Here is a 72,089-nt window from a genome sequence, read left to right as displayed (position 1 = left end):
GGATATGACCGGCTTTCTACCGTCCTCACGCCATTACTCCTGTTCGTGTTAATACTGTTCAACGCTGTGACAGTCAGACACATTTTAGTGACCAGTCGCGTCCGTAAGGGGCTGAGGGGTCGGACCAAGGCGGAGAACTGCAGAGACCCGGAGATGGAGAGCAGGAGGAGGTCTGTGATCTTACTTCTCACCATCTCCGGAAGCTTCATCATCCTGTGGTCGGTGAATGTTGCCAAATTCCTTTATTACACCATTGCCGGACTGGATCCAAGTGTAAGGCGTTTCTTCTTTGTTATGTTATAATTGAAATGGCTTGTTTATTATGTTAACTGCTGAGAAAGTCCTCCCGCTGGCAGTTTGTTTGGATTATGTTATAGATAAGAGGGTGAACAAACCAATTGGGATAGATGTTATTCTTTCTGTGTGTCTGTAAGTTATTGTGATGCGTGGGTTTTTGGGAGAAGGCGGGAGAGAGAGACAGAGGATGGACAAGGTGCTGTGAGTCCGCTAACAGGGTCGGACCCCGCGCAGGAGTCCGAGGTCCAGGGTGTTCAGTGAGGAGAGGAGACAGAGACGGACTCGTGTGGCGCGTCTGGTCGACCATTATTGTTGGTCCCAGGCGGCAGGTCGAGGTGGTCCGAGGGAAGACGCAGGGTGAAGAAGGATGGTCCTGAGCTCCAACTGTTTGTGCACGAAGATATAGAACTTTGATAGGTGTGGCGCCTTTTATTTTCCTTTTATATTTTATTCTCCATTAATTATATAGTTCCAGTAATATCTGTAAAACTGTAATTCATTTAATCGTATCTGGTGTACTGTCTGTCATTTGGGTGGGGTGGGGTACGTCACACCGCATCCACACAAACTAATTACCCAGTTTGCAGGGCCGAGGGCTGTTTCCCTAGACGACCGCGAGCTGAGCGACCCTGAGGCTGGCCATGGGGGCTACATTTGGGGGCTCGTCCGGGATTTGAACCCGGGACCTCTCGCACCTCACCAGCTTCTTCCACCCTGACCTGAAAAGCAGCAGGTAAAGGATGTTCAGCCTCCGTTTTTTTTCTTCCTGATGACTTCTTTTTGGTCAACTTTCAGTTTTTCCACTTCATTTAAACTGTCGATAGTATCTTTTCCGAGGTCTGTCCTCCATTGCTTCATCTCCGCTGGCGTGTAGTCAAACTCCCCTCTCTGGGCTCTCGGTTTTCTGTTCGTCTTAGTCAGACCACTTCCTTGATCTTCCCCAACTTGTAAGTCTTCCAATCTTTTCTGGATTAATTCATCAGTACATGACCATAGTGCCGGCTCGGAATTCCGTTTCTCCTCACGGTCTCTCCTCCAACTCCCCGCCAAAAACCCCTGGTTCCCAGCCATATGTTCCATCAACAGGAAATTCAACTGGGATGTCCGGTCATTTTTCTCACATTGCACCAAACTCCGCCAGCCAGTCCTGCAGACACAGAAGACTGTTATGGGAGAAGTACTTTGTTCATTATGGCCTCCCCGGGTGGATCCATAGTGATCAGTGACGGGACTTCGAGAGCAGACTTATCCATGAATTACTGGGTATGCTTGGGTTTGAGAAATCCAGGACCACACCCTATCACCCGCAAGGTGATCCTCAGCCCGAGAGGTTTAACCGGACCCTGCTGGACATGCTCGGCACCTTGGAGATTGGACAGAAGAGTAAGTGGAGTCAGCACATCGGCCATTTGGTTCACTGTTACAATTGTACTCGCAATGACGCTACGGGGTACTCGCCTTATTATCTGATGTTCGGGCGGGAAGCGAAGTTGCCCATTGACCTGTGTTTTGGGACTGAAGCGGGTGAATTACCTTTGAAGCCATATCTGAAGTATGTGTCCGATATAAGGAGAGAGTTGAAAAGGGTGTACGAGTTGGCTGAGACGGCGGCCACCAAGCAGAATTAGAGGAATAAGAAGTATGATCAGAAAGTAAAATTCTCCCAACTATTGCCGGGAGACCGGGTCTTTATCTGGGATTTAGGACTACCTGGTAAGCACAAGCTGGCGGATCACTGGGCGGCCACCCCTTATGTGGTAGAGAGCCAGATGCCGAATCTACCTGCTTACCGGGTGAGACCCGATGATGGGAGGGGGCCTGTCAATGTACTCCATCGGAACCACTTGTTGCCTCTGGGTTGAGAGGTGAAGGTAGACCTAGAGCCCGAATGGGAGTTTACGCCTCGTATGAGGACTCTGCAAGGGCGCAGGGCGAGGGAAGAGCCCGCTGCGAAAGGGACGGGGCTGGTCCCCACTCCGAAAAGGGATACGTCATCGGAAGACGATGATTCGGACGTGTGGCACCTCCTTCCGTTCACTGATTCCCCGGTACCGGAAGAAGAGGCACCTGGCCCTTCCCCCGCTGAGTTAGGGGAGAGGAGGGAGGGTGCTGAGGAGCCACCTGAAATACAGCCGGCATTGGGGAAAGAGAGGGTGGAACCAGAGCCCGAGGCAGAGGGCTCACAGGTGCTGAGGGGTCCCAGTGAGGGTGAGGGTCCAACAGGTAGGCCAGGGTGTCACTTGTGGAGTCTGAGCCGGAAGAGTCAGCTGAGGAGGTACAGAGGTCTCAAGGGAGTAGGCACCCCCTGGAGAGGTTGACTTATACAGCGCCGGGAGAAAATGGTGTGATCTCTACAACCCTGGGAAGTTATGTCACTGCTTTATGCACCTGGGTTGGGTTTTATAAGGAGAAATGGTGAACTCTGTTAATGTCATGAGGACATAAATTTTATTTGGTGGGGAAGAGTGTAAGGCGTTTCTTCTTTGTTATGTTAACTGCTGAGAAAGTCCTCCCGCTAGCAGTTTGATTGGATTACGTACAGATAAGAGGGTGAACAAACCAATTGGGATAGATGTTATTCTTTCTGTGTGTCTGTTTGTTACCGTGATGTGGGTTTTTGGGAGAAGGCGGGAGAGAGAGACAGAGGATGGACAAGGTGCTGTGAGTCCGCTAACAGAGTCAGACCCCGCGCAGGAGTCCGAGGTCCAGGGTGCTCGGCGAGGAGAGGAGACGGAGACGGACGCGTGTGGAGCGTCTAGTCGACCATCGTTGTTGGTCCCAGGCGGCAGGTCGAGGTGGTCCGAGGGGAGACGCAGGGTGAAGGAGGAGGGTCCTGAGCTCCAACTGTTTGTACACTAAGAGATTGAACTTTCATAGGTGTGGCGCCTTCTATTTTCCTTTTATTTTATTCTCTATTAATTATATAGTTCCAGTAATATCTATAAAACTGTAATTCATTCAATCGTATCTGGTGTATTGTCTGTTATTTGGGTGGGGTGGGGTACATCACACAGCATCCACACAAACCAATCATCTAGTTTGGCGGGGCTGAGGGCTGTTTCCCCAGACGACGGCGAGCTGAGCGACCCTGAGGCTGGCCAGGCGGGGCTACACAAATAATTAAAATGATTCTGAACACATTTTTCAACACACCGGAGACATGCTGATGATATTATGTTGTTGCACAAACACGTTTGTTTATGGAGTAAAGCAGTCCAAGTTCAGAGAGCAGTTCATCAGCGCAGCAAAATATCCGCTCACGTCAATTATTCAACTAATTAATAAAAAAATATCTGAGCTCTTCTCGGAGGCGGTCGCAATGTTTTCGATCTTGACTCTACAGAACCGGCAGTCATCAGAGAACGTGGCAGCGGGGAGAGTAAATCTGGTTTAGTACCCGAGAGAAACACAGCACAGGAACAGACTCTCCGACACCCGCACCCCGCGACTCCACTCCTACCGATTATTAAACTCATCCTACCTTTTATTTTCAGCTTTCCACCATATTCCCGCACTCGTCACCGCCAGACCCTTTTCGGTCTGAGAAAGCAAGACAGGTTCTGGGGACATTCAAGACCAAATCGGCAAAAATGCCACTCATTTCCTACTTTAGTCTTTTGCATAAAAATTAAATGGAAAAGAAAGTTAACACGAACTTACAATAAAGCTTGCACTTGTCTGTCGCATTAGACAAAGATTTTACAAATAAATATTTAACACCACAGCACTCATGCATAATAGTGCAAATTGTTCGAGGAAAATAATGACATCTCACTTCCTGATTTCTAATAAATTTCCATCCGATCAAATTGTGTGTTGACTCTCCTCTGCATTCACTCCAGTAGAATCGCATGTTTATTATTTTTTTATCTCAGCTAAAACTGATAAAAATTCTGTTCTCGATGCCGACAAGCACACAATTGCTTGGAAAAGGCGATGGGCTGAAAAGTAGGAATCTGACAGCATGGGAGAGTGGATCATGGGAGAAAGGGCAGGAGAGGAGGCACCAGAGAGAAATATGAGGCAGTGGAGGAGAAGCGAGGAGGGAGGACAGAATGGGAGATGGAAAGGAGAAGGTTGAGGTGGAAGTTAAAGTAATCGATGCTCAAGACGTCAAGTTGGAGGTGACTCAGATGCAATATAAGGTGTTGATCCTCCAACCAGAGAGTGGCCTCATCTTGTTAGTAGAGCAATGAACCGGCATGTCACATTGGGATGAAGCGTGGATTTTAAATGGTTAGTCATCGGGAAATACAGTTCGTTGCGGACGGAACGAATGTGCTTGATAAAGCCGTCTCCCAATCTACATCGGGTCTCACTGATGTACGGGAGGCCGCACTGGCAGCGCCGGATACAGTAGATGAACCCAACAGACCCGCGGGGGCAGTGTTGCCTCACCTGGAAGGGCTGATGATGATCCTGAATGGAGCTGAGGGAGGAGGTAAATAGGAAGGTGTAGCACTTCCCTCGCTTGGAAGGACACGTTCCAAGTAAGGGATTAGTGGGGAGGGGCGAATGGACAGGGAAATCTCTCTGGAAAGCAGAGTGTTGGCGGGGGGAGGGTGGAGATAAAGGTGTGTTTGTTTGTTGGAGGTGAGAGAATTGCCGAGGGTGATGCCTTGGATGTGGAGGCTCATGGGGCTACAGGTGAGGACAAGAGGGACTTTGTCAATGTTAAGGTGACTATAAGATGGAGTGAAGGTGGATTTTCAAGAAATGGAACTAATTGGACTGAGATCAGCATCAATGGTGGAGGAAGGGAAACAAATTCTTTGAAGGAGGAGACCATCTCTGGTGCCCCGGAAAAGAAAATCTCACCCTGTGAACAGATATGGCGGGGACAAAGGAACTGAGAAAAGAGAACAGCATTTTCTTTACAGGAGTCAAGTGGGAAGATGTTTAGTCAAGATAACCTTGCAGGTTGGTAAATTTACAGAGAAAGTGTGAGGGTGCTTTATGAGCCCTGCCATTTGCCACGGGCAGTGTCTTCCTCCGGTCATCTGTCGCCTGAATATACCAGGGTGGATGATGGATGGTTTTACAGATACTGTATGGCGAGTGCTGTCGGTGTTGGAGGGGTTTACAGAAATGGGGTGTGATGTAGGGGTTTGAAGGGTTTTTAGATGGAGAGGGTGTCGGGACACTTCTCCACCACTGTGGAAATGTACCTTACTTGTTGTACCAACATGGTAATGTTGTCTGTAACAAAATGAAACCCGTATTGGATCAACACACATCAAAGTTGCTGGTGAACGCAGCAGGCCAGGCAGCATCTCTAGGAAGAGGTATAGTCGACGTTTCAGGCCGAGACCCTTCGTCAGGACTAACTCTAGGAAGAGGTCCCGACGAAGGGTCTCGGCCTGAAACGTCGACTGTACCTCTTCCTAGAGATGCTGCCTGGCCTGCTGCGTTCACCAGAATTTTTTTATGTGTGTTGCTTGAATTTCCAGCATCTGCAGAATTCCTGTTATTCCCGTATTGAATCTGAATGTTTTGCTGATAATGTTCCTGCAACATTATGCTGAGTGAACGTGCGTCCCTGACTGTAGACCACAGTCCGTACACTGTATTTCATCTGCCACTTCACTGTCTGTTCTCCAAATCTGTCTGAGTCCTTTTGCAGATATCCGCTTTACTCTAAGCTACCTGCTCGACACCAACCTTCATTTCAACTGCAAAGTTGGTCACCAGGCCATCAATTCTCTCATCCAATCGTCAATATCTAACAGGAAAAGAAGCAGTCTCAATACTGACCCCAGCGGTATGCCATTATTTACTGGCAGCAAACAGAATAGGCTCGCATTGTTCTGACTCTTTGATCGATGGTAGTATCTTTCCTGTAGTGCCATGAGCTGTGATCTTGTTCAGCAGCTTCATGTGCAAGATCTTGTTGAAGACCATCTGAAAATCCAAGCAAACAACATCCACTGTCTCTCCTTTGACTATTCTGCCTGTTATTTCATCGAAGAATTCCAACAGATTACCCAAACAAGATTTCCCCTGAAGGAAACCATGCTGGCTGAGGCCTATTTTATTGTACAATGCCAAGTACCCTGAAAAATCATCCTGAATGGACTCCAACCACTGAGGTCAGACTAACTGTTCTATCATTTCCTTTCTTCCGCCTCCTTCCCTTCTTAAAGAATGGAGTGCCATTTACAACTTTTTAGTCCGCCAGAACTGTTCCCAGATCTAGTGATTCTTGAAAGGTTATTACCCATTCTTTAAGAGAAACATGGGGAGGGGAGGGGAAATTCTTCACTCAGAGGCAGTGAGAATATGGAATTCTCTGCCAGAGCAAGTGGCAGGGTCGATTTCAACATTTAAGAGAAGTTTGGATGGGTTCATGGATGCAAGGGGTATGGAGGGATAAGGCTGCAGAGTGTTCTATGACTCCAATGCCTTCACAAACTCTTCAACCAGCCCTTTCTGAACACTGGGGTGCTCGCAGCTGGTCCAGCTTCCAAAGCACATTATTTCCTTAGTAATACCATCTATACTCACTTTTCCCAATACTCTTGAATTATTGGCATGTTATTTTTGGGGGTAGAGAGGTTATGTCAGAGTAAGAAATGTAGGAGGATAGCAGAGGAAGAAGAGAGATGAATGTGAAACATAAGACCATAAGATGTTGGAGCAGAATTAGGTTATTTGGCCCATTGAGTTTGCTCCGGCATTTCATCATGGCTAATCTAATTTTCCTCTCAGCCCCAATCTCCTCCGTTCTCCCTGTATCTTTTCATTCCCTGGCCAATGACGAATCTATCAAACTCTATCCTTTTGAGAAACATACAAGTATATGGGACAGAGGAGATACTGCAGATGCTGGAAATCTAAAGGAATACACAGAATGTGCTGGAGAAGCTCAGCAAGTCAGGCTTGGTTGGGAATAAATGTTTCAGGCCAAGACCACTCATCAGGACGCTTGATACCAAGGTATCTGGAATATCAACAAGCAAGAAATTAGAAAATAGTGTCAAATAGTGAAAACTTTTGACAAAATTTACTGCAAGTCTAAGAAAATCTGCCAAGCAGAGCTCAATAGTATAACAAGTACAACAACGGGAATAAACACTTTCACTATACCCATAGTAACGTCTTCATTAGGAAAAAATACCTTGGTCCAATTCTGATCTGGAAAATGTACAAAGATTAAAAACGACTGAAATGACAAATTTAGAAAACAGTATTTACATTGATCAACACACTTCGATCAACAATACCTTGGACAGAAGGAGGAGAAGGAATTACAGACAAAAAAAAACTGACACAACAGTCCGATAAAACTCTTAAGTATATATTTTCTTCAAAAATAAGCAGGATTCGGCACTCCATGCGAGCATATGCAATTGTGATATGAAGCACACACCAGAAAACTTAAATGAGAGGCCAACTCAGAAAAATGAATCATCACTTGAAGGAAATGTTAACCAGTGGAATGAGGATGACCCTCCATGGGAGACATACTAATGATCTGAGCAGACTAGATGTTTGTCAAGGAAGCATCGAACGCCCAACTCAAAGTGGGAGACGTCTTTGCAGAAAGAGAGGTTCCTTGCGGAAATACAGGACAGGGTGGTGAACATAAAAATTATCAAAAATACATAGAAGACTAACAAACAAGGTGATAAATGCAGAAAGTGCCAAGAGAAACCAGACACAATCCAACACATTCCAGGATCCTGCAGCAATTTAACTCAATCTGATTACTTACAAAGGTACAATCAAATGGCAAATATCATTCACCAACATCTTGCTTCAAACTCACGAATGACCACTGTAACTTAATAAAGGCTCACACATTTAAGCCTGATCCAGCTTTAGAGACAAAATTTTAGAAATTATAGATGATCAATAGATTATTACAGTTAGGGCAATCCAGAATAAACATCCAGATATAATATTACAGGATAAACAAGCAGGAGCAACTCCCTCAATAGATAAAAATGTTCCGAACACACGTATGTTCCTCAACCAGTGTAGCGCCTCACTACAGGTATTGTTTGTGTCATCAGTCAGACAATCAAATTATTTTCTCTGTCAATCAGCTTCCAAATGTTGATACTCTATCATTCATTGCCACGCTCCGCTGCTGATTCCCTTCTCCTCATCATACGTTCTTACCCCAACCATCGTCCAGAGCCCCAAGCTCTGCCCTGTGCAGACCCGCCTCTGGTTTCTGATCCTGCTTCGTTGAACATCCAACTGATGGTTTCCCATTCTGCTTTCAGTCTTTTGAGGACAGTGGTGTTTTCAGTAACCCTTTAGAAGCAGAGAAAATGACCCATAATGCTGAAATGAGCCCTGAATAAGGAGGTTAACTTCCAATGTCATTCCTCCTCAGCCCAGAGATTAGAGGGGTGAAGAACATCTCAGACAGAACTGCAGTCAGCTCGACTTCTTCAGTCTGCATAGAATTCAAGGGAAACCTCTTCACCCACAGAGTGGTGACTGTTTGGAACCCATCACCACAGGGAGAGTGAGAGGGGAACAGCAGGGGAGGATTTAAAAGGACTGTCATGGAACAGAATCACTGGCAGGGTCCAGCCGGCCTGAGGTGAGTCTCTACTGTATGCTAGATGTTTTATATAACCATATAACAATTACAGCATGGAAACTATATCAGCCCTTCCAGTCCATGCCAAACTCTTACTCTCACCTTGCCCACCGACCTGCACTCAGCCCATAATCCTCCATTCCTTCCCTGTCCATATAGCTATCCAATTTAACTTTAAACGACTGCATCAAACCTGTCTCAACCACCTCTGCTGGAAGCTCGTTCCACACAGCTACTACTCTCTGAGTAAAGAAGTTCCCCCTCATGTTACTCCTAAACTTTTGCCCTTGAACTCTCAACTCATGTCCTCCTGTTTGAATCTCCCCCACTCTCAATTATAAATTGACTAAGTACCAAAGACAGAGCTTAAACTAGAACTGAATTATTTGTCTATTTGAATATTAAATTCCAGTCCCATTAAAGGTGAATGTGCAGCAGAAGAAACTCCTCCCATGCCCAGTGACCAGGGTGCAGAACTGGGTGTGGTGAGCAGCAGCAATAATTGCAGAGTTCAGCACCAACAGTCACTCTCGTAATTGCATTCAGCAACAGTGATGGAGAAATATCTGGCATGCAGCTTATTGAAACTTTCTCCCCAGTGTGAACCCGGTAGTGTGTCACAAGGTTAGACTACTGAGTGAATTCCTTCCCACATTCACAGCAGGTGAACGGCCTCTTCCCAGTGTGAACTCAATGATGCACATTTGATGGAGATGGCTGAGACAATCTCTTCCCACTGTCTGGGCAGGTGGAAGGCCTCTCTTCAGTGTGAACTCGCTGGTGTCTCAGTAGATGAGATGATCGTGTGAATCCCTGCCCACATTCACAGCAGGTGAACGGCCTCTCCCCAGTGTGAACTCGCTGGTGATTCTGTAGGTGGGATGACTGAGTGAATCTCTTCCCACATTCACAGCAGGTGAATGGCCTCTCCCCAGTGTGAACTCGCTGGTGATTCTGTAGGTGGGATGACTGAGTGAATCTCTTCCCACATTCACAGCAGGTGAATGGCCTCTCCCCAGTGTGAACTCGCTGGTGATTCTGTAGGTGGGATGACTGAGTGAATCTCTTCCCACATTCACAGCAGGTGAATGGCCTCTCCCCAGTGTGAACTCGCTGGTGATTCTGTAGGTGGGATGACTGAGTGAATCTCTTCCCACAGTCTGAGCAGGTGAATGGCCTCTCCCCAGTGTGAACTCGCTGGTGATTCTGTAGGTGGGATGACTGAGTGAATCCCTTCCCACATTCACAGCAGGTGAACGGCCTCTCCCCAGTGTGAACTCGCTGGTGATTCTGTAGGTGGGATGACTGAGTGAATCTCTTCCCACAGTCTGAGCAGGTGAATGGCCACTCTCCACTGTGAATTGACTGGTGTGCCAGTAGTTCAGATGACTGAGTGAATCCTTTCCCACATTCTGAGCAGGTGAACCACCACTCCCCAGTATGAACTGACTGGTGTGCCAATAGGGTGGATGATCGAGTGAATCCCTTCCCACAGTCTGAGCAGGTGAACGGCTTCTCTCCAGTGTGAACTCGCTGGTGACTCTGTAGGTTGGATGACTGAGTGAATGTCTTCCCACAGTCTGAGCAGCTGAACGGCTTCTCCCCGGAGTGAACTTGTTGGTGACTCTGTAGGTTGGATGACTGAGTGAATGTCTTCCCACAGTCTGAGCAAGTGAACGGCCTCTCCCCGGTGTGTACTGACTGGTGTATCAGTAGGTGAGATAATAAAGTGAATCCTTTCCCACAGTCTGAGCATGTGAATAGCCTCTCCCCTGTGTGATATCGCTGGTGTCTCTGTAGGGTGGATGATCGAGTGAATGCCTTTCCACAGTCTGAGCAGGTGAACGGCCTCTCCCCAGTGTGAACTGACTGGTGTCTCTGTAGTGTGGAAGAGTGAGGGAATCTCTTCCCACAATCAGAGCAGGTGAAATCCCTCTCCCCAGTGTGAACTAACTGGTGTCTCAGTAGGGGAGATGATTTAGTAAATCCCTTCCCACAGTCTGAGCAGGTGAATGGTCTCTCTCCGGTGTGAACTCGCTGGAGAGCCATGAGGTCAGATGACCGAGTGAATCCTTCCCCACAAATTCAGCAGATGACCAGCCTCTGCCCAGTGTGAACTGACTGGTGTGTCCACAGGTGTGAAGACCGATTGAATCCCTTCTCACACACAGAACAGATAAATGGCCTTGGCCAGTGTGTACGTTCAATTGAGATGACAGAGTGAATCCATTCCCACTATCTGAGCAGGTAAACGACCTCTCCCCTGTTGTAAACGACGGGCATGTCAGTCGGTCAGATGACCGAGTGAATCCCTCCCCACAGTCTGAGCAGGAAGGATGATCAATTGAATCCCTTGTTCCACTTCGCAAATATCTAGACAGAGACAGCAAAACTGGCGTGCTGCGTTCAAGATTCCCGGAGATAAATTCCTTTTTGTTTTTAACCTGTAAAAAGATTTACGAAATCCATCAATGGGTGAAGAACAGTATTTCAGATGAGATCACTTTAGTTGCCAAGGTGTGATCTGCTATCACACTGTTACAGTGAGGTTCAACCCAAGTAGGAGAGAGAAATCATCTTCTAACTGGGCACAGTGCTGGTATCTGGAATGACCATCAAACTCTCTGATGCTCCTCCTGTCTCTATAAGAATAGGGCATTTCTGCCATCTCCAATCTGTGACCTGCCTCAGTCTGACTCTCTCCATTGGTATTATTCCCTGTTCCCGCTGAGCTGCATGGGTGCCTGGCCACACAGTAACTGAAACACTCTCACACAAATAGCCTTTGTTGACATGCAGCTGGGATTTTCTTTTATGTACTGTTAATTTAAAATGCCACAGTTTAACACCATATAAACATTTCCTGCTGAGATGAATGGTTGGTCCGCACAGCTGTTGAAAGGACTTAGAGTGAATATTAGTTTTATTTCAGATTCTTATCATAGTCATAGAAAAGTACAACACAGAAACAGGTCCTTTGGGCCATCTAGTTTGTGCTGAACTATTTAAACTGCCCACTCCCATACCCCGACCATTCAGGTACCTATACAAACCTCTTAAATGTTGAAATCGAGCTCGACGGCACCGGTTGTGCTGGCTGCTCATTCTACACCTGGATGACGGTCTGTGTGAAGAAGTTTCCCCTCATGGTCCCTTAACGTTTCACCTTTCACCCTTAACCTCTGGTTGTAGCCCCACCCAATCTCAGTGGAGAAAACCAGCTTGCACTTACCCTATCTATGCCCCTCTGTCACAATCAAATCTCCCCTCAATTTTCTACATTCCAGGGAATAAAGTCCTGACCTGTTCAATCTTTCCTTATAACCCAAGTCCTCCAGACCTGGCAACATCGTTGTGAATTTTCTCTGTACTCTTTCAAACTCTTTTACATCTTTTATGTAGGTAGGTGACCAAAACTGCAAACAATACTCCAAATTAGGCTTCAAGAATGCCTTATACAAGTCAGCATAACATCCATCTATTGTTGTCAGTACTTTGGTTTATGAAGGTCAATGTGCCAAAATCTTTCTTTCTGTCCCTATCTAACTGTGACACCACTTTCAGTGAAATATGGACCTGTATCACCAGATCCCTTCCTTCTACAGCACTCCTCAGTGCCCTACCCGTCCAGGTCCTACCAAAGCGCAACACCTCACACTTGTCTCCATTAAATTCCATTTTCCGTTTCTCAACCCATTTTTCCAGCTGGTCCAGATCGCACCACAAGCCATGATAGTCTTCCTCGCTGTCTACTACACCACCACTCTTGGTGTCATCCACAAAATTGCTGATCCAGTTAACCACACTATCATCCAGATTACTGATATAGATGACAAACAACAACAGATCCAACTGATCCCTGTGGCACACCACTAGTCACAGGCTTCCAGTCAGAGAGGCAACCATCTGCTACCACAGTCTGGCTTCTCCCAAAGGCAGTGTCTCATGCAGTTTACTATCTCATCTTGAATGCTGAGTGACTGAACCTTCTAGATCAATCTCCCATAAGAAATTTTGTCAAGTGCTTTGCTAAAGTCCATGTAGACAACATCCAATGCCTTGCCTTCATCCACTTTCCTGATAACTTCCTTGAGAAACTCTGTAAGATTGGTTAGACATGAACTACCGTGCACAAAGCCATGCTGTCTATCCTTAATCAGTCCAGGTTTATCCAAATATTTATATATCCGGTTCCTGCACATACGTTCCAATAACTTTTCCCCTACTGATGTCAAGCTCACCAATGTAAGATTTCCTCGTTTATTTTTAGAGCCTTTCTTGAACAGCGGGACAACATTGGCTGTCCTCCAATCCTCCAGTCCCTCACCTGTCACTGAGGATGATTAAAATATCTGTGCTTAGGCCCCGACAACTTCTGCACTTGTCTGCCGCAGGGTCCTAGGGAATCACTTGTCAGGCCCTGGGGGTTTATCCATGGTAATTTGACTTAAGACAACAAACACCTCCACCTCTGTAATCTGTACTGGGTCCATGAAGTTGATGCTGCTTTGCCTCACTTCTATAGACTCTGTGTCTGTCTTCTGAGTAAATATAGATGCAGAAAAAAACTCCTTCATCTATCTTGTCTCCTCATATGGATTACCATTCTGATCTTCCAGAGGATTATTTTTTTCCCTTGCAAACTTTTTACTCTTCACATATCTGCAGAATCCCTGAAGATTCTCCTTCACTTTGTCTGCTGGGGCAACCTCATGCCTTCTTTTATTTCTTTCATAAGTGTTCACTTGAATTTCCTGTATTTCTATTTGTTCCTATCTACCTGTACCTGGTATGCACCTCCTTTTTATTGACCTGGCAGATCAAAGCCAAAGAGGTGATAGAGCTGCATGGTGGGAGGTGGGGGTAAGGGGGGGGGTTAAACTAAAGTTGCAGGGGGAATGGGAGCCTGAATAACAGAACAGATAGTAGAGGGGTTGTGGAGACAGTTGTTGTTCAGACTCAGACAAAGTCAGGAATGAAGAAGTTGAGCATGGTGCAGTGAATATGCTGAACCCTATATATTTCAATACAAGGAGCTGCATAGGAAAGGCGGATGTGTTCAGGCCATGGATCAACACTTGGAATTATGACACTAGGATCTGGCAACTGTGGACTGGGACAGGCTGCTTTATGGCAAAGGTCTGCTTGGTAAATGTGAGGCCTTCAAAGTGAAATTTTGAAAGTACTAAGTGGGTATGTACTTGTCAGAATAAAAGGTAAAGATAGAAACTGTATGGAACCTTGGTTTGCAAGAAATATTAAGACCCTGGTGAAGCACAAAATGGAGTTGCAGAACAGGGATAGGCAGGTAGGTTCTTATGGAGTATAAGAAATGCAAGAGAACACATGAGAAATAAATCTGGATGGCTAAAAGAAGGCATGAGGTTACCCTTGCAGAAAAGATGAAGCATAATCCTAATGGATATATTAAAAACAAAAGGATTGCAAGGGACAAAGTTGGTCCTCTGGAAGATGAGAATTGCAATTCTTGTGTGGAAGCAAAGGAGATGGGTGAGACCGTAAATATTTTTTTTTTCATTTCTGTTTACTCGGGAGACAGACACAGAGTCTATGGAAGTGTGGGAAAGCGGCATTAACATTGTGGGCCCTGTACAGATTAAAGAAGAGGAGATGTTTGTTATCCTGAGGCAGATTAGGGTGGATAAATCTCCAGGGCATGAGAAGGTACTCCTTCGGACCCTATGGGAGGCAAGTGCAGAAATTGTCAGGGCCCTAGCAGAGATAATTAAATCATCCTTAGTGACAGGGGTAGATACCAGCAGATTGGAGAACAGCCAATGTTGTTTCGCTGTACAACATAGAACACAGAACATAGCAACTTCTGCATTGCCATAATACACACAAGGAACAACAGTTTCTGTATTGTACATAAACATCTCCCCTGAACCGTCCCCCACGTGACTGATGTTGGTGAACTCATTGATGGCAATGCCAGTAAGTATGAAGGGAAGGGCAGTGGTCTGTCTCATTGGAGTCTGGCACATTTGTGATGTGAAATCTACTTGTTGCTCAGGGCAAAGGAGTTTGATATCATTATGTACCCAGACAGAATGGGTCAAAACATGTTCTCACGTGTAGAAAGGTCCAGAACAAGAGGAGGTACAATAAGTAACACACACAAAATGCTGGAGGAACTCAGCAGGGCAGGCAGCATCTATGGAAAGAGTACTAATGCTGAATTCCTCCAGTATTTTGTGTGTGTTGCTTGGATTTCCAACATCTGTCGATTTTCTCTTGTTTGTGAATGGAGGTAGAACAAAGGTGATTTTATCAACTGGTGATGTAAAAGATTTTGTTTCCTTTCTCCGAGTTCCGAATCCTTGCATTTAGACAGCTGGAGCTCAGCTCTGCCTGAGAGATCCATCGATTCCCATTCCGTCATCAGCCGGAAGCTCCCCGGGACGCGTGTACGGATCGTGGGGCTGAGAGAGAGGAAAGAGAGCAGAGCTGTCCCGGGATTGCAGACCACGGTGTCCGGAACTCACAGTAATCGTTCCTAAATTGGTGTTTTTAAAGTCTGCGCGGAGATAAACTCTTACCTACATACGAAACCAATGAGGTCGTTTGTGTAATCCGCGCATGCGTGATATTCAGGGACATCAGCCACCCTGCGCCTGCGCATTTAATCGGTGAGTCGGCGCCGGGGAAATTTTAACGCTGGGCTTTTGGGTGATCACAGTACCATTAAAAGTTTCTGCAAGCACCGGTTCCATGTCCATGGATCAGTGTTTTTATGTAAAAAACTCAGCAGCTGATTTAATGAAGAACAGCTCCCATAAACAATATACTGAATATCAACAGGCATTCCCCGTATTTCGTGCCAAAGCAAAACCCTCTTACAATGCAGATATATATAAAAAAACAAGAGATAGTCATAGTCATAGTCATACTTTATTGATCCCGGGGGAAATTGGTTTTCGTTACAGTTGCACTATAAATAATAAACAGTAATAGAACCATAAATAGTTAAACAGTAATATGTAAATTATGCCAGTAAATTATGAAATAAATCCAGGACCAGCCTATTGGCTCAGGGTGTGTGACCCTCCAAGGGAGGAGTTGTAAAGTTTGATGGCCACAGGCAGGAATGACTTCCTATGACGGTCTGTGCTGCATCTCGGTGGAATGAGTCTCTGGCTGAATGTACTCCTGTGCCCACCCAGTACGTTATGTAGTGGATGGGAGACATTGACCAAGATGGCATGCAACTTAGACAGCATCCTTTTTTCAGACACCACCGTGAGAGAGTCCAGTTCCATCCCCACAACATCACTGGCCTTACGAATGAGTTTACGAATGAGTTGATTCTGTTGGTGTCTGCTACCCTCAGCCTGCTGCCCCAGTACACAACCGCAAACATGATAGCACTGGCCACCGCAGACTCGTAGAACATCCTCAGCATCGTCCGGCAGATGTTAAAGGACCTCAGTCTCCTCAGGAAATAGAGACGGCTCTGACCCTTTTTGTAGACAGCCTCAGTGTTCTTTGACCAGTCCAGTTTATTGTCAATTCGTACCCCCAGGTATTTGCAATCCTCCACTATGTCCACACTGACCCCCTGGATGGAAACAGGGGTCACCGGTATCTTAGCTCTCCTCAGGTCTATTACCAGCTCCTTAGTCTTTTTCACATTAAGCTGCAGATAATTCTGCTCGCATCATGTGACAGAGTTTCCTACCATAGCCCTGTACTCAGCCTTACCTCCCTTGCTGATGCATCCAACTATGGCAGAGTCATCTGAAAACTTCTGAAGATGACAAGACTCTGTGTAGTAGTTGAAGTCCGAGGTGTAAATGGTGAAGAGAAAGGGAGACAAGACAGTCCCCTGTGGAGCCCCAGTGCTGCTGATCACTCTGTCGGACACACAGTGTTGCAAGCACACGTACTGTGGTCTGCCAGTCAGGTAATCAAGAATCCATGATACCAGGGAAGCATCCACCTGCATCGCTGTCAGCTTCTCCCCCAGCAGAGCACAGCAAAGCAGTTGCTAGACATGTAGACACCATATACACACACACAAAATGTTGGAGCAATATTATGCTGTACATTTCTCTGATTCTATGAAATTCAAGGGAAATTTCTTCTCTCACGGAGTGGTGACTTGTTGCAACCTGTCATCACAGGAAGAGTGAGAGCTGAACGGCAGGGATAGTTTCCCCCGCTATCCGAAAGTAGAGCGTTCCTGTGAAACCTTTCATAAGCCAAAATGGCGTAAAGCGAAGAAGCAATTACCATTAATTTATATGGGAAAAATTGAGCGTTCCCAGCCCCAAAAAATAACCTACCGAATCATACAAAATAGCACATATAACCGAAAATAACACTAACATATATATAAAAGCAGAAATGATATGATAAATACACAGCTTATATAAAGTAGAAATAATGTATGCACAGTGTAGTTTCACTTACCAGAATCGGGAAGATGTGTGTGTGTGGGGGGGGGGGGGGGTTGTGGTGGAGGTAATCTGTATCTGCACGCATGCGCACTCACCTGCCCGCGCAAGGCTTCACGGTCATGGCGGTGTTTCTCGGTGTAAACACAAGTTTAAAGCGGGCCGTGCCGCCGTTTCTCGGACCTTACTTCACAGCATCAGGTTCTAATGGCGGAAGAGAATGAGGCACGGCGTCTAAGGGACAGGAATCTGCTGGAAAAGGATTTTTCAGAGTTACTACTGTCGTTATATCCAGAACTATGAAAATTTGCCCAGAGTTACGTCTGTCGTTTCCGAAGGACGCACAGATGTGAACAAACATTTCCAGCCACTACTGGATGCACGATGTCTTTATTTCGTTCACCACGATCGAAACGCTTAATTACGTCCAGTTTTCCGCAAAGCGTAACACCCTTACGAGCTCTCTTAGGCTTTTCCGATATCTTTGGACAAATCTTGCTAATGGATGCACAAAATAAATCGAGATCATGCACAAATGCTCACAGAAACTTTTCTCAGCTATGCCGGCTTGATGCTGAGTGTAGTTCCCGGGGAAGGCGCTTGGCGGCGCTGCTCGGGGTGCGTGCTGCCTCTATAACGGATCGCTGCAAAACAAACGCTGAACGCTATTTTCGGTGTTCGCCTTTTGTCGTAAGAGCGAAAATCCACTTCGAATTTCTTTCGGTTAGCGAAAACAGGTACTAATGTAGGCCTTTCGTAAAAGCGAAGTGGCGTAAAGTGAACTTTCGTAAAGATGATATGGAAGAGAAACATGGGCAGTGACCATATGGGCTGAGTGGCCTCTGTAGTTTACATTGTGAGGGTGATAGAGACAGTAAGTATTTGCGAAATGGGATTTATCTTTCACAGATCCACGATATTAAACAGCAGTCTAATTTAAGGCTAACATCAGGAGAACAGACTCCTCCAATGCTCAGTGACCAGGGTTCAGTCCTGGGTGCGATGAGCAGCCGCAAGAACTGCAGAATCTGACAGTAACAGCCCCTCATGAACCTGCAGCTGCCTTCAGTCACCGAGATGGTTAAACATTTGACAAAGAGCTGATTTGAATTTCCTCCCCGATGTAAAGTTGCTGGTGCTGCAGCAGCTGGCATGATGAGTAAAACTCTTTGATCACTCCAGACAGAAATGAGGCCTCTATTTATTCTGAACTCACCGGAGCATCACAGGGTTGGTTAACTGAATGAGTCTCTTCGTGCACACGGTGCAGGTAAACGGCCGCTTCCCGGTGCGAATCTGCTGGAGTTTTGGACATAATGAAGGATGTTGTCACGCTGTGTCAATCGCAGGGTCAAACAGTTCAACAAAGCTGGGAATTGTATTAACAAAACAGAGAGAGAGAGAGAGATAGAGAGAGAGAGAGAGAGAGAGAGAGAGGGGGGGGGAGAACAAAACAGTAGAACTTACAGGACACTGGATAACTCGGCCAGAATTTCATTGGGCAAGGATCAGGCCGACCGAGCCCCGAGGGACTAGCACTGCCACTTTAGATATACTCCAGGGCACGAAGGAATCCGTGCCCAGACTGCGGACAAGTTTACAGGTAACCAAGCTGAGGAGAGTCAAAAGTCCAAGGACACTGAATTGGATTCCTGCAAAGTCTAAAGGAGAATTAATTCGAAGTATCTACGAATGTTTGCAACGTTGAATCATGGAAGACACAACTCTAGCACATAAAAATAGCCGAAGTGCAACAGTACATTATACAGTAACTATAAATAATAAAACTTGGAGGCCACAGCAAAAACAGCTGAAAAAAAAACAGAGACCTGTGAATACTCTACCGCGACCCGAGGTTGCGACAGATCCCGTCCCACTATGGCCGACATCTGACGGCCCAGTACTGTCCGGAATGTCCTTTGGAATTCTGAATTAAGGACAGGATCCAAAACATCCTTGGTTCCTCCAGACCATATCCATCCTAAACTACCAAATGTTGTAGTTGTCCCTTTAATTTCCGTGAATGAAGCAGTCCATGGGCTGTGCAGACTGATTCACCGCTGATGGTCCTTGGTGGTGAGGGGTGCGGGGAGTGGCAGGGAGAGATATGTGGGGCTTCCAACTTGGAGCCAAGTATGGTCAACATAAACATTTAGATCCCGAACGTGTAAGGTAGGATGAATCCTTAGAGAACGAGGAAGATGTGATGCGTATGTTGCCGGGACAGTTTTCCTCATGACTTTCGAGAGACCGATAAAGTGAGGGGCGAGTTTCCGCGATTCCAGTTTGAGCCAATGATCTTTCGTTGAACGGAGACCCGCTTATCAATATTGAAACTTAGTCTGTTGGCCTCGGCCTGCTGCCGGTCTGAACTTTCTTTCAGAGTCTTTTCCCACTGAGACACCTTTGAACAAATTATTCAGTGAAGCGGAGCCCGACATCTAATTCCTGATCAGGAGACAGAGCGAGCATAAACTCAATTTGACATTTGAATGGGGTCATACCCAATGGTGAATGCCGAAGGGTGTTGTGGGCGAACTCGGCCCGGATTAAATGGTTACTCCAAGAGGGCAGATTACTGGACAGAAGGCAGAGAAGGGTTGGCTCCAGGTCCGGGTTCGTCCTCTCAGCCTGTCCATTAATCTGAGGGTAGATCACCCACTGGCACAAGCTGATGGGAAGGATCAGAGCCATTGCCGGATGTCGATGGTGAGGAGGAAGATTCAGATACAGGGTTCAGTGAGGTGGTGTGTCGATTTTGGATGTGTGTAAAACGTGGGTGTGGATGTCGGTGATTTCAGTGTGAAGGACCCGTGGTGATGGAACAGACTCGGTGGGTTTCTGTGTCGGAGGACTGGGCTCATTCGGACTGGTTATTTGGGGAGACGTATGTTTATTGGGAGGTAGTGGAGAAAGGGCGTGTTTAATGAGCAGGCGAGGTGAGGGGGAATGGTCACTGGTGGGGGCTTGTGGAGAGATGTGGGTACAGATCGTACGGAAGGCGCTGGATGATTGGAAGAGTTTAGAGAGGAGTTGTGGTGTCTGTGGGGGCTAAGAGATTCTGAAGATCAGTATCTGTAGCTACGCATAGTCAGTACGAGAGTGTCGTGCAAGAGCCGTGTTTTATTATTTGGAGCCACGATCTTCAGTATTTAATTTCATCTGTTATATTTCCCATTAACCTTCCTCTGTATCACGGTTATGGTCTCCCAAAGTTTTCCCGCTTTCACTAATGATTATAACCATTGCAAATGCTGCTGACATCTGAAGAAGTCCAGTGTAAATCTCTTACCGGTCCAGAGAAACAGCAACATTTCAGCGCTTGTTTCTGCAGAGTCTCAGTCCCTGTTATTGCACGGTATCAAATCTTTATGGCAACCCAATTATCTAGCAGCTTTGGGAAGACAGTAACTGTCTCATTGCATTAGCTTCCGCCTCTTCTGCTTCATTGAAGGAATCTCCCGTGTTACTGAGAAGCGATTTGTATTTAACAACCTTGTTCAAATTGTCCAAGTGAATGCAAATCGAGTCCCTTCTCTGCATTTCCATCCTCTGTGTAGAATGTGTTTTCATTCTCGGTTAAATTATTCGAGACACATTCATTGTATTCTTCCGGTACTGACCGTCCACAGTCCATACACCTACTTTGACTCTGCCTTCCAAATTCTCATGCCATCCTGGCAGATTCCCCACATCTTCTCTCTTCCAAGGATAATCTACTGTATGTGCCTCTCTCCAAATCTTGAGTGTAACTGAAAGCCAAAGTTCTTAGCATTTGGCTCTGCCCTTCAAACCTCTATCTCATCCTGGCAGATTCTATCGCAGCTTCCCATCTTCCAGGGATAATCTAACTCCTCTCTACAAATTATCCATATAACGGATAGAAAACGCTCTTAGCGTTTATGTTGTAAGTTTATTGTTTGATTCTCATGATAAGAAGACAACATGAATAATAAAATTTAATACTGTAAACGACCTTTCTGAAGCAAATTTTACAGGCACATATTAGTCCTACCGAAGATAATGTCAAAGATGAAAACTAGGCATCTTCATAACAATAAATGACGCATGACTGCCGCCTTCCAGAATAGTTGGAGTAACACATGCCAATGGGAAATGTGTCCCGATGTGTTGTCAAATTATAGACAAGTTGGGCCGAAGCAAAATCATATCTCATCCGCACAGTGGGCTTCGTCGTTTGCTGAAACTAGAAAGCTTCAACCGCAGAGAGAACAAGTACTAAATCTCAAACACAAAATAATCTGCAGATGCTGGGGTCAAAGCAACACTCACAACACGCTGGAGGAACTCAGCAGGTCGGGCAGCATCCGTGGAAACGATGAGACCTGACGAAGGGTTCCGGCCCGAAACGTCGACTCATCGTTTCCACAGATGTTGGCCGACCTGCTGAGTTCCTCCAGCGTGTTGTGAGAAGTACTAAATCTCCCAGCAATATGCTGGTATAGTCGGCAAACCGGAACTTTATAGAAAGGAAAAACTCCGAAAAAGCGAGAAAGAGAATGGGTGCCGGGATTGACAATGACGGCCAGATCTCTCCGAAGTTTTAGATACTGGACACTTCGACAATGGACCTGTGTGTTTTTAATGCCGGATATTAGAGTGATATAATGTGCAAGGCAAAATAAATTTTACAGAAGGGAAATAACCAAACTCTCCAATCTATAGCAGAAATAAAGGAAAAGCAGAACTGTTGGAAATATCAACACTTTCAGGAGTTCAATTCATTAATATGCTTACAGAGCAGGTAAGGATTCATTTTCGAAATTGGAAAGTTATTTGACCCTTTCATCTGAGCGGTGCAGACTTCTAAACCATTTCAAAAATAAAATAGCCGGGGAGAGCAGAAGAACTTTCAACTGCTCTCTGAATTTTGTCTGAGTCACTCCGTAAATAAATGTATTCGTGCAGCTGCTGAAATTCTGAATCACAGAACCCCAAAACTGTGCCTGAGAAAGCCGAATGGACATTTCCAGGTCTGTGTAGAGGCATCGCATGAGAATGAAGACCAGAGTGCTTGTCGCCCAACAGAGAAGGAAACTCGCCGACAGGCTGAAGAGCAGACTGATGGATTGTCTCCGACTCTCCATCTCCGGATCTCACTGTTTCCCGCAATTTCCCCGTCCCTTGAGTCCCCTGCGGACTCTGCTCGCCGCCAGTATCTGTCTGACGGTCAGAGCATTGCGGGTCAAAATGAGGAAGAATGGAAGTAGCGGATTCAACAGACGGTCCACCCAATAAAACCCCTCAAACGATGGCAAGAAAGGAAGTACTGGTCTGTTGAAACAGACCCAGTTACCCCTCACGTCCAACGTTGCTTTTTCCATGTCGAGGAAATAAAATGGAATATTTTTTTAAAACAGATCCCTATAGATACTACGGTAATCACCAAATTCGCAATTTTGGTGATGCAGTACTTTGTTTTAAATTTAGCGGAGCAAAAGGCCACAAAGCGATCGAGAGTGAAAGCGACCGTAAACCAGACGGAGCATTCAACGGCCACGTAATACAGGACATAGTGGGCAAGGCAGTACGGAGCGCTGTCCCGGGCTGTGTAAAGTCTGTATTCTTGAACAATCTGGTAGGACAAGACTTCAATAATCACCACCATTAGATCGGCCGCAGCCATCGCCACCAGGTTGCGCGTGACGCATTTGGAGAGACCGCAGTTTCCTCGGCATTTTCCTTATTGCCATAATCCATCATTCATCTCTAATGCACTGTTACGGAGGAAAAACAAGTATACCCGTGTTGAAAAGTAGCAGGGTTGCAGAAGAACTCGTCGATGACCTTGAAGGCAGACTGCCAGACACACCACAGGATGACGGGACCAGCGTTGAGGAACAGTGGACGGCCTTCAGAGACGCTGTCTACACCACCGCCTTCGAACACCTCGGACCAGCAACCCGAAGAAAGCAAAGTAAGTCTCCATTAATTCCCACGTGGCTGACCAAATGCAAAGATTACTCGCATTGGCAGTCTTAAGACACAAAATGATTCCCAGAGACACAGGACCTACTTTTTACGATCGCAAGTGACCGTCAGAGTGTTATATTCGGGTTACCTTACTTCATAATTTCCATTTGCGCTCACCCTGCCACCACCACCCCCCCCGCCCCCATCTATCCCTCTTGCTGACAACTGCCACTACCTGTCACTTTTCCAGCTGGTTTTCACTGCTTTCCATGCGTGTTTTTTTTTCTGTTGGGAACTTCAATACATGGACCGTGTGCAATCAATTTCAGATCATCATGTAATCTGCTCACGGGTACTGTAGCCGAGAGGTTTCTGTCTCCAGTCTTTAAAGTGAAGGGGCTTCGAATCACAACACAGCCACGGCTCGAATGTCCCCCTGTGCTTTTTCGAGAAGCTGTCGTTGGGCGGATGGTCGCAACCGACATTCACCATCCTGCAGTTGTAACAGAAATCTCTCATACCCCTGATGATCCCGTACATCGATTCTCCTTCCACCCCAGCGCAGTAAAACAGTGGCTAAGATTGTGTCACTAAATTGAATGTAGATTGTTTTTTACAAGTGGAGTCCTCATGTTGTAATTAATTTTGGAAAGAGCTGACCATCCACTCTCCAAACAGACTGGCCGGAGCTCTCATCATTGAAGCCAATCTGTTCTTTACATAGGTTAACCCAGCGTAAAAGAACAGGTCGAGGAGAGAATCTCTCTGCCCACCAAAGTCCGTCCCTCATTGAAACATGCGATAGAAACACCATTACAGTTTCTCCACGTTGCTAAAATTACCTCTGCATTGAACGGAGTCATGTTCACGTCTCACTCACGTAATAAATATGCGCACTGATCTGCCAGCGTAAATTAAAACAATATACTGTCCATAATCCCGATAAAACCCCGCATGGATTTGTTCCTGCTGTACATGACATTAAATCAAAGGTGGAGTCCCGGCCGATATGCAAGCTATCAGTTACCCAGTGAAACCGCGCGACATGCGATGTACCCAGCATACGCGCCGCGCCGCAAATGCTTGGAGGACAGTATCAAACTCCACCTTCCAGCACCCTGACATGGGGTTAAACTGGAGGAATTATCCATGTCATTGCGGCTGTCGTTACAATACAAGGTGAGCGCACGGAATGAAAACTGAAAGGTCCGGAAATGGGCAATTCCTTGGTTACTTTTCACACTAAACTATTGAAACCTGCAGTTGAGACGATTCCATTCTGGAACAGAATTATAAATCAGTTCTTCCATGTCCAGTGTAATCCGATTTCTGACTTGCTTTACCAAGCTGCTGTTAAAGAATGGAGCCCTCCACCAAATCTACTGACATGCCGATTATCAGATCCTTCAGGCTCTCTGTGACCTGCGACCTCTGATGTGACCGACTCAACACTGCTGTAAAATGCTCACATTCCCGCTCTCCTGTCACACGGGGCTCGCTTCCTGATGGTTATTGTGATTAATATAATTTTCCATCCAAAAGAGGTTGTTTAATTATCCGCAGATGACTGGGTCTGGTTCAAATACGACGGAACAGTTTGGAAAATGAAGATTAAGATGGTATTAATGAAACATTAGTGTGATTGTGTGTTTAATAATAGCTCGCTTGTGCACTAGGCGGGGCTAAAGACATTGGTTTTGACTCTACAGATGCTATTTCCTCTTGTTTTCACTATTTCCGTTGTCTATGAATTATTTCCTTCAATTAACGTTCTGGCGAGAGTGACGAGAACGGAAGATTGGCGAAGACTGGCGAAAAACTAATCTATAGCGAGAAATGTCAAAATTACAGTTGAATTATCCTTGAGAGGCGGGGAGCCACCATGTGGTGACTGAAGGACACTGCAGCGGCCGATACGTTTTTTGTTGCAACACACATAAAAGTTGTTGGTGAACGCAGCAGGCCAGGCAGCATCTCTAGGAAGAGGTACGGTCGGGTGTTGTTGGATGTTGCGCCCTGACCAAAATATCACAGCAAATTCGTCGTGAATTTAATAAATATGCCCTATAAAGTTGGCCCTTGTTCCTGAAGTGGGAACGAAGAGTGGGCAAAATTTCGTTTTCTATTGCTTGCGGGCAGAAAAAAATTGTCCTTAAGAGCAGGATGAATAAATAGAGAGTCGGAGGTGCAGGATGTCTGGTCAGTGCTCAATAGCGTAGAACATTGAGCTCCTGGCAGCGTTTCTGTGGTGTAGTGGTTATCACGTTCGCTTTACACGCGAAAGGTCTCCAGTTCAATCCTGGACAGAAACACTCTTTAGGCTCCAGGATTTAGGAGGCATGTGATCTCAAAGATCCCGCAAACTTTTACGTTCGTATTTACATTTATTATCATGGGAATACCCCTGCGGGAAATTGAAAAGGAATGGTCAAAAATCTCGTGCATAATCTACAGAGCAAGGGAATTGGGAACCGTTTTGTTTCGAGACAAGATGATGATGCGAGATCGTATATCGGTATAGAGTTATAGTCACTATATTTTAATATGTCGGTCTTGCTGAGTATTGATGCAACATGTAACTACTTACGGAATATCCCACGCGTGCATGCAGATGAGTAATTAACCAGTGATGTTTTTTCTTTCCTTCGTCGTTAACGTCACGAATAAGTTTATATTTCGGTATACACTTTACCCTGTGACTCAACACATAGCTCCCGATGTTCCCTCGGCACCCTGTTACCTCTATTACATTATTAAAACATAAGGGTCAGCTATCCTCATCAAACCGGCCACTGTTAAGTACATTATTCAATGTCTTGATGGCGGACTTACCACTGATGTTCCAATCTGCCCACAGTCGATATAAAATATGTATCACTGAAGTTGCAGAAATGTCAGTCAAAATGTATCCGGAGGTATCAGCAGAATGGAAGGGAGAAAACATAAAACCGTACATCGGAAGTAAAGAGACAGATGGGTGGGGAAATCGCGGTTTAATCGGTGCCGCCCACAGTATTCATGCGCTGTATGGAAATTCCTTCAGTTTGTGTTTTACTTGTAGATTCCTCGCCTGCGTGGCCGCGGTTGATGCATTTCACTTACTCGGTCCGGACGTTGTGCCGCTCTTCTGCTGTCTCCGGAATCGGATGATGAGAACATACTCCGCTCGATCTGTCTTTGATATCAGTTCGGTACACTCGAGTATTAATCGACACCGCGCTGTGTTTAAACGTTTCTGACGCGTGTTCTGCAGGAAGGTTTGAAAATCACCTGCTTCGGGATCTGTGCGCTCAACTCCCAGTTCAGAATTTCCGCATGCACCTCCATCCGCCCTTCATCGTTGCGAAGAGACGGAGGCTGAATGGGGAAACTGATAAACATCGCAACTTATAGTGACACTCACACATTTTCCCCTGTAGGCGCATTTGTACTGATCGTTCAAGGAGCAGCAGACTTTGGAACAGTTCAGGAGAACTGGAAAATTGGAAATGTCTCTCCACTCTTTAAAGGGAGAGAAACAAAAGACAAGAAATTTTATTCCCATTCCCATTCAGCCACACATTTTAATTCCACATCCCATTCCCATTCCGATATGTCTATCGACGCCCTCCTCTACTGTCAAGATGAAGCCACACTCAGGTTGGAGGAACAACACCTTATATTCTGTCCGTGAAGCCTCCAACCTAATGGCATGAACATTGACTTCTCTAACTTCCGCTAATACTCCATCTCCCCCTCTAACCCCATCCGTTATTTATTTTTATACACACATTCTTTCTCTCACTCTCCTTTTTCTCCCTCTGTCCCCCTCACTGTACTCCTTGCCCATCCTCTGTTTCCCCCAATCCCCCTTTTCTTTCTGCCTAGGCCTCCTGTCCCATTATCCTCTCATATCTCTTTTGCCAATCACCTGTCCAGCTCTTGGCTCCATCCCTCCACCTCCTGTCTTCTCCTATGATTTTGGATCTCCCTCTTCCCCTCCCACTTTCAAATCTCTTACTAGCTCTTCCTTCAGTTAGTCCTGACGAAGGGTCTCGGCCTGAAACGTCGACTGCACCTCTTCCTAGAGATGCTGCCTGGCCTGCTGCGTTCACCAGCAACTTTTATCTGTGTTACAGGAAATGTTAGGCCCGTTAGTCTTCTTCTGTGTTTAGGACGATGTTGTCCATTATTAAGGATGAAGTTTCGGGGCACTTCGAGGCACATATTAAAATAGGGCAAAGTCAGCATGGTGTTCCTCAGGGGAAATTTAGCTTGACAAATCTGTTGGAATTCCTCGAGGAAATAACAGACAGGATAAATGGAGAAGGGTCAGTGGATGTTGCTGGCCTAGAAAATCAGAAGGAATGTCACAGGGTGCAACTCTTGAGGTTTCTTAACAAGAGGAGAGCCGATGGTCTTACGGGAGTTATACTAGCATGGATCGAAGATTGGCTGAATGGCCGGAGGCAGCGAGTGGAATTAAGTGGAGCGTTTTTCTTGTCGGCTGCCGGTGACCAGTAGTTGTTTGGACCACTTATTTTCACGTTATATGTCAATAATCTGAATAAGGGGATTGATAGTTTTCTGGCCAGTTTGCAAATGGTATAAATATAGGTTGATGGTTATGTTGTGTGAGTATTAATCAGCAGGACCTTGGCAGAAGGAACTGAACTGATTAGGAGAGAGATGTAAAATTATATTGGGAAGTGTATGGTCATTCACTTAGGCAGAAGCTATAAAGGCGTGGTCTATTTTCTAAACGGCGAGCATGTTCAGAAAACAGATGTGTAGAAGGAAGCGGGAGACCTGGTACAGGATTCCCGAAAGATCAACTTGCAGGTTGGCTCAGTATTAACGAAGGGAAACGCAGTGACAGTTTACATTTCGAGAGAACTGGAAAAGGAAAACAAGGATGTAATGCTGAGTCTTTGTAAGGCATTGGTCAGACCGCAGTTGGAATATATTGAGCAGCGTGTGTTCCTTAACCAAAAGCGGGTGTGCTGGCATTGGAAAGCGCCCAGGAGACATTCGCCAGAATGATCCTGGGAATTACAAGGCGAAATATGCAGAGCGTTTAATGACTTTGGGACTACACTTGCTGTAGTTTCGGAGAATGACGCGGGTATCCCGTTGAAACTTATCGAATAATGAAAGGCCTGGAGATAGTGGACATGGAGAAGATGCTTCTTGTCGTGGAGAAGTCTAAAAATAGAGGGAACTAACCTAGAATATAAGGAAGTCATTTTCGAACTGGGGTAAGGAGAGATTTCTGTAGCCTGATGGTTGTGAATTTGTGGAATTTATTGCTACAGATAGCTGTGGAGGCCACGTCATTCGATATATTAACAGTTTCATGATCAGTAAGGGGGTCACATGTGACGAGGAGAAGGCAGGAGAATAGGGTTGAAAGGGATAGTATATCAGCCATGCTGGAACGGCAAAGCAGACCCGATGGGCGGAATGGCCTAATTCCTCTCCAAATGACCAAATTTGGAGACAAATTCCAATTGTGAACATTATTTTTCATGACTCACAAAGCAAACTATCTGGCAAATATTGGAGACTTGGAAGCTTTAAAGTACAGTAATAGTTGAACAGATGGCCCCTCACATAAAGAGGTCACGACGAGGATGGGATTCGAACCCATGCGTGCAAAGCACAATGGATTAGCAGTCCATCGCCTTAACCTCTCGGCCACCTCGTCTGTTCTTCTGTCTCTTGTGTTACAAAATTCTGAATTTCTTCACAGCACTTAGAAACTCCTCTTATGTTCGAAATATTTGTTTTCAGATACCATTTATATTTACTTTGCCTGTGATGCTTACCAGAATTTCTGGATATTGGGAAGAAAGACTTAGTGAGATAGGTGCTAACCATAGGGAAAAACAGAACTAGCTATTATTGGCATTTCAGACACCACCGCCGTGCTATGCCAAATTGATCGGTTCCGTGCGCTGTAGCTCTAAGAAATAGTGTGTTTTGGGTAGTGCAGTGAGATAAAATTATATCGAATTTAGTAAACGTCTAGTAACTTGTTTATCAAATTGTTTGATTTCAAGAAACACATATTATCGTAAATTATCATCTGGCTCCAAAACAACGGCGTTTCGTGTATTGGCAATTATGAGAACCCGATAGCTATTAAATTACAGAAACGCTGAAGAGCACTTCCGTCTGCGGCAGCAGATCTGAATATCCCAACCTTAACCGACACAATGCGTGGCTGCTCGGTTCTGGTATATGCATATGATATATAAAAAGAAATCACGCCCGATGATGTTTTGAATGAACTGGACCATTTTGCTGATTCCACTCCCAGAACTTAGGGCCGCCTGAAAAGTCAGAGGCGCGTGCCTTTAAGGATGGCTTTTTATGTAAGAGAAACAGAGACACAGAATATTAAATCCTTGTAAATGAAAGTCGCAAAATGTAGTGATATTAACAACATTGGCCGAACGTTCATCTGGACGTGTGTAGCAGCATTGGGCCGGTACCGAATTTAAACGAGAGCCGATGGTGTTACGGCCTGGGGGAAGTATCTGAAGGTGAGATCCTCTTAGTGGAAGCTCCAAAATACCACGAGGGAGGGGAGTTGACCGCTGAAGACACCTCGGTGAGAGAAAGGTCGCGGCGACTGGCCCCTGCAGCCGTGAAGGACGTGTGTGTGGATTATAGGACTCTGACAAGGCGCACTGTCATTGACCTGAATACGGGTCTGACGGCCGAAGACGCGATGGTCTGTCTGAATGGTGCGATGTGGTTTAATGTGCTGGATCTGAGGAGTGGATGTTGCCAGATCCCGATGAGTGAGGCCAATGAGGAGAAGACGGCAGTTATAGGTCCCCTAGGATTCTTCCAGTCCGAAAAGATGCCACAGGGCATATCCGGAGCCCTTGCAACCTTCCCGCGGGGGACGGGGGATGTGGACTTGTTTGGAGTTTTGGTGTATTTGGATGATCTCCTAGCATTGAGATTCACCTTGGAAGACTATGAATTGAGGCGAGTGAGGAATCCCGGGCGACTAGGGATAAACTAAGTAAAACTTTCTTTGGACGAGTGCCAGCTCTGGAGAAGGACGCAGATCCTGAGTGTTTGGCTGAGAGAGGAGATTTGTACCGCTGAACTGAACGCTCAGAAATGCAGGATGGAGACTGAGTGCTGCAATTTTGGGACAACCATTGAAGGATTGGAGTCCACGCTCATCAAAGTGGAGACGGGGAAACGGTATTCCGAGCCGAAGCTGCGGTCATTACTGATGAATTAATCCAAAGAGACGCTGCAATGACCAACCTTCGAAAGGATCAGCAGAAGCTCAAGAAATCGACCCAGCACAGATTGGAAGAAGCTGGTGGTGTAATTGCGTCCCAGATAGAGATGGACACGGAGCGTGTGTCAGAACTGCTGCGACTGCGGGTGGAGGTCGAGGAGTCAAAGAGTCAGAGGGCATCTCGATTGCCGGAGGTTGAAGAGGCCGCAGAGGCAGCCCAGGCTAAGTGCTTCCGTTTGGAGAGCATCAAACAGCATTTACCAATCGAGGAAATGGGGAGGAATATGGATTCGAAGGATGGTGTGCTGGTTGTGTGGTACATACTAGGTGAGAGTAAGCGTTCGACACGGACTAGAATGGTCGAGATGGACTGGTTCCGTGCTGTAATTGTTATATGGTTAAATGGTTATAGAAGGAGGTGGGACCATGAGGGAGGTGGTAGGCAGCAGGGGGAGGGGGCAGAGTAAAACTGGGATAGGGGAAAGGCGGGGGCGGGAATTTCCGGAAGTTGGGGAATTCAATATTCATACCAAGGGGCTGGAGACCACCCAGACGGTATATGAGGTGTTGCTCCTCCAACCTGAGTTTAACCTCATCATGGCAGTAGAGGAGGCCATGTATGGACATATCTGAATGGGAATGTGAAGCAGAGTTGAAGTGGGTGGCAACCAGGGGATCCTGTCTATTGTGCTCGACGAAGCAGTCCCCCAATCTGCCTCGGGTTTCACCGATGTAGAGGAGGCCGCACCGGAAGCACTGGATGTAATAGATGACCTCTCATGGTATTTTTTAATTCAAATCAGCCCTGTGTTAAATGTTTAACTATCACAGTGACTGAAGGCAGCTGCAGGTTCATGAGGAACTGTTACTGTCAGATTCTGCAGTTTTTGCGGCTGCTCATCGCACCCAGGACTGAACCCTGGTCACTGAGTATTGGAGGAGTCTGTTCTGCTGATGTTAGCCTTAAACTAGACTGATGTTTAATATTGTGGATCTGTGAAAGATAAATCCGTTCGGTATCAAATCCCGTGTCTCAGGTACTTACTGTATCTACCACACTCACAATGTACACTAGAGAGGTCACTCGGCCCATCTGGTCCCTGCCCAGGTTTCTGTTCCATATCAGTATATGAAAATCTATCCCTGCCGTTCCCCTCTCACTCTCCCTGTGATGACAGGTTGCAACTAGTCACCACTCCGTGGGATAGGAGATTTTCTTTGAATTTCATGGAATCATAGAAATCTACAGCACATTACAGACCCGTTGGCCCACAATGTTTTGTCGACCATGTAACTTACTCTAGAAACTGTCTAGAATTACCCTACTGCATAACCCTCTATTTTCCTAACCTCCATGTATCTATTTAAGAATCTCTTAAAAGACCCTATTGTATCCTCCTCTACCACCATCGCTGGCTGTGCTTTCCACACACACACCACTCTTTGTGTAAAAACTTAGCTCTGACATCTCCTCTGTACCTACTTCCAAGCAGCTTAAACCTATGCCCCCTCGTGTTAGCCATTTCAGCCCTGGGAAAAGCCTCTGGCTATCCACACGACCAATGCCTCTCATCATCCTATACACCTGCATGAATTTCCTGCATGATTGTCTCCAGGCTGAATAAGACGATGAACTCACTGTGGTTTTGATGTTCTTTGGAGCTCTGAACTAAGGTGGTTAAACTCCTCCTTCCCCGCTCTTTTCAACGTTTTCTATCATTTTCACTCATTTCAAAGGACTGTGCCATAGACAGCTGGGTTGTTGCAATGCACTTCTAAAGTCTGACAGCAGACTAGCGAGTGAATCTTCGATGGAGCAGAGGCAGAAATCAAAGAGTTGCCAGCCTGAGTCAGGGCTTTGGGGCTCCAGAAAGAGATGGGGTCTAGAGTTTATGAGGAGGAGGAGGAAGAAGAGGAATCAGACCAGCAGGATGTGGCTACAGAAACATTTGGAAGCTGATTGATTTTTAAAAAGGTGGTTAATGTCTGCAAAATACTGGAGAAAATCAACAGATGAGGCCGCAAATGTGGAGAGGAATAAATAGATAACGATTAGGCCGAGCCCCTTCGGCATGGCTAGACTGTGTACTCCTCTGCTTAGTTGCTGCCCGAACTGCAGAGTTCATCCAGAATAGTGTGTGTGTGTGTGTGTGTGTGTGTGTGTCTACATTTCCAGCAACAGCAGAATCTCTTGTGTTTTATATCTGCATTTTGTAAGAGGATTGTACCTTGGCTCCTGACACGCGAAATGCCTGTTGATATTGAGTATATTATTTATGGAAGCTGCTTTCTGCGTGAAAACAGCTGCTGAGTTTTCTACACACAAAACACAGTGAGGCATGGACATGGAACCGGTGCCTGCAGAAACCTAAAGTCACCGTGATCACCCAGAAAGCGGTGCCTTAAAAATAACGCCCGCGCTGCAGCACCGATTAAATGCGCAGGCGTCAGGGTTGTTGACGTTCCCGAATATCACGCATGCGCGCAGTACACAAAAGGCCGCGGAACGATCAGCTACAGGTAAGAGCATATTCCGGGCGGGGGGTTTCGACTCTGACTGAGGGGCAATTGCTCCTGCCATCGTGGCCCGCAATCCCGGGGCAGTCCTGTTCTCTTCCCTCTCTCTCTCTCTCTCAGCCCCACCATCCGTACACGGGCCCCGGGGATCTTCCGGCTGATGAGGGAGTGGGAACCGATGCATCTTTCAGACAGAGCTGAGCTCCAGCTGTCTAAATACAAGGATTAGGAACTCGGAGAAAGGGAACAAAATCTTTTAGATCAGTAGCTGAGAAAATCTCCTTTGTTCTACCTTCAACCACAAACAAAAGAAACTCTGCAAATGCTGGAAATCCAAGCAACACACATAAAATAGGTAAAATAGAACTATTTTCCATAGATGCTGCCTGGCCTGCTGAGTTCCTCCAGCATTTTGTGTGTGTTGCTTGTTCTACCTCCTCTTGTTCTGGATGTTTCTACCCGTGGGAACATATTTTGACCCATTCTGTCCGGTGACATAATGATATCAAACACCTTTGTCCTGGGCAACATGTAGCTTTCACATAACAAACGTGCCAGACTCCAATGAGACAGACTGCTGCCCTTCCCTTCATATTCATTGGCATTGCCATCAATGAGTTCACCACCATCAGTCACCTGGGGGAGGGTTCAGGAGAGATATTTATGTACAACACAGAAAATGGTATTACCTGTGTGTATTGTGGCAATGCAAAAGTTGCTGGAGAATGTGCAAGTGGGAAGAAGTGAGTGATATTGGGAAATCTGACTTTTTAAAGTATCATTTTACGAGCAAATCAGATATGGACAGTGTGCAAAATTTCTGTTGAGAAGATCCTTCATTACCCGCTACAGGCCCGCTACATAGGTTGTGTGAGAGTGCAGATGAACATGATCAAACCTAGGGGAGATCAAAGTTCTTATTGATTGTGATTTGCTAGCTGTTAAAGTCAATACCTCTCTATATAAAATTCAGTGTGCACATTTTTGTTACTGTTAAAAATTGCACAGCGCAAGATATTTGCACACACTTGTCATTACAAATTTGAGGGGGCATTGGTGGAAAGGTGGGGAGACCTCCAGTGTCCCTGACACCATCACCTACAAGATGTGTATCCAGCTACACTTTAAGGAGTTGGAACTCAAAATAGATGAATTCCGGATCATCTGGGAGTCAGAAGGGATGATAGATATAACATGAAGAGAGGTGAGTTACACCCAAGGTGCAGGACACAGGAAACTGGGTGAGAGTCAGGAAGGGGAATGAGGTTAAATAGCCATCGCAGAGTACTCTTGTGGCCATCCCTCACAACAGCAGATGGACCACTTTAGAAACTTGTTGGGCGGTGGGGGGGGGGGAATTACCTTGCAGAGGAAAGTCAAAGTGGTGATAGGGGGTTAGTTAGTTTGGGAAATAAAACTAGCAGAGGTCTAATATCCTAGTGGTAAGGCTTGCTATTGCTAGTGTGGGGGTGGGAGTGTTGGTTAAAGTAAAGTTGCAGGGGGGTGGGGGGCGGAAGCCAGAATGACAGAACAGATAGTGGAGAGGGTGAATTGAATTGAATTGACTTTATTACATACATCCTTCATATACATGAGGAGTAGAAATCTTTACGTTACATCTCCGTTTCAATGTGCAATGTGTAATTTATAGTAATTTATAACAAATAGTTTGTACATAGGACAGTCTATATAACATAGAAATACAGTTCTATCAGCATGAATTAATCAGTCTGATGGCCTGCTGGAAGAAGCTGTCCCGGAGCCTGTTGATCCTGGCATTTACGCTGTGGTACCGTTTCCCAGATGGTAGCAGCTAGAACAGTTGGTGGCTGTTTCTGTAAATGTCCTGTCAGTGGAAAGTTCACATCTGCAGATTCGCTGTGCTGTCCGCACCACTCTCTGCAGAGTCCTGTCATTAAGGGAAGTACAGTTCCAAACCAGGCAGTGATGCAGCCAATTAGATTGCTCTCAATATTGCCCCTATAGAGTGTTCTTAGGATTTGGTGGCCCATAACAAACTTCTTCAACTGTCTGAGGTGAAAGAGGCGCTGTTGTGCCTTTTCCACCACACAGCCGGTATGTACAGACCACATTAAATCCTCGTTGATGTTTATGCCGAGGAACTCAAAGCTGTTCACCCTCTCAACCCCAGATCCATTGGTGTCAACGGGGGTTAACCTGTCTCCATTCCTCCTGTTGTCCACAATCAGCTCCTTTGTTTTTCTGACATTGAGGGAGAGGTTGTTTCCTGGACACCAGACAGATTTGTTCAGACCTAAGACGAAGTCAGCAATCAGAAGGTTGAGCATGGTGCCATGAATGTGCTGAGCTGTGTATATCACAATGCAAGAAGCATTGTAGGAAAGCCAGATGAGCCCAGGGCATGGAATTATGATATTGTAGGCATCACTGGGAGCTGGTTGCACCCAACAGTCTGAGGGATTCAGAGGAACAAATTTGTAGAGAGTTCACAGACTATACCAAGAAACAAAAGTTGATATTGTAAGTGATTATAACTTCCCATATGTAGCCCCCTGGTAAACCTCAGCTCGCTCAACTCGCTTTCATCTAGGGGAAGCAGCCTTCGGCCCCGCCAAACTGGGTAATCAAGTTTGTGTGGCTGCTGTGGCCAGTTAGAAGATTAGGTTTTGTACCTTTAAATTAATCACGGACATGGACACGTGACCGGGCTCTTCTTGTAGCGTATGGTGCGCTGTCTTCTCCAGCATCTCCGCCTCCACATTCAAGGATCAGTGACATTCCCGCAAAATAACAGACAATACAGCATATGCCATTAAATGATTACAATTTATAGATATTACTGGAACTATGTAATTAATAGAGATAAAATATAAAAGGAAATAAAAGGCGCCAAACTTATCAAAGTTCACTTCGTGCACAACAGTTGGATCTCAAGTAACGGGGTCTCCTTTCCACCATTCAATCCCCTCCGACCACCTCGACCCGCCGCCTGGGACCAACCACAGTGGTCGACCAGACGCTCCACACGAGTATGTCTTCGTCTCCTCTCCTCGCTGAAGACCCTGGGCCTTGGACTCTGGCTCGTGGTCCATCCTATCGGCCAGCCCACAGCATCGTGTCCACTGTCTCTGTCCCCATCGTGCCTTCTGCGCCAAAGCCCGCGCATCACACTAGCTTACAGACACACAAGAAAAAATAACGTCTATCCCAATTGGTTAGCAACTGAATACTACTCTCTTTGTAACCCAAACAAGCAGCTAGAGAGAAAACTTTCTCAGCAGTTAACATAACAAAGAAGCCATTTTGGTTACCGTACACAGTAACATAAAAGAAGAAACCCCTTACACATATATTGACTGGGACTCCCATACTGTAAAAGGACTAGTTGTCAAATGTGCCTTAATTAGTATGTAAAATTTCCGATGTTGAAGTGTGCAGTAAGCTATTAGAAAATGGTCCAGGGCTGGTGACTGAAATTAGTGTACGGGAACACGTTATGTCTAGTGATCATAATGCCATGGGATTCCAAGTAAATACGGAAAAAACAGAGGAATGGACCAGGGGTTGAGATTCTAAATTGGAGAAAGTCAATTTTTATGGTATTTGCAAGGATTTGACAAGTGTGGATAGGGACAGGCTGTTTTCTGGCAAAGGAGTACGTGGTAAGTTGGAGTTCTTCAGAAGTGAAATTTTGAGGGTGTAGAGTTTGTATGTGCCTGTCAAAATAAAAGTTGAATTGTAACTAGTGCAGGGAACCTTGGTTTTCAAGAGATATTGAAGCCCCAGATATTTTGTTCCTGTAAATGCCTCAGGCTGTTGGGTGCTACCAAAACACATTAATGACTACAATATCATATTTCCACACCCTGAGCTCATCTTTCTTTAGTTGTCTTCTGTTGGTTTCTAAAAGCTTCTCAATCTTTTTTGCTCATTATCTGCACTCTCTTTGTTTTTTATGTTGACTTTGGCTTCTCACTTCAGCCATGGTTGTGTCCTCCTGCCTTTCTAATGCTTCCACTTTTTTGGGATGTGTCTATCACTCAGCTCCCGAATTGTTCACAGAAACTCCAGCCATTGCTGCTCTGTTGTCATTCCTACCAGTTTCCCTTCCAGTCAAGTTTGGCCAGCTTCCGTGTCACAGAAACATGGAGAAAGTCAGTGCAGAAACATGCCCACTCTGGAAGATCCGAATGGTAATTTATATAAGGAGACAAAATGGATGGGGGAGATTTTACATAGTACTTTTGCATCTGTATTTGCTCAGGGGATGGACACAGAGTCTATAGAAGTGAGGCAAAGTGGCATCACCTTCGTGGACCCTGTACAGATTACAGAGGTGGAGGTGTTTGCTGTCTTAAGGCCAATAAGCGTGGATAAATCACCAGGGCCTGACAAGTTGTTCCCTGGGACCCTGCGGAAGACAATTGCAGAAATTGTTGGGGCCCAAGCAGAGATACTTAAATCGTCCTTAGTGACAGGTGAGACACTGGGGGATTGGAGGACAGCCAATGTTGTTCTGCTATTCAAGAAAGGCTCTAAAAATAAATAGGAAATTCTACATTGGTGAGCTTGACATCAGTTGTGAGGAAGTTATTAGAAAGTATGTGCAGGAAATCAATATATATTTGGATACATGTGGACTGATTAAGGATAGGCAGCATGGCTTTGTGCATGGTAGGTCATGTCTAACCAATCTTATAGAGTCTCTCGAGGAAGTTATCGGGAAAGTGGATGAAGGCAATGCAGTGGATGTTGTCTACATGGATTTTAGCAAGGCACTTGACAAAGTCACATATGGGAGGTTGGTCAAGAAGGTTCAGTCACTCAGCATTCAAGATGAGATGGTAAATTGGATGAGACATTGGCTTTGGGAGAAGCCAAAGTTGTGGTAGCAGGTGGTTGCCTCTGTGACTGGAGGCCTGTGACTAGTGGTGTGCCACAGGGATTGGTGCTGGATCAGTTGTTGTTTGTCATCTATATCAGTAATCTGGATGATAGTGTGGTTAACTGGATCAGCAAATTTGTGGATGATACCAAGATTGGGGTGTAGTGGGCAGTGAGGAAGACTATCATGGCTTGCAGTGTGATTTGGACCAGCTGGGAAATAGTTTGAGAAATGGAAAATGTAATTTAATGCAGACTAGTGTGAACCGTTGCATGTTGGTAGGAACAAGGTCTTACACAGTGACTGGTAGGGCACTGAGGAGTGATGTAGAAGCAAGGGATCTGGGAATACAGGTCCATAATTCACTGAAAGTGATGCCCCAGTTAGATAGGGATGGAGAGAAAGATTTTGGCACATTGGCCTTCGTAAGCCAAAGTACTGAGTACAGGAGATGGATGTTATGTTGACATTGTACAAGACAATGGTGAGGCCTAATCTGGAGTATTGTGTACAGTTTTGGTCACCGACCTACAGGAAAGATATAAAAGAGGTTGAAAGAGTCCAGAGAAAATTCATAAGGATGTTGCCAGGTCTGGAGGACTTGGTTATAAGGAAAGATTGAACAGGTTAGGTGTTTATTCCTTGGAATGTAAAAGATTGAGGAGAGACTTGATGGAGGTGTACCACAATTATGAGGGGTAAAGATAGGGTAAATGCAAGCTGGCCTTCTCCACTGAGATGGGGTGGGACAACAACAAGAGGCCATGGGTTAAGGGTGAAAGGTGAAATATTGAGGGGAACATGACTGGAAACTTCTTCACACAGAAGGTCATCCGGGTGTGGAATGAGCAGACAGCACAAGTGGTGAACGTGACCTCAATTTCAACATTTAAGAGGTTTGTGTAGGTACCTGGATGGTAGGGATATGGGAGTAGAAAGCTTAAATAGTTCAGCACAAACTAGATGGGCCGAAGGGTCTTGTTCTGTGTTGTACTTTTCTATGACTGTGACAAGAACCTTAAATAGTATTAATATTCACTCTAATTCCTTTTATCAGACCGACCGTTCATCTCAGCAGCAAATTTTTATATGGTGTTAAAACTGTGGCACTTTAATCTAACAGTGCATAAAAGAAAGTCCCAGCTGCAGGTCAACAAAGGCTATTTGTGTGAGAGTGCTTCAGTCACTGTGGAACGAGACACCCATGTAGCTCAGTGGGAAGAGGGAATAATACCAATGGAGAGACTCAAACTGAGGCAAAGCACAGATTGGAGATGGCAGAAATGCCCCATTCTTATAGAGACAGGAAAAGCATCAGAGAGATTGATTCCAGTTAACATTTAATCCTAGATACCAGCACTGTGCCAGTTCGAAGATGAGTTCTCTCTCCAACTTGGGTTGAACCTCACTATAACAGTGTGATGTCAGATCACAGCTTGTTGACTAAAGTGATCTCATTTGAAATGTTGTCCTTCAGCCATTGATGGATTTTGTAAATATTTTTACAGGTTAAAAACGACAAGGAATTTATCTACAGGAATCTCGAACACAACACGCCAGTTTTTCTGACTCTGTCCAGATATTTAAGAATTGGAGCAAGGGATTCACTCGATCTTCCTTCCTGCTCAGACTGGGCAGGGATTCAGTCAATCATCTGACCGACTGGCATGGCCGTCAATCTACACAGGGGAGAGGCCATTCACTTGCTCAGACTGTGGGAATGGATTCACTGGGTTACCTCAACTGAAGGTACATCAGCAAGTTTACACTGGGCAAGACCATTCACCTGTTCTGTGGGTGAGAAGGGATTCAGTTGGTCTTCCCACCTGTAAGCACACCAGTCAGTTCACATTGGGCAGAGGCTTATCATCTGCTGAATTTGTGGGGAAGGATTCACTCAGTCAGCTGACCTAATGGCTGACCAGCGAGTTCACACCAGGGAGCGGCCATTCACCTGCTCAGACTGTGGGAAGGGATTCCATCAGTCAACCACCCTACTGGTACACAAGTCAGTTCACACTGGGGAGAGGCCGTTCACCTGCTCAGACTGTGGGAAGGGATTCACTCAATCGTCCAACCTAATAGTGCACCAGCGAGTTCACATCAGGGAGAAGCCATTCACCTGCTCAGACTGCAGGAAGGGATTCACTAGGTCATCTGACCTACTGGTGCACCAACGAGTTCACACTGGGGAGAGGCCATTCACCTGCTCAGATTGTGGGATGGGATTCACTCGGTCATCTGAACTGAAGGAACATCAGAGAGTTCACACCGGGGAATGGCCATTCACCTGCTCAGACTGTGGAAAGGGATTCACTTGTTTATCTAAACTGAAGGTACATCAGCGAGTTCACACTGGAGAGAGGCCATTCACCTGCTCAGACTGTGGGAAAGGATTCTCTCGGTCATCCAAGCTACTGGCACACCAGTCAGTTCACACTGGAGAGAGACCATTCACCTGCTCAGACTGTGGGAAGGGATTCATTTGCTCATCTAATCTGAAGGCACATCAGCGAGTTCACACTGGAGAGAGGCTGTTCACCTGCTCAGACTGTGGAAAGGGCTTTACTCGGTCACCCGACCTACTGGTACACCAGCGAGTTCACACTGCAGAGAGGCCATTCACCTGCTCAGACTGTGGGAAGGGATTCACTCGGTCACCCGACCTACTGGCACACCAGAGAGTTCACACTGGAGAGAGGCCGTTCAGCTGCTCAGACTGTGGGAAAGGGTTCAGTCGGTCACCCGACCTACTGGTACACCAGCGAGTTCACACTGGGGAGAGGCCGTTCACCTGCTCAGACTGTGGGAGGGGGTTCACTCAGTCCTCCACTTTACAGAGACACCAGTCTGTTCACACAGGGGAGAGGCCGTTCAGCTGCTCAGTCTGTGGGAAGAGATTCGCTCGGTCATCCAACCTAGAGAGTCATCAGCGAGTTCACACTGGGGAGAAGCCGTTCACCTGCTCAGAATGTGGGAAGGGATTCACTCATTCATTCACCCTACACAGACATCAGCGAGTTCACACTGGGGAGAAGCTGTTCACCTGCTCAGAATGTGGGAAGGGCTTCACTCGGTCATCCAATCTACAGAGTCATCAGCGAGTTCACACTGGAGAGAAGCCGTTCACCTGCTCAGACTGTGGGAAGAGATTCACTTGGTCATCCCAACTACTGGCACACCAGTCAGTTCATACGGGAGAGGCTGTTCCCCTGCTATGAATGTGGGAAAGCATTTCTGCAATCATCCTGCCTACAGAGACACCAGCGAGTTCACACTGGGTAGAGGCCATACACCTGCTCAGAGATTGGGAAGAGATTCTCTCAGCCATCTCCATCAAATGTGCATCATTGAGTTCACACTGGGGAGAGGCCGTTCACCTGCTGTGAATGTGAGAAGGGATTCACTCAGTAATCTAACCTTGTAACACGCTACCGGGTTCACACTGGGGAGAAAGTTTCAATAAGCTTCATGCTGGATATTTGTCCATCATTGTTTCTCAATGCAATTTTGAGAGTGACTGTCGGTGCTGAACTTGGGGGGGGTGTGACGTCACCTGTGGGGGAGCACTCGTATTTAAAAGCACCACAATGGACATTTCTTATGATTTCAGTGGGACAACAACATTAATCACGGGTTTCATCACTGAATCCAGTGTTGTGAGATGTAAAGTCCCCTGTTATGTGTCCGGCTGTGCCGTGTTGTTGGTGGAGTGGGCAGCGTGGTGTTTGTCTCGATTCGGGTCACAACACCAGAATTGCCAGCGGGGTCCACACACAGTGTATTAGTGACCAGAAAACCTCTCGTCCCTGCAGTCTTTGTCTCCTGGTAAACTCAACACCCTGACAATGTGGATCATAGACACCCCTTCCTCTCAGAGTCAGGGGATCATTCAGACAGCTGATCAAAGAGAGGAATTATATTTATTGGTCATTAAAGTTCACCCAGATTCGATGTTATTGTTCCCGTTTGTGGGAGGGGTGGGTTTTGGGGGGTTGATGATCGGGATGCCGTTCTTTTTTATACGGGGGTGGGGTGGGAGTCCGATTTTTTTCACTCTGAAAGCCTTTTTCTTTCTTTGTTTCGTGACTCTCTGGAGGAGAAAAAAAACTCAGAGTTGTTTATGGATACCTGCTTTGATAATGAATTAACCTTTGAACTATCCGTCCCGAGCGGGACTTCCCGTGTCCAAATATTTTCATTCCCATTCCCATTCCGACGTGTCAACCCATCGTCTCCTCTTGTGCCAAGATGTGGCCACCCTCAGGGTCCAGGATCAGCACCTTATATTCCGTCTGGGTTCATTTTCTCTTTCTTCTCTCTCTCTCTCTCTCTCTCTCTCTCTCTCTCTCTCTCCCTCTCCCCCCCCCCCCGACTTTTCAGCTCAGTGCTTCAACTAATAAAGACAACCACGCCATTTGCCTTCTTAACCACCCGATCAATCTCTGCAGTCTCTTTCAGGGAGCATTGAACTTGGAGTCTAAGATCCCTCTGATCATCAACACTGTTCAGGGTTTTGCATTTAACAGTGTACTGTCTCACACATTCGACCTACCAAGCTGCCAAGGTGATCATCACTAATCAAAACTCACTGAGATTTCTCAGGTCCTCTTGAATTTATTGCCAAGTGCACAAGTACGGGAAGGTACAGGTACAGAGAAACACTGACTTGTGGCAGCATCACAGGCAAGTACATTCAGATAACACACGGAACACAAATTATACGATTCTCTGTCAGTCACAATCTATAAATACGTTTTATGTCATTAAAAGTATATAAAATACATTGTGTTGTGATCAATATTAAAATGTGCATTTTGTGTCAATAACAGACTTGGAAATGTTGAATTTTGGTCCCTGTCTCCATTCCTCCTGTAATCCACAACCAGCTCCTTTGGTTTTGTGACAATGAGGGAGAGGTTGTTTTCTGGACACCACTGTGTCGGGGTGATGACTTCTTCTCTGTAGGCTGCCTCGTTATTATTTGCGATTAGGCCAATCAATGTAGTGTCGTAAGCAAATTTAATTAGCAGATTGGAGCTGTGGGTGGCGACACAAGTCATGGGAATACAGAGAGTAAAGAAGGGGGCCAAGGAGACAACCCTGTGCGTATGAGTGCTGAGGGTCAGAGAGACAGAGGTGAGGGAGCCCACTCTTTCCACCTGCCGGCGATCTGACAGGAAGTCCAGGATCCAGCTACACAAGGCAGGGTGAAGGCCGAGGTCTCTGAGCTCCTTGTTGATACCTCACGCCTTCGTATGGCTACTGCTCTGCCCATGACTGCAAGGAACTGCAGAGAACTTTGGAGAGCAGAGAACATCAGAGAAGCAAACCTCCCCTCCATGGACTCTTCCTACACTTCCCCTGCCTTGGAAAAGCCAGTCATATACTCAAAGATCCTCACAACCCGGACATTCTTGCTGCAAACCTGCTCCCCCATCGGGGAAGAGATACAAAAGCCTTAAAGCGCATACAACCAGGCTCAAGGACGGCTTCCTGTCTGCGGCTATAAGCCAAATGAATGGTCTCCAGTCCGATAAAATGGACTTGATCTCACAATGTAATTCGAGATGACCCTGCACCATATGTCTATCTGCACTGCACTTTCTCTGCAGCCATAATGGTTTGTTACAGTTATTGTTTTGTCGTATATCAGATCAATGTACTGCCGTAATGTATAGATCTGTGTGGATGGTACGTCAGGCAAGATTTTCACTGTAGCTCAGTACATGATAATGATAAACAAATTCACCATTTTAATTGTGTGTAAATATTAGACAGACTGAGCTTCTGCTTTGGAATGACAGAAGGAAACTTAACTGAACTATTGTTATTTCTGAGGAATGCAGATAAATAGAAAAGGCTTCAATCTCGCATTACGATCTGCGGTAACAACTATGAATTGCAATAATGTACATATTAAATTGTTAAATTATATAAATGTTGCAAAACTAGAAATAAAAGATGTAATAAACTCTTTTAATTGTGTGGAAATTCTGGAGCAGAACTTAACTAAACTGTACACATTTATGAGAAGCTCAGAAAAATAGAAATGTCTAAATTCTCAAATGCATGGCTTTGTGTTAAATGTTTAACCATCACGGTGACTGAAGGCAGCTGCAGGTTCATGAGGGACTGTTACTGTCAGATTCTGCAGTTATTGCGGCTGCTCATCACACCCAGGACTGAACCCTGGTCACTGAGCATTGGAGGAGTCTGTTCTGCTGATGTTAGCCTTAAACTGGACTGATGTTTAATATTGTGGATCTGTGAAAGATAAATCAGTTCTGTATCAAATCCCGTGTCTCAAGTACTTACTGTCTCTACCATACTCACAATGCACACTAGAGGCCACTCGGCCCATCTGGTCCCTGCCCATGTTTCTGTTCCATATCAGTATATCAAAATCTATCCCTGCCGTTCCCCTCTCACTCTCCTTGTGATAACAGGTTGTAACTCCTTGGGAAGGAGATTTTCCTTGAATTTCATAGAATCATAGAAATCTACAGCTCATTACAGACCCTTTGGCCCACAGCGTTGTGCCGACCACGTAACTTACTTTAGAAACTGCCTAGAGTTACCCTACCACATAGCCCTCTATTTTCCCGAGCTCCATGTACCTATCTACAAGTCTCTTAAAAGACCCGATTGTATCCACCTCTACCACCGTCGATGGCAGTGCATTCCACACACACACCAAACACTTTGTTTATAAAACTTAGCTCTTTCACCTTCTCTGCAACTACTTCTAGGCAGCTTAAACCTGTGCCCCCTCGTGTTAGCCGTTTCAGCCCTGGAAAAAAAGCCTCTGGCTATCCACACGACTAATGCCTCTCATCATCCTATACACCTGCATGAATTTCCTGCATGCTTCTCTCCAGGCTGAATAACACGATGAGCTCACTGTGGTTTTGACGTTCTTCAGGGCTCTGGACTAAGGTGGTTAAGCTCCTTCTTCCCTGCTCTTTTCAAAGTTTTCTGTCATTTTCACTCATTTCAAAGGTCTGTGCCTCAGACAGCTGGATTGTTGCAATGCACCTCTAAAGTCTGACAGCAGACTAGCAAGTGAATCTTCGATGGTGCAGAGTCAGAAACCAAAGAGTTACCACCCTGAATCAGGGCTTTGGGGCGCCAGAAAGGAAATGGGGCCTAGAATTTACAAGGAGGAGAAGGGAGAGCAATCAGACCACCAGAATGTGGCCACAAATGAAAGATCAGAAACATTTTGAAATTGTTCGATTGAAAAAAAAGGGTGGTTAACCTGTGCAAAATACTGTAGGAAATCAACAGATCGGGCCGCAAATGTGGAGAGGAATAAATAGACAACGTTTAGGCCGAGCCCCTTCAGTATGCCTAGACTGTGTACTCCTCTGCTTAGTTGCTGCCTGAACTGCAGAGTTCCTCCAGCATTTTATGTGCATGTGTCTACAGTTCCAGCAGCAGCAGAATCTCTTGTGTTTCATATCTACTTCGGCATGAAACACGCGGAAAGTTTGCTGATATTAAGTGCATTGTTTATGAAAGCTGCTTTCTCCATTAAAAGAGCTGCTGAATTCCGCCCCCCCCACCAAAAAAAAACTGAGGTATGAACATGGAACCGGTGTTTGCAGAAATGTTTAATGGCACCGTGATTACCCAGAAAGCTCTGCGTAGGAATGGTCGCTGTCGCTGAAGCGCCGATCGAATGCGCATGCGTCAGGGTTGCGGTTGTCCCGAATATCACGCATGCGCGCAGTACATAAAGGCCTCGGAAAATCAGCTCCAGGTAAGAGATATTCCCCGGTTGCCGGATTCGGAACAATTGCTGTGAGCTCCGGACACCGTGGCCCGCAATCCCGGGACATTCGTGCTCTCTTCCCTCTCTCTCAGCCACACGATCCGTACACGGGCCCCGGGCAGCTTCCGGCTGATGAGGGAATGGGAGCCGATGGATCTCTCAGACAGAGCTGAGCTCCAGCTGTCTAAATGCAAGGATTAGGAACTCGGAGAAAGGGAACAAAATCTTTTACATCAGCTGTTGAGAAATTCACCTTTGTTCTGCCTCCCATCACAAATAAGATAAAATCTACAGATATTGAAAATCCAAGCAACACACTCAAAATGCTGGAGGAATTCAGCATTTGTACTGTTTTCCATAATGCTGTCTGGCCTGCTGAGTTCCTCCATCATTTTGTGTGCGTTGGTTGTTCTACCTCCTCTTGTTCTGGACCTTTCTACCCGTGGGGACATGTTTTGACCCATTCTCTCTGAGGACACAATGATATCAAGCACCTTTGTCCTTGGCAACAAGTGCCAGACTCCAATGAGACAGACTACTGCCCTTCCCTTCATATTCACTGGCCGCCAGTCACCTGGGGGAGGGTTCAGGGGAAATATTTATGTACAATACAGAAACTGGTGTTACCTGTGTGTATTGTGACGATGCAAACGTTGCTGGAGAACTTGCAAGTGGGAGGAAGTGGAGTGATATTTGGAAATCTGACTTTTTAAAGTGTCGTTTAGCAAGCAAATCAGATACGGACGGTGTGCAAAAGCTGGTGTGAGAAAATCCTTCATAACCCTCTACAGGCCTGCAACACAGATTGTGTGAGAGTGCAGATTAACTTGATGAAACCCAGAGGATATCAAAGTTCTTATTAATAGTGATTTGCTAGCTGTTAAAATAAATCCCTCTCTATTTAAAGTTCAGTGTGCACATGTTGTTGTCACTGGGTAAAAATTGCACAGCACAAGATTTTTTGGCACACTGGTCATTACAAATTAGAGAGGACATTGGTGGGAAGGTGGGGAGACCTCCAGTGTCCCTGATGCCCTCACCTGCAAGATGTGCATCCAGCTGCAGCTTCGACATACCCACCCCACAGAATCCACAGCCTCCCGTAACTTCCTGTCGTCTATCACGCAGGTCTTAGACGACGGCAAGCAGGAGAGTCTGGATCGGCCACTGACCCTGGACGAGCTGACAGGCTCCATCCGTTCCTTTGGGTCGGGTAAGACTCCCAGAAGTGACAGCTCACCGGCTGAGTTGTACTCGGCTCTGTGGAACTGGATGGGCCCAGACCTGCTGGAAGTGTACAACGCTATGCTTCTGGCCGGCAGTATGTCTGAGTCCATGAGGAAGGGCATCATCACCCTCATCTACAAGCAGAACGGGGAAAGGGAGGACATTAGGAATTGGAGACCCATCTCTCTCCTGAATGTGGGCTACAAGATCCTGTCCAAGGCTATCGCCAACAGGGTCGAGTCTGCTCTAGGACAGGTGATTCACCCGGACCAAACCTGTGCTGTACCGGGCAGGAAAATCTCAGACAACCTCGCACTGCTGAGGGACACCATCGCCTACGTGCAGGACAGGGGGGTGGACACCTGCCTGGTCAACTTGGACCAGGAGAAAGCCTTCAACAGGATATCACACACACACATGGCGGACGTGCTTTCCAAAATGGGATTTGGGGAGGGAATCCGGAATTGGATTAGACTGCTCTACACAGACATCCGTCGTGCAGTCCAGGTCAACGGGTGGGAAACAAACAGCTTCCCCATCAGGTCGGGAGTCAGGCAGGGCTGTCCCCTCTCCCCTGTCTTGTTTGTCTGCTGCATAGAACCCTTTGCGGAAGCCGTCAGGAGGGATGAGGGCATAAGAGGGGTGACGCTGCCAGGCAGTGGAGGGACCCAAGTGAGAATCTCCCTGTGCATGGACGACGTCACCGTCTTCTGCTCTGATCCGAGGTCAGTTCACAGGTTGATTGGCACCTGCGAACAGTTTGAGCTAGCGTCGGGGGCCAGGGTCAACCGCACGAAGAGCAAAGCCATGCTCTTCGGCAACTGGCCCGACCGATCCAGCGTCCCCTTCACCATCAGGTCTGACCACGTGAAGGTGTTGGGGATCTGGTTCGGAGGGGCTGAGGCATGCAACAAGAACTGGCAGGAGCGGACTGCCAAGGTGAAACAGAAACTGGGACAGTGGGGAGGGCGCTCCCTGTCAATAACGGGCAAGAACCGGGTCATCAGGTGTGAGGTGCTCTCAGGGCTGCTGCACTTGGCGCAGGTGTGGCCCGTCCCCCGCTCCAACAGCTCGGAAATCACCCGAGCTGTCTTCAGGTTCGTCTGGGGATCCAAGATGGAGTGGGTGAGATGGACTGTCATGCACAAGTCCCTGGACAATGGGGGCAAGAACGTCCCCAATGTCGCCCTCACCCTAATGGCCAGCTTCGTATGTGGCTGCATCAGGTTGTGTGTAGAACCCAGGTATGTGGGCACCAAGTACCACTATGTGCCCAGGCTCTACCTGTCGCCCTGGCTACGAAGGATGGGTCTGGCCCCACTCCCGCGCAACGCCCCAGTCAGCTGGTCGTTGCTGGCATACCTGTCCTACGTAGCAAAGTTCTTCCAGGAGAACGCCTTTGACCACGGGGCCATCAGGCAGTGGTCAGCACGTAATGTCCTGCAGGCACTGCAGGAGAAGGACGTGATGGACACAGTGGGGTGGTTCCCTAAGCAGACCGTCCAGTTCATCTGGCAAAATGCCTCATCGCCAGATCTCATCAACAGGCACCAAGACCTCGCCTGCTGGCGGTGAGAGGGACCCTCCCAGTCAGAGCCCTCCTATATGCCCGGAACGTCGTCTCCGCACCCCACTGCCCACGGGAGGACTGCAGTGAGGAGGAGTCTGTGACAGTTCGCAGAGAGGGTGTGGAGGAGGATGGACGGGCTAGTGTCACGTTTCATCCCCAGCAGCTGCGTAACAGAGGACTCTCTGATCTACGGGCTGTTCCCGGGGACGCACACGGAGACCAACATCCGGTGCTGCTGGCAGATCATCAACTCGGTGAAAGACGCTCTTTGGTCGGCCCGAAACTTGATGATCTACCAGCACATGGAGATGTCCGTGGGAGAATGCTGCCGACTGACACATTCTCGGCTGCAGGAGTACGTGCTGAGGGACGCACTGAAACTCGGTGCAGCCACCGCAAGGGCCCGGTGGGGAAGGGCCACAGTATAGAGTTCTTCTCCCGTGGGAGTGGGAGGGGCCGGGTGGCGGGGAGTATACCCCTCAACAATGATACGGTAAGGTGAACAACTGGAGTGCCACGTGGGTGGCCATAAATATGGATATGTACAGACTATAATGGAAACGTATGTAAAGGATGGGAAGTTATTGAATGGTTTATTGTATATATTTATTTTTGAATATAGTATATTTTGAAACATAAAAAAAACCCTGCACTTTCAGGCATTGGATCTGGTGTTTTATAAGGAATAGGATGGGAGGTAGAAAATAGCATTACTGGTCAGGGATAGTATCACGGTTGTAGAAAGGGAGGACACTGCAGAGGGAGTGTCCACTGAGTCAGTGTGGCTGGAAGTCAGGAATAGGAAGGGATCAATCACTGTGCTGGGAGTATTCTATAGGCCCCCAAATAGCCCTCGGGACACCGAGGAGCAGATAAATTCCATATCATCCAGGAGTTGGATGGGTGATAGATATGTCACGAAGAGAGGTGATTTAAACCAAAATGCAGGACATAAGAAACTGGGTGACAGTCGAGTAGGGGAATGAGGTTAAATAGCCATTGCAGAGTACTCCTGTGGCCATCCCACACAACAACAGGTAGACCACTTTAGACACAGTTATGGAGGATTACCTAGCAGAGGAATGTCAAAGGGTTGATAGGGGATTTGTTAGTTAGGAAATTAAAACTAGCAGAGGTCTAATATCCTAGTGGTGAGGCTTGCTGGTGCTGGTGTGTGCTGGAGTGGGTGGGGAGGTTAAACTCAAGTTGCAGGGGGGATTGGAGTCAGAATGCCAGAAAAGGCAGGAAGGAGGTCCCAGTGCAGGTAGTTACATTAGACAGCCTGAATGTTTTTTCACCATTGACTAGGTGGGCCACTGTTTCTGTACTGAACTTCTCCAAGTTTGGGTACTGTTGATGGGGACGACCTACCAGAGACAAGTTGTAGTGGTCGCGTCTCTGGCACTGAGACTGGACCCTTACCTCAGAAAGGAAGGAGTGAAAAGAGGAGAGTAGTAGTGATAGGGCATTTGATGCTATTACATGAGTTGGTGAGGAAGGACAGGCAGGGGACAAAACATAAATGTAGCCAGTTAAAGGGGTTGAAGTGTGTCTATTTCAACAGTAGGAGCGTTAGGAATAAAGGGGATGAACTTGGAGCACGGATCAGTACATGGAACGATGACGTTGTGGCCGTTACTGAAACTTGGCTGGAGGAAGGGCAGGATTGGCTGATGCAGGTGTTTTATAAGGAATAGGATGGGAGGTAGAAAAGGGAGGGAGTAGCATTACTGGTCAGGGATAGTATCACGGCTGTAGAAAGGGAGGATGCTGCAGAGGGAGTGTCCACAGAGTCGGTATGGGTGGAAGTCAGAAATAGGAAGGGATCAATCACTCTGCTGGGAGTAGTCTATAGGCCCCCAAATTGCCCTCGGGATACCGAGGAGCAGATAAGCAGACAGAGTTTAGAATGGTTCAGGAAATACAGGGTTGTAGTTATGGGTGATTTCAACTTCCCTCATATTGACTGGCACCTCCTGACTGCAAGGGGGGAGAGATGGGGCTGAATTTGTCAGGTGTGTTCGAGAAGGATTCCTGACACAGTATGTGGACCGGCTGATGAGAGGAGGGGCCATACTATATCTAGTTCTGGGTGATGGACCTGGTCAGGTGCAGACCTCTTGGTGGGGGAGCATTTTGGTTAGAGTGACCACAACTCCCTTAGCTTCAGCATAGCTATGGAAAAGGACAGAACAGACAAAATGGGAAAGTGCTTAACTGGGAAAGGGCTAACTATGAAGGGATGAGGCAGGAACTACTGAGAGTAAATTGGAAACAGATGTTCAAGGGTGAAAGCACAGAAATGATGTGGAGGAAGTTTAGGGACCACTTGTGCTGGGTTCAGGATAGGTTTTGTCCCATTGAGACAAGGAAAAAATGGGAGGAAAAGCATATGTTAGATATAAGAAGCAGGAAGCAGGAGGGGCTTATGAGAAATCTAGGGTAGCCAGGAAGGAGCTTAAGGACTTAGGAGAGCTCGAAGGGGGCATGATGAGAAGGCCTTGGCATGTAGGATTAAGGAGAACCCCAAGGCGTTCTATGCGAATGTGAAGAACAGAAGGACGACAAGAATGAAGGTGGGGCTGCTCAAGGATGAAGAAGACAACATGTGCCTGGAGGTGGGGGAGGTTGGGGAGGTCCTAAATGAATACTTTGCTTCAGTATTTACAATTGAAAAGGATCTTGATCAGAGTGAGGTCAAGTTAGAACAGGCCTGTGTGCTGGACAAGGTGGAGATTAAGGAAGAAGAAGTGTTGGATCTTCTTAAAAACATCAGTAAAGAGCTTTTCCAAATGTTCCCTTTAAATTTGCACTTCCCCACTTACCCATGACCTCTGGTTGTCGTCCCACCCAACCTTAGTAGAAAAACCTGCTTGCATTTACCCTATCTATACCCTCATAATTTTGTATACTTCTAACAAATTCTCAAAACAATGTATAATTTCCTTGTTTATGTTTAGAACCTTTTTTTAGGTGTATAAGATGATGAGGGGCATTGATCGTGTGGATAGCCAGAGGTTTTTTCACAGGGCTGAAATGGCTAACACAAGGGGGCAGAGTTTTAAGGTGCTTGGATATACTTTATACTTTATTGTCGCCAAACAATTGGTACTAGAACGTACAATCATCACAACGATATTTGATTCCGCGCTTCACACTCCTTGGATAACAAATATTAAATATTAAAAAATATTAAAAATAGTTAAATTTAGTAAATATTAAAAATTTAAATTATAAATCATAAATAGAAAATAGAAAAATGGGAAGTAAGGTACTGCAAAAAAACCGAGAGGCAGGTCTGGATAATTGGAGGATACCCCCCAGATCCGGGTCAGGATCTGTTCGGCAGTCTTATCACAGTTGGAAAAAAGCTGTTCCCAAATCTGGCCGTACAAGTCTTCAAGCTCCTGAACCTTCTCCCAGGGGGAAGAGGGACAAAAAGTCTACAGAGGGGATGTCAAGGGTAAGTTTTTTTTACAGAGAAAGTGGTGGGTACGTGGAATGCACTGCCAGCTATTTGTGTGAGAGTGTTTCAGTTACTGTGGGGCCAGGAACCCATGCAGCTCAGTGGGAACAGGGAATAATACCAATGGAGAGAGTCAAACTGAGCCAGGTCACAGATTGCAGATGGCAGAAATGCCCCATTCTTATTGAGACAGGAAAAGCATCAGAGAATTTGATGGTCATTCCAGAAACCAGCACTGTGCCCAGTTAGAAGAGGATTTCTCTCTCCAACTTGGGTTGAAGTTCACTGTAACAGTGTGTTGTCAGATCACACCTTGACAACTCAAGTGATCTCATCTGAAATGTTGTCCTACACCCATTGATGGATTTTGTAACTCTTTTTGCAGGTTAAAAATGACAAGGAATTTGTCTACAGAAATCTCGAACACAACACACCAGTTTTGCTGTCTCTGTCCAGATATTTAAGAAGTGGAGCAAGGGATTCACTCGATCATCCTTCCTGCTCAGACAGTGGGAATAGATTCAGTCAGTCATTTCAACTGAAGATACATCAGCAAGTTCACACGGGGAAAGGCCATTCGTCTATTCTGTGTGTGAGAAGGGATTCAGTCAGTCTTCCCACCTGTGGACACCAAAGGCTGGTCATCTGCTGGATTTGTGGGGTTGGGTTCACTTGGTCATCTGGCCTAATGGCTCACCAGCGAATTCACACCGGGGAGCGGCCGTTCACCTGCTCAGACTGTGGGAAGGGATTCTCTCGGTCATCTTACCTAATGGTACACCAGCGAATTCACACTGGGGAGCGGCCATTCACCTGCTCAGACTGCGGGAAGAGATTCACTTTGTCATCTGATCTACTGAAACACCAGTCAGTTCACACCAGAGAGAGGCCATTCACCTGCTCAGACTGTGGGAAGGGATTCTCTCGGTCATCTTACCTAATGGTACACCAGCGACTTCACACTGGCGAGAGGCCGTTCACCTGCTCAGACTGTGGGAAGGGATTCACTCTGTCATCTCATCTGAAGGAACATCAGCGAGTTCATACTGGAGAGAGGCCATTCACCTGCTCAGACTGTGGGAAGGGATTCGCTTCGTCATCTCCACTGAAGGTACATCAGCAACTTCACACTGGTGAGAGGCCATTCACCTGCTCAGTGTGCGGTAAGAGATTCACTTTGTCAACTGATCTACTGAGACACCAGTCAGTTCACACCAGAGAGTGGCCATTCACCTGCTCAGACTGTGAGAAGGGATTCACATCGTCATCTAAAGTGAAGGTACATCAGAGAGTTCACACAGGGGAGAGGCCATTCACCTGCTCAGACTGTGGGAAGGGATTCATTCTGCCATCTCAACTGAAGGTACATCAGCTAGTTCACACTGTGGAGAGGCCGTTCACCTGCTGTGAATGCGGGAAGGGATTCACTCAGTCATCTATCCTTATGTAAATCCCGCTTTGGCTAGCAGCTTAATATAGGGGGTGATAGCCCCCCAGCCTGGGAAAACTTAAGAAATCTCATTTGGTTGAATGCTGCGTGATGTGTCCCCTGTTACAGATCAGTACCCCGAAATAACAAAAACAGTACAGAGTATGTGATTATACGATTGAGCTTTATAATTCTTACTTTGACTATAGGGTCAGGAAAGAAAACCAAAAAAAGAAAAGGGGCCCACTCCCTCCATTCGTTTCTTCTCATTTCTCCCCGGCAAAAGACCGGGAAAATCTCTCTTCCAGACTCACATGAAAGAACAACATTTCTCTCACTGGATAACCCTGCATTCCAAAATCCTGTTATCTGGATTCATAACCTGAAGATTGCTGCTACAAAGAAACCATTACCTCAGCAGTGAAACATTACAGAGAGGCCATTACATTAGCAGTGAAACCTTACAGCATGTTACACGTGTGACACACTGCCGGGTTCACACTGGGGAGAAAGTTTCAATCGGCTACATGCTGGATATTTGTCCATCAGCATTGCTGAATGCAATTTCGAGAGTGAATGTTGGTGCTGAACTCTGCAATTATTACTGCTGGTCACCACACCCAGTTCTGCACCCTGGTCACTGGACATGGGAGGAGTTTCTTCTGCTGCACATTCACCTTTAATGGGACTGGAGTTTAATATTCTGGATCTGTGACATATAAATCAGTTCTATTTTAAACTCTGTCTATGGTACTTAGTGAATTTATAACACACCTAGTGTACAGTAGGGAGTCAACTCAGGCCGGCTGGAACCTGCCAGTGATTCAGTTCCACAACAGTCCTTTTAAATCCACCCCTGTTGTTCATCTCTCGCTCTCCCTGTGGGATGGGGTCGAAATAGTCACTACTCTGTGGGTGAAGAGGTTGCCCTTGAATTTTCTGCAGACTGAACAAGTCGAGCTGACTGCGGTTCTGTCTGAGATGTTCTTCACCCCTCTAATCTCTGGGCTGAGGAAGAATGACATTGGGAGGTAACCTTATTCAGGGCTCATTTCCACATTATGGGTCATTTTCCCTGCTTGTAAAGGGTTGTTAGAAAAAAAAACACTGTCCTCTAAAGATTGAAAGCAGAATGGGAAACCATCAGTTGGATGTTCAACAAAGCAGGGTCAGAAACCAGAGGCAGGTCTGCACAGGGCAAAGTTTTGGGCTCTGGATGATGGTCGGGGTAATGTATGATGAGGAGAAGGGAATCAGCAGCGGGGCGTGGCAACAAATGACAGAGTAACAACATTTGGAAGCTGATTGACAGAGAAAATAATTTGTTTCTCTGACTGGTGACACAAACAATACCTGCGGTGAGGTGCTCCACTGGTCGAGGAACATGTGTGTGTTGGGGAAGGTTTTATCTATTGACTGTTGTGATTTTTTTTTTTCAGGTGTGTTATTTCTCTTCCTCCTTCTCTCCAAGGTAGTGTTAATCTAAGTGGGTTTGAGTGTAAATAGACTTTTCTAAACTTTTCTAAAGTTCTTATTTATCTTTGTAAATTTTACTGATTGAAATGGGACCAAGATATTTTTATATAAAAAAAGTCAATGTTGGTATTGATGAAAGTGTTTATTGCCTTCGTTGTATTTGTTAACTATTGAGCTTTGTTTGGCAGGTTTTTTTTAAGCCTTCAACTAAATTTTGTCAAAGGTTTTCACAATTTCACACTACTTTCTATTTTCTTTGCTTGTTGATATTCCAGATATGCGGGTATCAAGAATCCCGATGAAGGGTCTTGGCCTGAAATGTTAATTCCCATCCATAGATGCTGCCTGACATGCTGAGCTCCTCCAGCACTTTGTGTGTAGTTCTCTAGATTTCTAGCATCTGCAGGTCCTCTTGTTTCCCAGATACTTATATGTTTCTTGAAAGAACAAGCCAAGAACAAGCTGGTAGTGGTGTTGTGTGGATCTGCTGGTAAAATATTAAATAGAATTGTGAAAAGACGTGGCATAGGGTTGGAACGTGCAGCATCTGTGGGTAGAATTAAGGAACAGCAAATGTAATAAAAAATCCCTGATGGGAATTGTATAGAGACCTCCAAACAGTAGTAAGTATGTGGACCACAAATTACAGTGGGAGATAGAAAATGTGTGCCAAAAGGGCAATGTTGCAATAGTCATGGGGGATTGTCATGCAGGTGATTAGGAGAATTAGGACGGTGTTGGTCTCAAGAGCAGGAGTTCCTAGAATGCCTACAAGATGCTTTTTTAGAGCTGTTGGTGGTTGAGTCCACTTGGGGTCAACTATTCTGGATTGGGTGTTGTAATGAACCAGATTTAATTAGGTCACTTCAGTTCAAAGAACCCTTAGGGGCAAGTGATCTTAATATGATCAAATTCACCCTGACCTTGGAGAAGGAGAAGCTAATGTCAGATGTGCAATAAGCAGAATTAGAGAGGCATGAGAGAAGAAAAGATCAAATAATTTGTAAGATTTTGACTCTAAAACTGGATCAGGCTTGAATTTATGGTACCTTTATGAAGTGATGGAAGGCATTCATGAGTTTGTATTTTAAAGCAAGATTTTGGTGAATGATATTTGCCACTTGATTGCACCTTTGTAAATGATCAGATTGAGTTAAACTGCTGCAGGATCCTGAAATGTGTTGGATTGTGTCTGGTTTCTCTTGGCATTTTCTGCATTTACTGCCTTGTTTGTTTGTATTTCCTGTATTTTCGATTTTTTTTTTTTCCTTTTGTTAACCACCTTGTCCTGTATATCTGCAAGGAACCCCTCTGTTTCTGGGAAGAATCCTCCAACTCTCAGTCAGGTGTTCGATGCTTCCTTGTCACTATCTTGTCTGCTCAGATCATTGGGATGTCTCCCAAGGAGGGTCGTACTTATTCCACTGGTTAATGTTTTCTTCCATAGTGATGATTCCTTTTTCTGAGCTGGTCTCTCATTTAAGTTTTCCGGTCTGTATTTCTTATCACGATTGCATACACACACCTGGAGTGCTGAATTCTGTTCATTTTTGATGAAAGTGTATACATAGATGTTTTATCTGACTGTTGTGTTTTTTTTCCATGTGTGTTATTTCTCTTCCTCCTTCTGTCCAAGGTAGTGTTAATCTAAATGGGTTTGAGTGTAAATAGGCTTTTCTAAGGTTGTTATTTATCTTTGTAAATTTTACTGATTGAAATGGGACCAAGGTATTTTTATATTTAAAAAAGTCAATGTCGGTTTTGATGAAAGTATTTATTGCCTTTGTTGTATTTGTTAACAATTGAGCTCTGGTTGGCAGGTTTTTTTAAGCTTTGAACTAAATTTTGTCAAAGGTTTTCCCTATTTTGCACTACTTTCTATTTTCCTTGTTGATATTCCAGATATGTGGGTATCAAGATTCCAGATGAAGGGTCTTGGCCCGAAATGATGATTCCCATCTATAGATGCTGCCTGACATGCTGAGCTCCTCCAGCACTTTGTGTGTAGTTCTCTAGATTTCTAGCATCTGCAGGTCCTCTTGTTTCCCAGATACTTTCATGCTTCTTGAAAGAACAAGCTGGTATTGGGGTTGTGTGGGTCTGTTTTTAAATATTAAATAACATCATTAGAAAGAGCTGGCATAGGGTTGGAAGGTGTAGAATCTGTGGGTAGATTTAAGGAACAGCAAATGTAAAAAAAAATCCCTGATGGGAATTGTATGGAGATCTCCAAACAGTAGTGAGTATGTGGTCCACAAATTACAATGGGAGATAGAAAATGTGTGCCAAAAGGGCAATGTTACAGTAGTCATGGGGGATTGTCATGCAGGTGATTAGGAAAATTAGGATGATGTTGGTCTCAAGAGGAGGAATTCCTAGAATGCCTGCAAGATGCTTTTTTAGAGCAGCTCATGGTTCAGCCCGCTTGGGGATCAGCTATTCTGGATTGGGTGTTGTAATGAACCCGAATTAATTAGGTCTCTTAAGTTTAAAGAACCCTTAGGGGCAAGTGATCTTAATACGATCAAATTCACCCTGACATTAGAGAAGGAGAAGGTAAAGTCCGATGTGAAATAAAGTGAACTTGAGAGGCATGACAGCAGAATTGGTCAAACTGGTTTGAGAAGAATACGGGCAGGGATGAAACAGAGCAGCAATGGTTGGAATTTCTGGAAGCAATTCGGAAAGCACAGGATAGACACATCACAAAGAGGAAGCAGTATTCTAAAGGTGAGGTGACAAAACCGTGGCTGATAAGAGAAAACCAAAAAACAACATAAAAACCAAAGAGAGAGCATGGAGCAAAAATTACTGGGAAGTTAGAGGATTGGGAAGCTTTTAAAAACCAACAGAATGCAACTAAAATAATTAGGAAGGAAAAGATGGAATACATAGGTGAGCTAGCCAGTAGTATTAAAGAGGATACCACATTTTTCTTCAGGTACATATAGTGTAAAAGAGAGGTGGAAACCACTGGGAAATGATGCTGGAGAGGTAGTAATGGGGTGGGGGTGCAAGGTGATGGCAGATAAACTGAATAAGTATTGTACATCACTCTTATCTGTCGGAGACACTGGCAGGAATATGAAAGTCCCAGATGTCAGTGGTCAGAATGTGTAAAGTTACGTTACTCGGGAGAAGTGTCTTGGGAAACAGAGATGGTCTGAAGGTAAATAGATCACCTGGACCAGATGGTGAACACGGCAGAGATCTGAAAGAGGTGGCTGAAGGGATGTGGAGCCATTAGCAATCATCTTTCGAGATCTTACCCCCACTATCCGAAATCTCCTCTCCTCACCCACCCTCCCAACTCCAGTCCTGTCCCCGCTTGCAGGGCAACAGTCTGCCGGTGTTTGCCCCCAATGTGGTGAATCGCCACCACCGTGGGCTCAGACATTTCCACAGATGAGCCCCTCCTGTCCCCACCGGGACAAACATCCTGTCCGCCCCCTCTCTCACCGTCTTCATCCTCTCCCTCCCCGGGGAACCGGCATCAAACCGACGGGCCGAGCGGTCTCCTCCTACCTCTCAGCGATACATCAGACTCCGGCCGCAGGAGACGCTTCACAAACGCCCCAACTTCCCTCGGAGGGAAATGGAAATAAATCAGAAAGCGGACATTTACTTTGGGATTTGCTGCTCTTGAGATGTCAGTGGGGTAACGCCCTCTCGGCTGGTCCGCCTCCGCTATTGGGCGTAAACAGTGATTGACATCGCCTCGGGCCAATGACTACAGCGCAGCGGAGGTGAGGGGTGGAGGGGTCTCGTGGTCGGTGGCTCAGCCGTTAAACTGTTTCAGCGCGAGCAGAGCAGCGCGTGTGTGACGTCAGGTACGCACGAGGGGAACCATGTGTGACGTCAGGCGGGTGGGGGTGTGCGTGTATTTAAAAGCGCCTTAATGGACATTTCTTATGATTTCAGTGGGACAACAACATTAATCTCGGGTTTCATCACTGAATCCAGTGTTGTGAGATGTAAAGTCCCTGTTATGTGTCCGGCTGTGCCGTGTTGTTGGTGGAGTGGGCAGCGTGGTGTTTGTCTCGATTCGGGTCACAACACCAGAATTGCCAGCGGGGTCCACACACAGTGTATTAGTGACCAGAAAACCTCCCGTCCCTGCAGTCTCTGTCTCCTGGTAAACTCAACACCCTGACAATGTGGATCATAGACACCCCTTCCTCTCAGAGTCAGGGGATCATTCAGACAGTGATCAAAGAGAGAAATTATATTTATTGGTCATTAAAGTTCATTGTGGATTATCGATACCCCTTCCTCACCCGCCCCGTTTTTGTTCCGATATTTCCCCCCTTCCTTCTCATTCCTGAAGGAGGATTCAACTGGAAATGTTGACTGTCCATAGATGCTGCCCGGCCTGCTGAGTTCCGCCAGCATTTTGTTTGTGTTGCTCTGGATTTCCAGCATCTGCAGACTGGTGGTGTCGCGGCGAACCTCCTGCAAAACGCAGACTCGGTGCAGACCCCAGCCGTCGCCGGTGGTCCTCCTGTACGGGCGGCGGTGAGGAAGGGGCTGATCTCGGGTTTGTGTCAATCGAGGGCCGGTTGCAGTGGGAAATGTTCGAGTACGAGCTCTGCCGGACAGCCAGAGGCTCCGGGCTCTCCGGTCTTGCAGCCCCGGTTTTATTTTGTGCTGAGCTGGGATTGTGGAATCATTTAGTTGTGGGTCCCCTAGCTGGAAGGGTGGATGTGGGTAAAGGGGATCTGACTACGTGTACGGGTGGTGTGGGCTGAATGGTGGGAAGGATATGAATGAAATTTTATTTTTTGGTCAGTACAAACAACAAAAAACATCATTCTCAACGATGATTTCATAAAACAACAAAACCATAGATATTCTTTAACACAAACCGAAAGGTGAAGCTGAAGCTACAGCTTATTACACCTACCCCTCTTACTTATACAAAAACATATTTGGTGTCAATCTTCACATCAAAATGAAAACATTGATAATCTTTTAACACAAGATCCAGTTCCAAGTATCATTAATTTACATTACTCCCGTTTATTTTAAATCATGTGTTTTATATTTGTTCATTAAATTATTCTGATATATTTTTAAAAGCTTTTTTAAGTGTGGCGCATGTTTTTAAATTCTCACTACAACTGTTCCATAGATCCAGCCCTCTGACTGAAATACAATGATTTTTTTACATTTGTTCTTATCCTTTAATTTTGAAATATGCACGTTCCTCTCAAATCATGTTGACTTTCTCTCATTTTAAACCAGGGGTCACCAATCTTTTTCACATTGCGGACCGGTTTAATATTAACAATATTCTTGCAGACCGGCCGACGAGGGTGGGGTTGGGTGGTGTTAATCACGACCAGAATACAGGTGATAAGTCAACTAAAAGTCACTTATAAGTGGCTAATACATTCAATTTCGTTTCTAAAAGGGTTTATGTAATGAATTTATTTTTAAACACACAGCACATATTTTCCTTGCATGAATATAGTGATAACTCAACTATAAGTCACTTCTAAGTCAATAGCGTCATAACATTTTAAGTAACGTTTGGATATTAAACACACAGCACACATTTTCCTCGTATGAACATATAAAATCATTGCAACACACCAATATCGCTGAATCAGTGGGAGCCCTGGGCTTGTTTTCCTGCAACAAGACTGTCCCATCGAGGGGTGACGGGAGACAGCGATACTCGAAGGGAGTTCCTTATGTCCAGTCTATTCTGCAATTTAGTTTTCGTTGCATTCATTGCAGAAAACCTCGCTTCACGAGACATGATGTCGGAAATGGAAGCAACGTTTTCAGTGCTTTTGTGGCTATCTCAGGATATTCAGCCTTGACTTTGATCCAGAATGCCAGCAGAGATGTTATGTCAAACATACTTTTCAGCCCACTGTCACTTGCAAGCTCGAGGAGTTGATCTTCTTCCCGCGCTGACATGGATGATTCACTGGGAACATTCACAAATGGATCACGGACCCATTCCTTTGCACGTCTCGGGTCATTTGCGGTGGGAAGTAACACTCGAATTCTGTCGCCAGCGAAGACAGGTGATCGCGCACCAGCTGTGAGAGGGACGGTGCAGCCTCAGTCTCCCACAAAATCCCAGCTAATGTTGGGAACATGTCAAATATGCCCCTGTCCACTCGCCGTCCCCACAGTTCCAGTTTGGCTTTGAAAGCAGACACTTTATCTGCCAACTTGAAGACAGTTGTCATTCTCCCCTGAAGTGACAAATTGAGTTCATTGAGCAGGTTGAAGATGTCACACAGATAAGCGAGTTTTGCTCTCCACTCCTCGTCACTGAAGTGTGCTGCCAGTGGTGACTTTTTTTCCTGAAAGAAATCTCTGTAGCGGCTCTCTTAACTCAAAAACCCTGGCCAGGGCTCTCCCCCTTGATAGCCACCTGACTTTAGTGTGTAAGAGAAGGCGTTTGTGTTCTGCATCCGTTTCCTCGCAAAGCTGCTCAAACAGACGCGAGTTAAGGGCTTTTGCTTTGATGTGATTGATAACTTCAACAACGTCACTCAATACGCTGTTAAGATCAGGTCACATTTTTCGGCTAGCCAGCATTTCGCTGTGTATGACACAGTGTGTAGACTGGCATTCAGGAGCAACCTCTTTGACTCGGGTAGTGAAACCAGACAGCCGTCCAGTCACAGCTGCAGCCCCGTCTGTGCATATTCCAACACAGAATGACCAGTCCAGTTTGCCTGACATGTAGTCATTCAAAGACTTGAATATTTCTACCCCAGTTGTGTTAGTTGGCAACGGCAGTGCACACAACGTATCCTCGTGCACATCGTCTTGAAATATATATCGCACATAAACCAGCAGTATTGCCTTGTTGTCGACATCGGTAGACTTGTCGACCTGGAAAGCATACCATGGTGACTCGTTAAGCTGTTCCAACAGCTGTGCTTCGATGTCCTCCGCTATGTCATCGATTCTCCTTGAATCTGCGGTAGCTGAAAGAGAAACCTGTGCCATCTTGTTAGCTGCAGCTTCTCCCAACAGTTCACGGCACATGACCTTGGCAGCAGGCAGAATCAATTCTTCACCAACGGTGAAAGGCTTTTTAGCCTTAGCAATCCGGCTAGCCACTAAGTACGACACTCTCAGAGCGGCAGCGTTTGTGGAGGTGGTGGCTCTCAGCACGTCCTTCTGTCCCACTTGCTCCTGTCCCGCTTGCTCACATTTTTTCCGCACAAAAAACTCAAAGGGTTTGTCTTTAAGTGCAGGGTGCTTGGTCTCAAGGTGCCGAAGCAGTTTTGAGGGCTTCATTGCCTCATTAGACAGCTTGTCTCCACATACCACACACAGGGGGCTTGGAGCGTGCGAGTCTCCGGTCGCAACAAATCCGTGTTTTATGTACGACTTGTCGTATTTTCTGTTGCAGGAAGCTTTCTTTTTTTGAGAAGGGAGGGGTGAGCGACTTTGTGCAGCGAGAAAGGGCTGGTGAGTGGGAGTGAGAGAAGGGTTAAGGAGACAGGCTTGAGGTAGAACTAGTGAAGCTGTGGGATGCGAAGGGTGGGGTGAGCATGAGGAGGTGGCAAGAAAGGAGGGATGAGTGTGATGGGTGGCGAGTAGAGAGGATTATCCAGGAAATGTATAATCCAAAGGGAATGGGGTAAAAGCAGGGGAGTGGGGATGACTGGAAGAATTGGATCAGCCCATGATTGAATGGCGGAGCAGACTTGATGGGCCGAATGGCCTACTTCTACTCCTATATCTTATGGTCTTATGGAAGGTTTGTGCGGGGAGAGGGAGAGGGATGGTGAAGAGAGCAGGGTGAAGGAGATCCGTGGCGAGGAGACATGGATGAGTGAAGAGAGGTGCTGTGACTGGTCAAAGTTATTAGACTAACTACTTATTCCCTCACAGTGCCAAGGATGCCAGTCATGGTTCATCACAAGTCTCTGAACAAATCCACAGCACACGGTTCCCATTCCCAGTCTCCCTATTTCACGTTAGGTGTTTTACGGCGCACGATTCCCTGTCTCCCTGTCCCACACCAGGAGTTCCCGCTCGATTCCCGGTCTCTGTGTCGAGCTTTTAATCAGCCGAGTCTCATTGACACGCCCACTTCCCCCTCCCATCCATGTACTTATCCAAGTTTCTTTAATAGATATTGTTAAGACCGCAGACAAAGTCATGAATCAAAAGTTTAATCATGCTGTGACTAATGTTCTGAGTTTGGTAAATTACAAAGCAGGAAGTATTGAAGCAAAGGCAGGTAACCAATTGTAGCTGTTAGACTTGGTTGCAGAGAGGCAGGACTGGCAGCTCAATATTCGGGGGTTCCGCTGTTTCAGACGCAACAGAGTGGGGTTTGCTAGTTATTTCTTCAGCGGTTTGAGCGGGCACGACTGCAAAACCTCATTGAGGTCATCCAGTGAGAACAGCGAGAAGAGTTTAAAAAGAAGACAGCTTTCTACAGCGGGCGAAAGAGTGGAGCGAGACAGAGTAGGAAGGCTTTGGCTCAACGGGGCTTGGGAGGGAAGGGGTCAAGGCGAGGTACGTTACTTGTGTACAATGCTGACAGAAATTATGTGTGTGAGGCCGGCGTTCTGAGCTCGGTGTCAAATGTGGGAGGTCCTGGAGACTCCCAGCCTCCCGGACGGCCACTTCTGCACCAGGAGCAGCTCCAGAGGGACCGCGTTAGAGAGCTGGAGATGCAGCCCGATGACCTTCGTCTGGTCAGGGAGGGTGAGGAGGTGATAGGGAGCAGCTAGAGGCAGGTAGTCACACCGGGGTCTCGGGAGGCAGATAAGACGGTAACAGTCAGGAGAGGGAGCGGCGGCAGTCAGAGGCTAGAGAGCACCCCTGTGGCTGTCCCCTTAACAATACCTACGCCGGGCAGTCCCGTTTGCACAGAGGGCGGAACTCAGACCCTCCCAGAACCCGGGCTGGATCAAATCGGCAGCCTGGGACTCGCTGTGTTAAATAGGGAAACTCCGCCCCACTGGTTGCGATGAGAGAAAAAGGAGAGATTTACACGGAAATCCGGACAGAATGGTTAGCGCAGCCTGTTTGTTTTCCATTGCTACATTGATCCCACTCCCGTCTCCTCCCGCTGTCGGACCCGTCCTGAGCCGGTGAGAGTTAGTGTGACCCGGACCGCGGCAGTCCCGCTCTACCCTGGCTCACCCGGCCCTGTCCATCTGTAATGACCGACGGACTCGGGAGCAGCAGCTCAGACTCAACTCTCCGTACAGGGTGAGCCCACCGGTGCAGGACCATTGTCGGTCACCCGGGAAGTCAGTCTGTGATTTCCCGGGACCACACTGAACGCCGTCCGGTTACAGCATCAGAGGTAAGTGTTGTGTATGAGTCTGTACAAGTATTCAGCGTTCACAGCGAAACTCGGCTTTGATCGGGATCGGGAGTGAATTTAGTGGCAGAGGGCAGTCCTGACATATTCATGTTAACGGGTCAATCATGGTCCAAATGGATTAAGAGAAACGACGTCGTGACCGTCAACCAGAAATATTCTCCAGGGCGGTTTCTACTGAGTGAGAGCTGAAGGCATCTTTCACACCGGTAGCAACATGTGAAATCCCACGGGGCAGTGATCTGTCACCGATCTCTCTGTCCCTCATTAAAACGCAACTACTCAGAATGACAGGGCGAATCCCGGCTATATTACGAAACGTCGCTTTTCGGAATGCGTCGGTTTGATTTATTTGAAGGAAGCTTGAAAATTATTTTTAGCGCATCTACAGATGACAGGAGTCTGAGATAAAAACAAAATACTGGAAGCTCGCAGCAAACAGGGGAGCGAAGTAACTGGTAACTTTGCGGGTTCGAAACCCCGGGTAATGTCCTTACATCGCTTCACTGGTTCTATCGCTCTTCCCTGTAGCAGAAAGTGTTAATTACAATATTAAACTTCCTTCACGCTTGAATGACATTGTTTTGTCGAACGGTTTCGATTTGATTTCAGCAGAAAGGCCGCTCCCTGTTCTGAGGAATGTGCACGGACAGGACAGGCAGCTGCTTGTTCGCAGACCCTGAGCACCGAGTCTCACAGAATAACAAGCCGCACCTTCCAAATCAGTCAATCATCTGCCCTCTTCCCCTTTCCAGTCCAGTCCTGATGAAGGGACTCGGTCCGCAACGTTGACTATTTACACCCATCCAGAGAGCTGCCTGACCTGCTGAGTTCCTCCAGCATTGTGTGTTGCCATGGTTACGAGAGCTCCGTGTGGGGCGGTGGGCGGGGCTATTTGTAACAAAACGATGCACCGTATCCACACTCTCAGAAACTCACTCTCTCGGGGAATGAAGGTGGGAATAATTCAGCTTCTGATATTTATTTCGGATTTTTTATTTTCAAACAACCAGTTGTCTGTGCATTGGAACAGCGATCAAGGAGATATTTGTTTTTATTTTTAAGTCACTTCTGGCCCCGGTGATTTGTGTGTTGCTGCTGTTACCTGTTTGCATGATTGACAGGTTAACTAAAAATTAAGAACAATGGCCGCCTGCTTCAAAGCAAGGGTGTGATATTTTTTGTCTCCACCTCTTGTATAATGCTCTTTACTTCTATCCACAGTTCTTTTGGCTTCATCTCTACCAGGTTTAATCCATTGAGTCTGTTCCTCACCTTCGCTGCAACAAGCAGCTCATGGTCTGAGATTGTCGGAGAACAGAGGGACCGAGGAGAATAAGTGCACAGTTCGCTCAATGCGGCGACACGGGGTGGTGAAGACGTGTTTATCACGTCGTCCTTCAACAGTCTGGGTACTGAGTGCAGGAGCTGGGACATCATTTTATTTATTCAATATTGAGATACAGCGAGCCGCGCTACCCATTAAGTCCCAAGATTTAATCCTAGTCTTATCACAGGACAATTTACAATGACCAATTAACCTGCCCAGCGGTACATCTTGAGACTGTGGGGAAAACCGGATCACTCGGAGAAAACCCATGCGATCACAGTGAGAACCTGCAAACTCTTACAGACAGCGGCGGAAATGGAAGCCGGGTCGTTCGAACTGTAAAGAGTTGTGTTAGCCGCTATGGGGCCGTTGTATAAGTCGTTGGTGAGACAGTGTTAACAGTACAAAGTATAGTTCTAGACGCTATATGTTTGAAAAGACTTGGTTAAAGTGGAAAGAGTGCAGAGAAGATTTGCGAGCATGTTGTAAAGGCCAGAAGGCCTCTATTCTGAGGAAAGGATGGCCACAATCTGGAGAGAGGATGTCTTTAATCCCTGGAATGTCTTTATTCCTTGGAATGTAGGAGACGGAGCAGCAACCTTACAGGAATGTTTTAAAATTGAAGGCGACAGCAACTGACTCACTCTGCTTTATTTGTGTAATTCAGATCATCGCCAGCAGGTGGTGCATTCTTGCAGACAAGGAAACGACCATCAACCAACGTCAGTCAGAGTCAGAATGGACACAGGTATGCTCACCTGGCTCTTTCCCATGAAGACTCTGTCCTTATGATGCAGGTGTAGATAGTTCAGAGGAATAAACCTGGGCGCTAAAGGCGCAGAGAGAAAGTACATCAAACGGGGGTCATTGATCCTCCTGGTAAAGCGACCTTGAGCACTGGAGCAATTCACCAGGTTCAGCGCAGGACCTAACAACGGGAATGGTCGAATCACTCCGCTCACCAGGCAAATCTTCACCCGAGTGAAAGGAGAAGGAGCTCCTGAGTTGAGAGTTAAGGGAGAAAAGTTTAGGGGTAACATGAGGGGGAACTTCTTTACTCAGACAGTGGTGGTTGTGTGGAACGAGCTTCCAGCAGAAGTGGTTGAGGCAGGTTCGATATTGTCGTTTAATGTTAAGTTGGATAGATATATGGACAGGAAGGGAATGGAGGGTTACGGACTGAGTGCAGGTCGGTGGGACTCGGTGAGAGTAAGAGTCCTTCACGGACGAGAAGGGTCGAGATGGCCTATTTCCGTGCTGTAATTGTTATATGGTTATATGGTTAAGGTGGGTATGGGCGAAATTCAGACAGGAATACAGCACCGGGCAATGTAACAGTCCAGGGAACAGACAGAATTTCTGTCAGTATTTGGTACATCCTGATGTGGGAAATGCCTCCAACAGCCAGTGAGAGGAAAAATGTTGTTTTCTTTTTTGGACGGACAATAGTCAATTCTCCCTGGATTTTCGAGTTGTTGCTCAGTGGAGGTGAGGGGAGTTTCCGGTGTCTATTTTCTGTGGCCGAGTTAAAGAACATTATATTTTGGGAGAATGGGCTGGGTGCGGGAGACAGTGAAAAGGAGAAATTTTAAACAGGGTTTCTGGCGGGGCGGGAGGGGAGCGTGGTGGCTACCGAAGAAATGAAATATCCTTGGCGAATAGGAGTAAAGTAAAACAAAATGTTAAGTAGAGAAGGCACGGCACAAAGTGCTGGAGGAGCTCAGCAGGTCAAGTAGCATCTATAGAGAGAAATTAACTATCGACGTTTCGGCTTGAGGAATCTTAATCAGAGAATTTGTACATTGATTTCAAAGTTGTCTTGGGCTCATAAAATAGACTCAGGACTGCAGGAGCGTTATTCTGGCTGAAGGTCTGTGACCGGTAGTGTCCTCAAAGATCACTGTCTTGCCATGCGTCGTGTGTGATGTAAATAAATTAATAATAAACTATGCATTGTTCAAAATGATGTACTTTGTAAAACCACATGGGTGGGCTGATTCGTCGATTTACAGAATTGGCGGAGTTGAGTAAATTTGGGACTGTTGTGAAATTGTTCAGCATCCAATCAGAAATACGAGCGGAGAGTCTCCAGGTACAGTTAATTCGGGCAAATGGGAGCGGCTGCACTCTGAGAGGTCAAGTTGGCGGCCGATGTGCACAGTGAATAAGAATGATGTACGGACGGGTCTTGTGATGCAAGTGCACAGCTCCCTGAAAGTGGCAACACAATTAGTAGCGATGAGTTGAGGTATTTGTAAAAGTTGGGCTGTAACTGGATGAACGTTGGTTAAGAGACAATTTCAGTATTGTGCACAAATCTGGTAACCACACCATGAGAATGATGTGAGCGGTCTGGAGAGGGTGCAGACGGGTTTCATCACAAATACCAGAGGGAATAGGTTTAAAGTTAGAGGATAAAGTTGAAAGGGGATTTAGGACGCATGTTTTCCACAGACAGTGATTGGTGGCTGGAATGTGCTGCCTAGGGAGGGACTGGAAACAGATACCCAGAGCATCTGAGAGGTGTTTCAACTCATGAGTAGGCCGAGAATGGAGGGATATTGACCATGTTCCTGAAGATGGGATGGGTTTAAGTTGGCATCGTGTCCCATACGCATGGTACACTCTACTATTTTATGATCTGTGACTGACTACAGACCTGAACTCCGCATTCTCCGCCTTCCTGTCACATTGTGAGGATCACCACCTGTTCCGGTTGACGAGATTCTACATGGAGCGACTGGAGCAGGCGATTGAGGAGGGTGTGGAGGGAATCAGCTTCATGTTAATGGGCGAAGATCACTTCACTGGGCGAGAGTATCAGGTAAGTGGAAGGAACATAGACTGAGTGTAGATTCTACTGAATCTATTACAGACTGACAGAGCCGGTGCAACGGCAACTCTGGGCTATGAAAATCCTGAGATGCTTGTGGTCAACATCAAGAATAGAGCTTTCGCTTGCAGAAACCATGAAACTTTATTCAGCAATACAAGCCTGTCCCTAATTTTCTGGACACGTTCATTTTTAGATCCAAGCAACACACATCAAAGTTGCTGGTGAACGCAGCAGGCCAGGCAGCATCTCTAGGAAGACGTGCTTTCTCTCTCTCTCTCCTTTTTCTCCCTCGGTCCCTCTGACTATACCCCTTGCCCATCCTCTGGGTTTTCCCCCCTCCCCCTTTTCTTTCTGCCTGGGCCTCCTGTCCCATGATCCTCTCATATCGCTTTTGCCAATCACCTGTCCAGCTCTTGGCTCCATCCCCCCCACCCTCCTGTCTTCTCCTATCACTTTACATCTCCCCCTCCCCCTCCCACTTTCAAATCTCTTACTAGCTCTTCCTTCAGTTAGTCCTGATGAAGGGTCTCAGCCCGAAACGTCGACTGTACCTCTTCCTAGAGATGCTGCCTGGCCTGCTGCGTTCACCAGCAACTTTGATGTGTGTTGCTTGAATTTCCAGCATCTGCAGAATTGCTCGTGTTTACATTTGTAGACCCGTTAGGATACAGACAATGATTGACAGTTGACAGCTTTAGTGATGTGACACTTGACGGACATTGCAAGTGGACAGGGAACTACTTTACACCACACTGTCTGCCATCACATCATGTTCCCAATGCTCGATCTTAATGTCCATTCATCAGTTTGTATTCTCTTGATGACCCCAGGTATCCCACAGATCAAATATATAGTGGCTTATTTCTCAGCTCATTTCTCGAGTCTACCTTCAACTCCATTTTCACTTGACCAGGCAACACTGGCTATCGTCTCTCATTTGAACTGCTGACCCTTTTTTGATCAATATCCCGACAATAGACAATAGGTGCAGGAGTAGGCTGTTCGGCCTTTCGAGCCAGCACCACCACTCACTGTGATCATGGCTGATCATTCACAATCAGTAACCCGTTCCTGCCTTCACTCCATATCCCTTGAATCCGCTATCATTAAGAGTTTTATCTAACTCTTTCTTGAAAGCATCCAGAGAATTGGCCTCCACTGCCTTCTGAGGCAGAGCATTCCACAGATCCACAACTCTCTGGGTGAAAAAGTTTTTCCTCAACTCGGTTTTAAATGGCCTATCCCTTATTCTTCAATTGTGGCCTCTGGTTCTGGATTCCCCCAACATCAGAAACATGTTTCCTGCCTCTAGCGTGTCCAATCCCTTAATAATCTTATATGTTTCAATCAGATGCCCTATCATCCCCTCTTATCCTGCTGAATTCCAGAGTATACAAGCCCAGTCGCTCCAATCTTTCAACATATGACAGTCCCGCAATCCCGGGAATTAACCTCGTGAACCTCCGCTGCACTCACTCAATAGCAAGAATGTCCTTTCTCAAATTTGGAGAACAAAACTGCGCATAATACTCCAGATGTGGTCTCACCAGGGCCCCGTACAACTGAGGAAGGACCTCTTTGCTCCTATACTCAACTCCCCTTGCTATGAAAGCCAATATGCCATTAGCTTTCTTCACTGCCTGCTGTACCTGCATGCTTACTTTCAGTGACTGATGAACAAGGACACCTAGATCTCAGTTTTGGAGGCCTCGCACTTACCAAGAACAACTGTACCAGAAAACAACATGTCCCCATCCACTTTCGTCTGATTCTTTCTGATACCATAAAAATTGGCCTTTCTGCAATTTAGAATCTTAACCGGACCAGACCTATCCTTTTCCATAATGATCTTTAAAGTAATGGCATTATGATCACCAGATGCAAAATGTTCCGCTGCACACACCTCTGCTACCCGCGATGTCCTGTTCCCTAATAGAATTCTTGTATGCACTGTCTATAGTTGTGATCTCAATATATTGATCCCAGAAACTTGAAAACATTTGTCATACACTATCCCATCCAGTCCTTTAAAATATGGGTGTCCCAGTCACTAAATGGAAAGTTAAAATTATCTACCATCAGAACCTTTTGTTTCTTGTTTCTGTGATATCTCTACATATTTGTTCATCTAAATCCCATTGACCCTTGGGTGCTCTGTAATATCGTCCCACTAACGTGGTCATCCCTTTCTTAATCCGTAGTTTCACCCATGTGGTCTCAGTGGACCAGCTATCCAATTTGTCCTGTCTGAGCAATGCAGGAGCATTTTTTCCTGACGAGTTATGCCACTCTCCATTTGAAATCCCTCCCGCTCTATCGAATCGTGTCTAACACAACGGAACCCTGGAATGCTGAGCTGCCGGTCCTGCACCTCCTGCAACCAAAATTACATTAATGGTTACAATGCTGTAACTCAATGTGCTGATCCATGCTCTAAACTCATCTGCCTTTCCCACAATACTCCTTGCATTGAAATAATACACAACTCGGAACATTAGTTTCACCTAATTCATCCTGTAGTTTGCTGACCTTGTACGTCGGCTTAACAACATCTTTCCCACACAACCATTCCATTATCCACTCTGGTTCTTCACCTTACCCCTCCTCCCCACCCCGCAACTCAAGTTTATCGTCTCCCAATGGAGCGCTAACAACCCTTCCCGCAAGGGTATCAGTCCCCCTCCAGTTCGGGTGCAAAACGATTATGTCTGTCCAGGTCCCACATTACTTGGAAGAGAGCCCAATCATTCAAACATCTCAAGCCCTCGATCATGCACCATTTCATCAGCCACACGTAGACTGTATTATCGTCCTGTTTCAGGCCTCACTAGCACGTGGTACGGGTAGCAATACTGATAACACAACCCTGGAAGTCCTGCACTTCAGCTTAGCATCTAACTCCATGTACTCACTTTGCAGGACCTCATCACACTTCCTACTCTTGTCATGGACCACGTGGAGCATGACCGCCGGCTGCTCGCCGTGTCATTAAGAAAGTTTCAGACTCGATGCGAGATATCGCTGGCTGTGACAACACACCATCCAGAAATCTTGTTCTCATCAACAGGATCTCCAGTGTGTCCTCTTAATCATTAAATTCCCCCTGTCAGCGCAGCTCACTCTTCTCACCCCTTTTGAGTCACAACAGCAAACTCAGTGTCAAAGGCATAATCGCAGTGGCTTTCCTCTGCTGGGCCGTACCCGGAAACAGAAAGCCATATACCTGTTACAGAGGAGTTACCTGCAGTGGCTTCCTATCCCCTTTACCAGTCCTGACGTCACCCAGTTACCTGTGTCCTGCGCCTTGTGTATAGCTCCCTCCCTGTAGAGCCTGTCAGTCAACCTCTCAGTCTCCTGAATTACCCTGGGCTCATCCAGCTCCAGCTCCAATTCCTTAGCACAGTCTGTAAGAAGCTGCAACTGGGTGCACTTCCTGAAGGTGCAGTTGTCAGAGACAATGGAGGTCTCCCTATCCTTGCCACACCCCGTAGGAAGAGCATTCCATGATCCTGCCTGGCATTCCCGCTGTTCTCACCGTGAAAAAGCGGTAAAATATTGCCAAAAATCTACCTACAGTCTCGCCTCTCCCCCTCTGGCACAAAGACTCAACTCCCCACTCTATCTCTGGCTCACTCACACTATGTCTGCTCCGCTTAAACCTTGCCAATTTGATAATTACCCCACAATCTGTGGCATGCGGGAAGTCTAGACTGACCCCGCTCGCTTCTTTAAAAATTTTTCCCCCGCTGTGAACACTTCAATGGCAGTTAGTGATATGCGGCGAGCAGAATGTTCTGGGTCAGTCCATGTTCAGGGTA

General features: G+C 46.3%; 2 protein-coding genes and 2 non-coding genes across 4 annotated transcripts in view; 3 read left to right on the top strand and 1 right to left on the bottom strand.

Annotated features, from left to right (window-relative positions):
* Window positions 1–25,444: 25,444 nt before the first annotated feature.
* Window positions 25,445–25,517, top strand: trnav-uac (transfer RNA valine (anticodon UAC)). Its single transcript has one exon. It is a non-coding gene; the product is annotated as a tRNA-Val (tRNA).
* A 3,292-nt stretch (window positions 25,518–28,809) lies between these two features.
* On the bottom strand, window positions 28,810–28,891 carry trnas-gcu (transfer RNA serine (anticodon GCU)). The gene has a single exon. It is a non-coding gene; the product is annotated as a tRNA-Ser (tRNA).
* Window positions 28,892–32,946: 4,055 nt separating this feature from the next.
* On the top strand, window positions 32,947–41,777 carry LOC140206942 (uncharacterized). The gene is made up of 2 exons (XM_072275241.1): window positions 32,947–32,974; window positions 39,347–41,777. Exon 2 carries the CDS (start codon window positions 39,752–39,754, stop codon window positions 41,057–41,059), a length of 1,308 nt encoding a protein of 435 aa, XP_072131342.1. The 5' UTR covers window positions 32,947–32,974; window positions 39,347–39,751; the 3' UTR covers window positions 41,060–41,777.
* Window positions 41,778–68,151: 26,374 nt separating this feature from the next.
* LOC140206940 (protein NLRC3-like) overlaps window positions 68,152–72,089 on the top strand; it is an 8,299-nt gene continuing 4,361 nt past the window's right edge. The window contains exon 1 of the mRNA XM_072275236.1: window positions 68,152–68,259. Coding sequence (XP_072131337.1) covers window positions 68,167–68,259 — 93 coding nt within the window. The 5' untranslated portion in view covers window positions 68,152–68,166. The remainder of the gene's footprint in view (window positions 68,260–72,089) is intronic.

The sequence above is a fragment of the Mobula birostris genome, chromosome 13 (assembly GCF_030028105.1).
Source record: "Mobula birostris isolate sMobBir1 chromosome 13, sMobBir1.hap1, whole genome shotgun sequence".
NCBI lineage: Eukaryota > Metazoa > Chordata > Chondrichthyes > Myliobatiformes > Myliobatidae > Mobula > Mobula birostris.
This window is presented reverse-complemented; position numbering and strand designations above follow the sequence as displayed.

What these genes read in the sequence shown, in the direction of transcription:
- LOC140206942 (XM_072275241.1), top strand. Translation starts at nt 39,752, where the DNA reads ATGGCTGACCAGCGAGTTCACACCAGGGAGCGGCCATTCACCTGCTCA.